Source organism: Gallinula chloropus (assembly GCF_964237585.1).
Source record: "Gallinula chloropus genome assembly, chromosome: 4".
Lineage (NCBI taxonomy): Eukaryota > Metazoa > Chordata > Aves > Gruiformes > Rallidae > Gallinula > Gallinula chloropus.
In genome coordinates this window covers 51,575,188-51,647,276 of record NC_140088.1, presented here as the reverse complement: position 1 = coordinate 51,647,276, position 72,089 = coordinate 51,575,188, and the positions used below count along the sequence as shown (strand labels likewise).

The window sequence follows — 72,089 nt, the reverse complement described above, 5'->3', positions numbered from 1 at the left end:
CCCATCTCCTGTAGGACAGTCTAAGCTATCTGTACCTCAGTGACTCTGTCCCTCTCCTGTGGGGTGGGAGGTGGATCTCACCTCAACATAGCATTTCCAAAGGAAACAGTGAGCTAGTTTCCAGAGCCCAGAGGTGCCTCCAGCTGTGCAGCCAGCAAATTCCCAAATTTCACAAGTAGTCGCAAATGTGCGTTGTTAAACAGAGAACCTGGCATCTGACTCTGCATCCTGAATCAAGGAGCTAGTAACCCAACATACCCCCCACAGCAAGGCTCCCCATTGCCATCCCCAAGTCCCCAGTGGATATTCAGGCCCACTTTTAAGACTAGCAAAGTTTTTTATTAAATAACCCAAGGCTGGCACTGACAGCTGAGTTTGCTGCCTTTTGGCCACCAGCGGAATGTCCACAGTCCAGAAGAACGTTTGTAAGACTCAGCATTTTTCTAAATGGTATTAATTATTACTGCCCTCCTGAGCTGTGCACTACACGTTGTGCTTTTCTTTTGCCAGTTTGACACCACAGCAGCTGCAGTTCACTTTGGCTGTTTGCAGACCAGGTCTGGGACCTTTTGGGATGGCAGACAGTATGGAAGTATGAAAAAATACTGAAAAGCATGCCCGGTTAGCTACTTGTAAAACTACCTGCCAAAGCAGTGTAACATTCCAGGCACACCTGCATGCAGATAAAAGCAAAAAACCAACAGAAAAGACAAAATAAATTCTAAAAAAATTAATGTGTTTGGTCGATTTTCTTTATTTCTGGAGCAAGGTACATGTATGATTTTTTTCTTAAAGGTAAGCAGTTATTTAGTCCTAAACCATAGGACTAGTAGCATATGCAATAATTAACATTTACTTTTTTCAGTTATCTGTTACAACGCAGAGCTGTGACTTTTACATTCTCTGATCTTCGATCTGGGTACTGCAGTAGCTGTTAAGGAATAAGGATGAGGAAGTTTAGTCTTTCCTACTTCCAAAGGAAGTGAACTTGAAGTGTAGATGCTTTTATCCTGCACTTGGCTCCAAGCAGTCCTGTGTCTAAAATTAATACAGGGTGTAAAATACACTTGACTCCGCACATCCTTTGTTTCAATACATGAATATGCAAACCAAATTCATGATGCAGCAGTAGGATAAAATAGATACTGCTGTTACAGTCCGTAGACAGAAGCTACTTCCATTCTGCACAATTTTGCAGTAAACAAATCTGAGGTTACAAAGCTAGCTCAGATGGTATGTGCAAGCATGTATTATAGCCCAGAGGATTGTGTCTCAGGGTACAAGAAATAAACACGGAAGAAATAAACCTCAATGAATTGGAGGTCTCTCTACCGCAGCCTGATCCCAAACCCACTGAAACCCATGGAAGGACTCCTACTGATTTAACAAGGGTTTAAGACACGATCCTATAAAATCTGTTTACATCGCTAAACTATTTTACAATGTGCCTAATGAAGGAAGACAGAAGAGGATTAAAACAAGAATTCTTCCATTCAGTCTATAAACTCTTCATAGACCTAGCACATATATTTTGAGTGAATCATGATTTGAGCTAGCACGTATTTTTGGGCTGTCTTCAGAGAAGTCAGGTAACGTAGAAGCCAAAGTTTTAAGTTCTTTCTGCTGGGGCACTGTTTCTGCTTCCCAAAACTAAATAGAAGGAAAAGCACCATGAACTTACCTTTTAACCGGAATAAGAGTAGATGTATTTATCCAGCCAAAACTAAGGCTTGTTAAATACCTTACATATGAAAAACATGAATGGTTCTTTGGAAAAGCTTACAAAAATACCCACAAACTGCTCAAGATTTCATGGTCCATTAGAAAGAATTTGACATTATTTTTTTAGTAATAAAAATTACTTTTCTGGTAATAATAACTTTATCCACTTAACTGATAATTTGTCCAGAGGAAAGCTAATGGCAAAAAACATTTATGAACATAGAATTGGAGTGGCACACTTGTGAGTCTCTTCGACCAACTGTGAGAACAGAGAATAAAAAGAAAACCAAACAATATAGCAAGCCCAACATGACCACATGAAACATTTTTGCACAAATTAGGTAAGTAATAAATAAAAATAAATAAAATATGTAGGAAACCCCTCTGTGTATGGCAGAAATACAGTATTTTTCAGTGTGTCTTATCATTCATCCGTCTTCACTCTTTCCTACCGTTCACTTGAGATTCTTACCATCAGTGAGTAAGCAGGACAGATGTGCATCTGAACGGGTAAAACAGAACACCATAGACACACATTTCCTTTCAATCTACTTTTTAAAATTTTATATATTATATATATATATATAATGCAGAGTGATCAGTGAAAAGGAAACAGATTAGCTTTGGAAAGCAGAAGCAATGAGCCACTTTAACAAAAGGAAAAGTTCCTCCTGTATTATAAATAGAAGTATCCTCGTAGGACCTTGATGTGAACTGGATGGTGCCAGGTGTCCTTAAAAAATACTAAGAAAACTGGAAAGATCTCATACTGTGGAGCCTCCACAAAACTGCCCCGCTGTGCCCTCCTGCATCTGCACACAAACACACCCCACCACGTTAAAGCAGATGGAAGATGTATGATGGAATTATTTGTAATACGATGCTTGATTCAATAACTCACATCACCTTTGCCAGCGGCAGGGTATTTTGTTCTACGGCCCTCTGAAGCTGGAAAGGAAACTGGAGTACAGAAGTAAATCAACCGAAAAAAGATTATGTGCTCTGCTAACAAGTAAGAAAAGTAAAATGAAGCTGCCAATTTTCCTCATTAAATTATCCCTTAAGATTTGTTTGACGACATATCATGAGTTAATTTTTGAGGTCAGTTGTTTTGTTTTTTTTTTTTTTTTCTGTGGGAAGTCTATCTGAAAACAAAATACTAATAAATGTGGTGGGAAGTTCCTGAACTTCCAGAACTGCAGCAGGAAATATTTGACCTTAATAGACCCCTAACTGTGATGTTTTCATCAGGGAAAAATATCACTAAGCAGTGTCTACAGTAAAAGTGTCTTACAACAGCAGTGTGGAATTTTAAACAAAATATGTCAAGAGTAATTAAAATCAGAAGAATGATCAAGTCTCAGTTAACACTGCTACATAAACAGCCACTACCAAAACGAGAAGCAACCCCCCCCCCCCCCAAAAGGTTATAGAGACCATAAGCATCTTGTTTAAGAAAACTTTGAAGTTTAGAGGGGTTTTTGTGTGAGTACATCCATCATTTATTCCACTTAAATTTCAGCTGTTCGTAATAGCCATTTTTTTGGTCTTTCATGAAGTTGAATTACAATGCAGTAAATAGAGGAAGATTAAGGGCATTTCTGTTGTGCAATAAAATTCAAGTACCGACAGTTTTAAGAGGGATACTTAGACCTGTGGAAAGTTTGGAAGGGAATTTCCTTACAAGTTTTGTCAAAAGCAAAAAAATGACTTTATTTAATCCATGGGAACACAAAGAGGTTTCCCTGAAGAGTAACGACAAATAAATAGGTAACAATAAATAATATGTCCCATTTCAAACCGCCTTACACCTCTCAAGGCCACATAATGACTTTACTATCTATGGGTCAAACCACTCTCCAGAAGAGAACGATCAGAGAAGCCCAGAGCTTTTTTAGAAGGGGCCCAAACAAATGCATGGGATTGTGTCAGAGAGCTGCTGCTTGCCTGGCAGAACAAGGGCTGGGACACCAAATTCGAGTTACAGGTGCAGTTTGTGTTTTACTCTCCTTTCTGTGGCTTTCATGCACTTAAGGCTGTTTTCAACTCAGTGGAAAGAAGTTTCATCCCTTGTGATTGGCTTATTTCTTGTGATTGCACACTATATGAGTCTGAGCAGACCTGTGGGACACAGCAAATACCACAGCACTGTGAAGAACGGTCCAAAACTTAAAAAAAAACAACCAAAAACCCCACAAAAAACCTCCAGATCACTTTATACAGTTCATATAATTAAAGGACCACCTTCCTCAGAAGCTCTCACACCAAGTACTGGAGTGCTGAGGTCATTAATAGGTCTTAACAGCCTGAGCAGCCCCACCTGGGACTCCCATCCACCTCCCCCTGCCTCGGGGGGATATTTCAGCCCAGCCTTAACTGCATCTCTGATTTGAGTAGCCTTTGCTCCTAGTGCTCTTTCCAAATCTTTGTTTGGAGTGCCTGGAGTGGTATGTTGAGTATTTTGTCTCTGGGAGCTGCTCAGTTTGCCCTCTGGGTGTCAAGGTGGTACATCTTTTCTTAGCAACCTCAAGAAATGAAGAACTTGCTGTGGTTGCTGTCCCTAAGTCCCAGCAATTGAGACTGGTAGAGGAACTGATCACATTTGGATTGAAGATCTGCTATGCTTTTAAAGCAAATTGCAAGCTCTGGGTCCTGATGTAATCCTAGTGTGATTCTGTGAGATGTCTCAGGCTTAGAGGGGCAAAACATTATTTGCACCCAGTGTTTCTTTAAATTTCTCATGTTTGCATAAAAGTGGCTCGGAGGACTTCAGAGGTTAAGGATTTCAGGAAGGATGATTGAAGATACAGTAAAACTAAATGCTAACTTGATGGTGGAGGAATCACTCATGCTGACAGTATACAGTGTCTTTGAATGTTATTTTAATATGGCTTTGTTTGTACTATAGACAGTTTCAGTGTGAAAAGTGCTATCACAACTTATTATCTGAAGCTTATTTGATGGGGGCAACCCAACCAAGTCCCTCCCTTCCCCTGAAACCTCTGATTTCCTTATTTAGGATGGCTCCTTAAGGCAGACCTATAAACAAACTCTTATCTGAGCAAGGTTTTCCTGATATTCAAGGTGTTAAAGTCTACAGTCCAATTTTTCTACTTGAAACCTGATAGATCTTCCAGGTGAATGGGTATATGCCATTTGCTTCTTTGGAAAAAAAAATAACACAACTAGTAAAAAGGAGAGCTTTCTGGAATCCATGTGTTGTTTGAATTCTACAGCTCTTAGTAGTGACTCTTTGGATCTTATCTTTGAGTGTGCTGAAGGCAAATTCAAACCACATAAAGACAAAAGTTGACAAGTACAAGATCAAGTTATTGTTGATATCATTACCCTTCTCACTCCAAAGCATCAAAGGGAAAGTTATGGCTTTGTTGATTATTTTTAAATGCAAGACTGACTAATGAGAAAAGTAATCACAACTTAGAAAATCTTGTTTGTTTGTATTCTAAAGGACAAAAGCATCTTTAGTTTTTTTTTTTCCAAGGTCAGGCAGAAGGCTTTGCTTTTTATGAAAGAGAGAAATAGCAACCCAAGTTGTGCAGTCTCCAGTACTTGAATTAAATCAAGATTCCACTGAAGATCTTCCAAACTTCTGTCTGGAAAATATGTAGCTTTAAGATCTCTTTCATTCTGTCTGTGTTTTGTTTTGCTTTCCTTTGACTCTCATTAGTTAATGTAGAACAAAATGATCTTATTGCCATAAACTGCTTTTAAGAAGGCATGATCTATGGATGTCATGATCTGGTGAATCATACTAAGAATTACTTAAAACCTTCTGTAGGTATAATGTTTTGCTAGGTCTTACAAAAAAGAACTGAGATTCAGAGGTCAATGTCATGATTTGCTCATCTGAATGAACTGTAAGACATAATAGAAGAATTCAAGAGATAAAATATCTAAATAGTGAATGCAGATGGTTGATCAGTACCAAGACAAAAACACGCAGAAAGTGTATTGCAATTATTGTTGTCTTTCAAGATGTTCCTAATACAAAACAGTATCAATGGGACATCATCAGGTACATTTTCTGAGAAGGAGCCATGGAGATCTAGATATTAAAATATGTCATGTTTTTTAAAACAAGAGTATTAGACCTAGAACTCATAAAACTTTGGGATGTTGCTTCTGTAAATAGTAGATGAACTCTTTCATGTAATGGAGCTGACTCAGTGTTGTCTATGAGTAAGAGGAGGGGGTGTGATCAGAAAGAGCTTTGGCGTCTTGGTAGCTACGCTGCATATTTACTGCTGCAGCAGACTTGTTGCTGTACATTCTACAGTTTTTGAGATGTTACATGTGAATGTACCCATTTAACTGTCTTTGCAGTGCTTGTTTTGTTTAAAGTAGATAAATGAAAAGTAGATATAAGACATCACGGACCTGTTGGAGCACATCCAAAAGAGTGTCATGAAGACGACTGTGGGGGCTGAAGCACCTCTTGTGTGAGGACAGGCTGAGAGAGTTGGGGTTATTTAGCCTGGAGAAGAGACCTGGGTGACCTTACTGCAGCCTTCCAGTATGTGATGTGGCCTACAGGAAAGATGTGGCTGGACTCTATCAGGGAGTGTTGTGGCAGGATGAGGGGTAATGGGTTTAAAATAAAAGAGGGTAGATTTACATTAGATATCTGGAAGAAGCTATTTACTGTGAGGGTGGTGAGGCCCTGGCACAGCCTGCGCAGAGAAGCTGCAGCTGCCCTCTCCCTGGCAGTGTCCAAGGCCGGGTTGGATAGGGCTTTGGGCAACCCGGATTAGTGGAGGGTGTCCCTGCCCATGGCAAGGGGTAGGGGCCAAACGGGCTTTGAGGTACCTTCCAACCCAAACCAGTCTGGGATTCTATAATTGTGAGATGGACTAAAAGACATATAGGGGTACTTCATACTTACGATTGAAAGCTCGTGTGTTTGTTACTGTAACTGGTAAAGCATGGGACCAAATGATCTGTGGTCACTGACCAGGATTTTCTAGTAAGTGGAAGAGAAAAACAATGCATTCCTATTGTAGGACTTCAGTCAGGGATTGGCCCTTGCCTTGTTCATTAGAAGCTAACTAGTGGACATCAATTTTATTCCTTTTCTTGTACACAAATTATTCTATCTCAATGGATGGTAATATTACATGATAACATCTGTAATTCCTCCCTCTGTGTTCCTTGGGGAAAAATATCTGAGCTTATTTTATTTGTGTGGCTCTAGGAAGCACAGGCTGTCAGAAAAAAGTGCTAGGCCTGGAGAGCACTAAGGTTTGAAACAGGCTTTAGTTCCTCTGGGAATGAATTCCCTGCTCTTTGGACTACATTCCAAGGAAACTGCAGCCTGAGTTCAGCACCTTTGGCTGGCTGCAGTTCTGATGAAAGTAGGTGAGGAGTGGGAGGAATAGCCCATATTACCTCATTCCTCACATGTTTTGAATAGTACCATTGCACTTCATTTTTGCTACCAGCCCTTCTCCTGGAAGATCTTGCTGCCCACGTGGCTTGTCAGCATATGGAAAGCTGCTTCTAATTTGAGTTTGAGGTATCCCAATCAAAGGAAGCTGGAGGCCAGCAGAGTAGTGGCTGGTGCCTCCTGCAATGTAGGTACAGACATGGAGCACAGCACCCAGCCACTGCTGAGTGCCATCCCTCCACAAAAAGCCTGGAAAGGTACTAGCCACGCCATCACCAAAAATTGCTGCAAGGCAGCCAGGGCAAGGGGAAAACCATGAGCTGGGGGAGGCTACAGCAGTAGAGCCCAGGAATGAGCACAAAGATGCTTATCTTTGCTATCTGAACCTGGGGGACCTACCGAACCAGCCTGTTTTCAGCTAATTGTGTCTCTCCCTTGTTGGAGTATTTCTATTGGGAAAGAGATGACCTGATGGTTTTGGTGACTGCCGGGGAAGGGCTGACTCTGGTTTAAGCATGCAGAGCTACAGCAACCCAAGGGCTCATCCTTCCCAAGATCTGCAAGTGGGTGCAAGACGTTTAGAGGAGAGCTTTGCCTCCTGCTCATGTATTCCTCTCGTTTCTGCTTCAGGCCTGCAAGTAGGATCAGAGAAGCAGCACATCATGCTGTCCTCTTGAGAGGTAATTAAAAGTAATTCTTGCTAATTTTCTGGTTTCACAGGATAGATGCAAGCAGACAAAGAATCAGAAGTAATGCCATGTGACATATAATCTGTATTCTTCAACCTGCCAGATAGGACACTTGAAAAACTAATGTGACTGTTCTTGATGTGATCCTTTTTGAGGCACATCAGCAATTTTTTTTGAACCAAAAGGTAGTAATTTCACAGTGAGAAATACTTCCTGTCTTCTGAATACAGTGACTTTGTTAAAGAGCAAATGTTCACTTAAAAACTGGCCTAATCATATTTCAGCCAAGCATTTCTGAAAATGAAAGACCACATTTGCAAGAGCACTTGGGAACATGGAACTTTAAACAAGTGTCTAATAGGATTCACATAAATTCCAGAGCAAGCAGGCAACTAACAAGGAAAAGAACTTTTACCAGTCCCACTTTGGGTACACTTGTATCTTTTAAATTCTACATAATTTTAGGAGAACTTTAGGCTATATGAAAAACCTGTTCTTTTGAAATAAGTCAGTAATACACTTGCATCTGGTTTACATCATGTACAGGATTTGACTTTCATGAGTTAACCCTTCTAGTGACTGTCTGAAAATGGATGGAGAATGTGATTTGTCATGCAGCTTCTACTTGGGATGCAGAAATGCAATCCATTTAGATCTTTTGAGAAATATTTGAATTTACTTTTTGTAAATGCCATTTTTTAACTGTTATTCAAAAAGGGACATTCAAGAGTCTTCATTGCTTTTAATATGCTCCTGCAAATGACCGCAATGCTCCTTGAAACAGTTTGTGGCTCTTAATTTATTGCCCATGGCAAAATTCCAACTTGTAGTAGAAGTACATTTTTTAATCTCAGGTTTAGAAACCTGAACAGTATTTTGTTTGACATACTGACTGACCAAAAATGGGGATTATATTGTAATAGATGACTTCATGAGCCATTCACTATAATATCTGAAGTTGGAAACTATTTAGAAGGGTGGATCTGAAAAATCTGTTATACTAATAATTTATGCTGTAAAGGGAAAAGGCAAACTGATTAACTTCCATTCTCTTGTGACTTTTCAAGTTCTTGTGCTTAATTTCCTCTTAAGTTACTCAAAACTTGGGGTAGGTGTAGGCCCTAACTTGCAGCCTGTTCTTAGGACTGTATATAACACTTTACTCCAGTGGAACCACCTGTAGAATATAATGCAATTTATGGCCAGAAAGGTTATTAAAATCAAACTTTAAATGCCTTAGTCATGTCCAAGACTTGCTTCTGTAGATAGAGAAGAAAATCCATTCTCCTGGACGAGGCATTTTAGAACCCCAAAACACTTCTGGATTACTTTTCCAGTGGGCTTTTCAGCATAGCCCAGGAAGAAATAAAAGAGCTCAAGTACTGGAAATACATAATTCCTAAAGCATATATGAACATGCAGTCTTTATTAATTTCTTACGTGATCATAGGTATTCAGACATACTTTTGAAAAGTGAAACTTTATATTGCTGCAGGAATCAGACAGGACAAATGGAAAGAAGAAAGGGAATTTTACATTATTCCCTGAGGATCCTTTCCATCCTGGAAAAGGGATTTGCACCATATAACAGTGTTAAATCACCTGTCCCTGCATGTGAGCTCAGAAAGCCAGGCTTTTAGCCATTGACATGGTAGACCTTAAAATAAATGGAAGGAAAATATTTATTTTAAAGTTATTTTGTTAAATTAACAAATTTGCTGAAAAACACTGTGTCTGAAATACTTTGTCCCATTACACAGAGGGTCAAGGCAGAAAAATGTAGTTATTTCTATGAATTCCTACTCATTTAGCTGTACAGGGGTTTTCCTAATGAATAAAGACCTTTTCCTTGCCAGAAAGTAGTCTTTAGCTATCCTCTACCCCTTAAAAACCACTGGGTATAAGTGTACTAGTAGACCCTGAGCTATGACAGCTAACATATTTAAAATGATTTAGGAAGCTCATAATTGCACATAATGTCATTATATGATACACTTATTAGGAATTAAAGTTTGGTTACTACTTCAAAGCAAGCTGGCATGTCTGATGATGGTGTTAGAAATCTAATAGTTATAATAGAGGCTTAATTCACATGCAACACAATAGCAAGTTGATTCAATTCTTCAGGGGAAAAAATAATCAAAAGATTGAAGTGTGATCTTCAAATCCTGGGGTTGAAAAGATCTAAGGTTATCTATCTTCGGAAATCTTGACAAGCCAGTAAGTCACACTAAATATTCTTTCAGAGCAAATGATTTATCTTACATCTGAATTTTCAAATCGAGAAAATGAAGAAATTCTTAAATTAATGTTCTTTTAAATGTTCCTATCGGTCTTCCCTCCATGGCTGTAGATTAGACATCTCTGGATGGCTGTTCTATGTGATGTAATTACATGTTCCAACAGCCTTATCTTCAGATACTTTATTTGCATTGGGACCAGGGAGTATGTTTGCTACTTGCCTTGAAAAGAGGAACTATATTTATGAAAGTGTGTATCCTCTTCCTAACAAGGCTTCCCTAAGACAAGCATTTATCACACAGTCAGGTAATCTGCAGGTATGTATGCCTGTCCTAATTCATCACTTGTTATAATGAGGCAAACAGGTTCACAAATCAGATGGAAGAATAATAGCCCTAGAAATGCAGAATTCTTGCAGGTTCGGTGGAAATAGCAAAATACTAGTGTATGTGCTGAAGGGCTATGATGGGAACTGAACTCCAGGTAGTTCACATGGGAGAAACACTAATGACCAGCTGATGGAAGCCTATGATTATTGCATTTTAATAGAAAGCAAGGCCACAGGAAGCCATGTTTTCTCCTTCTGTTGCTTTAACATATGTGCTGTTAGTAATTTGGTTAAAGTATTAAATTCCACATTTGCTGGAGTATGTAGGTCTCTGCCACTCTGGTTTGATGTGGTGCATGCCAGCTGTTGCTCTGACCAGAGGTGAGAGCTTTACATTTCAGCTCCATGCCCTGCGGTGTAAAAAAGTTTTGAAAATACTTCTTTAAAGAGAATTGGAAATGGTTGTGGAAGATACAAGCAGGTACAAGAGAGTATATCAGATGTAGGAACAGAGATCTGAAAGGTATGTCATAGTAACTGACATGTGACAGAACATCTATGGTTACCTGTAGTGGTCAGTTACGGGGGGATTTTTCTGTGTGGTTTACTCTCACTGCAGCCCAGCACAATTGGGACAAATTAAATCTATGAGTTTCTGATGACTGGAAGAAGGTATCTCACTATGAGGTTTCATTTTTTCCCTCCCACTTTTCTCCCTGACTATGCATTTAGCTTCAAAGGCTGGGGGAATCTTGACTGAATTGCTTCTACATGTCTCATTCAAAGCTTTTTCTCATACTACTTAGCAATACCTAGCAAGATTTAAAAGAAGACTTTAGCATGTCCCAGAAGTGCTTGACTGGTTCTCTCATTTACATTTTTCCTGCAATTAAATGGGTTAAATAATGCTTTTTTTGGTAAAATGTGGAGTGTTCTAACCCTAAATCCATCTCCAGTCAAATAATTCCTTCTTTCCAAGAATTAAATGTACACATCAACACTGAGCAACGAAGCAGACACATGAGTCAACAAAGAAATTGTGAGCAAATATTGCCTTTCCACTATCCAGTATTAGATACTATATAAAAACTTTAAATAGAGATGTCACCTTCTTAACTACAGGTATATAAAAGTTGATTTATTTTTCTTCCTGGACATGTGTGTAGGATGGGATTCATGTCAGTGTAAAACAGAAGGTTCATTTTACTACTGATAGCCAAATTTTTAAAGAATGTCACCAAGCACTTTACATGCTTAAAATATTTCATGAATGACCACAAATTTATGCAGGGCTAGCAAGGTTATAAATGTAAACATTTTGATAACCTCTTCAGACTGAAATATGTGTGTGGGTAAATAATGGCTTTATTCTCCAGGTGCCCTAAAATCTATTCAGAAAATGCCAAACAACTTCCATTGCGTTCTAGAGATACAAGTACAGCTGGTTGAGAAAACTGATGGTGGATGTGTGTACAGAGGTGGAATGGTTCTTTCACCAGCATGGTCAGGACCAGCCATACCACTGACACCATCTAAGGTTGGTTTTGCTCCAGAACAGACTAAAAGAGGTGTAAAGAATACTGTCCTTCATGTCACAGTGGACTTCAAATCCTGCACATCTTGTCCTATTCTGTTGCATTCACTGACAGCTGGTGTCTTTCTCATTATTACAGCCTTACACACATCCTAAAACAGAGTTACATGGTTATCTCATGGGGTCTGTCCAGTCACCTGCTGTCATCACCAGAACTATTTTTTCATGTTTTTGTCATCCAAAGGCTGTTGTTGCGGTTGGTGTCCTTGTGTCATGGACCACTGGCAGGTTGTGATTGTGGTGGTGGTGTGTTGTATTAGGACGAGGGTCATGAAAAATACTGAACAGGAATATTACTCCAAGAAAATGAGATGTGAAGTGTTGACCAGTGCGTAACAAATACTCACTATTCCCCTTCCCATCACTGAAGTGGCAGGCATTTCCAAAAGTCATCACCAAGAACCTGTTGTTTCATAGTTTAAAAACAAGCACTTTTGCCAGCTCACCTGAAAAGGCTGTGAGGGTTTATCACTGGACCCTGTTCAGAGATGATTTTTGCATAAAGCGTGCTGCCTGATCTTCTGGCAGACTGCTGCTTCAGAGCACTTACCACTAAGGGCAGTGGGCTACAATCCTTGGCTAAAGTTAAGTAAGTGTGGTCCTGCTCGTGTTTGTGGATGTAGACACAATCAAACTGTGTGAAGAGTTGGATCAATACTTTAATTGTGGCCAAGGATGTAACAAGAGAATTAGTCTCTGTATAGGAAAACAGTAGTATCTGAGTTCTATCTAAATCAGACTTGGTCTCTGTTTTCTTTCCAATACCTCACTCCAGGTGTGGGGAAATAAATAAACTCCAAGCCTTACACATCCAGAGTTCTTCTAGATTTTTCTTGGATACCATGAAGTAATTTTAATTTTCTTGTTGCCTTTGGGTTCAGCATAAGGAGTAGTAGTCCCACTCGGCATCTGCCAAAGTGTTTTCTTCAGAGAAAACTGCAGGGCTGTTACCCAAAATTCTGTTCACACGTTTATATAGCTCTGCGCTTGTCCTTGCCTCCTAGAAATAATGATTGATTTAGAGGGCCAGTTCTGTGTTTAATTAAAGCCTACACTGTCCTCTTTTTCACTATGCTGTCTTCCATGTCCCAGAACTCTTTATAGAGTGTATAATTAGTGCTGTAATTAAATTTCTCCACTCCAGGATCTTGTTTCTTACTATTAACCACGTATTTTCACCTTTAGAACAAAGCTTTGCAAATCCATTCATGTCCTTTAGTGTGGACTTCACATTTCCTCTATGAAGTCTTTCTAACTTCTCTCCCCTCTGAATTTTCTGGCTCCAAAGACCTTCGGTACATCAATAGTCCTGGTACACAGCTCTTGCTCGGGCAGCCTTGTAGCATGACCCCTTGTCACTTCGTCACTATAAAAACCACCTTTCCAGACATTCCTGTATTTGGCTCCTCCAAGTCATCAAAAAGTTTGCCTAGACCCTAACAGTAGTCATAGCCTTTCTAGCCCCGTATTTCTTAAAGAAATCCTTGTTCTTAATGGTCCTTTGTGCTCCATCTTGCCCTAGTGCAGTATACACCCTTAGCATTTTTGGCAGATAAATGCAGTTACCAGAATCTAAGAAAGGACTCTTAGTGTTTACAAAGCACTGGTTCATAAATTTTACTCAATTTTGCAATGTTCATGTGGGTATAGTAAGATACAAAAAGGAAAATCTTTCTGACTAATAATCTTGTTAATTAAGCGTATTGTAAACAGGCCATGACACAACAAATCTGATATCAAGTGAAGTTTTTGAAGGGCTCTAAACTTCAATGAAGACTACTAGTGCTTTATGTACAAATACATTAAATAGGTACAAACCTTTCTAGTTGCATAGCTGATGGTTACTTCAGGCTAATGCTGCCATTCTTCAGAACTGATTCTGTGAAGAGGTCTTCAAATGCCAATTTTAGTCTGAAACCATTTGAAAAAAAAGGCATTTATGGCATTTCTTTATATCTTCAGACCACCGCAATGAGTACAATTAGTATAGCTTAATTCATTTTTCATCCACTTGTGTCTTGTCTTCTGTAATCTGGCTCGTTACTTCAATACTTGGAGTTACACTATCCCTTCTGCTTCGACTTCTACTCCAAGCATGTAATCTGTTTAGTGCAGCAAAAAGAACAAAGCCAATAATGGATGTAAATACTGACAAATTTGAAATGCTTTGGAAACCCTTCTTCTGTTTGCTGTAAACCTGAACTATTAATAATTAAAATAATTTAAAATTGATTAAAACAAACAAACAAAAAAATCAGTTGTATTTTGCTCAACTGAGCAACTGTAGATGCTATTAGCAGTAGAACATAATTCTGCAACTCACTAACAATGAGAATCATGCTTACTTATTAACTCAGCAGGCTGCAGTCCACTGCTGAACGGTATTTGATGTGTATGTTCAATATGTTGACAGCTTCAAGGTCTGAATTTGAATGAACTCAGTTATCATAACATCTCTTTAAAATAAACCCTGTTTACAGTTTCTCTTTTTTTTTTAAGCCTGACACAAAAGAATCTTCAGTGACTGAGGCAGTATGTCTATATTTATGATGTTACTGAAAAATAATGGCTAAACGATTTTTTTTTTTCTGGGTAAAATAATCTGAAAGCACCTGTCAACGGTGAAGAATATGACTGAGATTCTGGCTTCCTGGGACTTCGTGTCTGTAGTTACTGTAATTAATAATTATGCAGTCATTAGGATTAAATGAAAATGTCACATCGATGTTGTTCTTAATGAAGTAGATTTTCATGAAGGTGACAATGTGCCTTGCTTACAAACCAGTGAGATGACAGTCGCCTTGCTGTGTGTGGTGACTGGTGTGGTCCAAGTTTTCTATGCTCCTAGGAACAGCAGCATCATGTGCTTGAGTTGTCTGGCTATATAATCAGAATGTAAATGTTATTATACGTGCACACACACTTTCTCCTCTGCCTCTGCACCCATGAGGTCTGCTGCTGGACCTTCCCTGTGGCACCTCAGACCACCTCCCTACCTTGGCTGCGTGGCCCTTCTAGGGTAGGGACTGCTTTTATATGGGGGTCTTGCCCATTTGGGGAGCTGGAACCTGTTACCATTCAGACATAAGAAGGTAAATCTGGGTCTAGGTTCTTAAAATACTTGTACTGTGTTGTCTGATCTCCGCTGGTGCTAGTTATCCCTTCTCCCTCCCAGATACTGCGTAGAAAAACAGGCACTGGCTTTGGCATGTTTGGGGATCTGATTTACAGGGTTGATTGCAATTCTAATATGGTTAATAATGTTTCTCTGAAAGTTGAATTACCCAACTAATTATTACACATTTATAATGAGATGACAGTGAAGCTGTCAGTCAGCATCCACTGATGCTGTACTGATTAAAAATTTATGGTGCTTTTGCATTCTTCAGCTTGGTCTAAAAAGGTGATTGTTTTAGTTTTGGTTTAACTGCACAGCTTCTACTAATCTACTTCTCATTATGAGCACCAGTGCAAATCCTTCTTTCCTGATTTGGCTGGCAGCTTCAGAATTGTCTGTGCTTGGAGTGCAAACAAATTCTGCCTTTTCAGTACCAACCGCCTACCTCCTGAGCATCTGATTAATCCATCTAATCTATGGCGTTCAGAAAATACCTATTGCCATGGCATAATTAAATTTCCCGATTAAACATAATTTGATTTCATTTGGAGGGAATTACTCTTCATGGTGTGGGTGGATCTCAAGGAGCGTTTATAGAAAAAACTCAAGCTAGCTACTTAACAAGCTAGTAGGGGATTTAGCGGTTGCAACCTCTGCTGAGAATGCAGCCAAAAGAAAGCCTACTAAAGAATATAACCAGCCCATGAACATGGTTAAAGTATGTGGCTTGAATGGAAGACTTAAGTATGAAGTAGCTAAAATATTCCTCCTAAATGAGAGGATAGAGTCTTGTTGGGTAATAGAAATGGGACGATTGCTGTGGTCACCACCACACTCACTCGTACACTGTTTACATCTGACTCTGGTTTACGTTGACAGGATTATAAAGCAGTTGATGCACGCAAGTGCTATTACCTCCAGTAATGAGACTCTGAATTAGTAGTAAAACACTTAATCCTCTTCCACTGGATTTAATGCTGTTGGATGTAGTGCAAGAGAAAGCACAGGAGAATCTAAAACTCCATGAAAACAGCTGCTTCTCCTCACCTTCCTTAAAAGCCACTGTGGTGCAGAAAGTGTCTGCCTGACTTTCTATCAGTGATTTCTGAGATGTGGAACGCTTGTCAGAGGAGGGAAGCAATTATTGTTTTCCTGTTATGGCAATGACACTAATTAGTGGCTTAACATGAGGAGTTAATATAGGGACATAATTTATCATTCTTAATTAGAAAGTCATTGAATGTATTTTCTATTTTTCTGACAAAACTTGACAGAACTTCTGATAAGCCTGGCTTTAATCTGTTCACTTTGATTTACTGCAAGGGTAATAGTGATTACTCTCTTGATTAGCAGTCACAGGGGAAGAAAATAAATACATGCAAAAAACCTAGAGCAAAGCATGGTAGATGTGAAGGCACAGCCACCAAACCAAAACACAGATTGACCTGAAAACAACTACGAAAGTATTTAAACAAGACTCAGCAATGAGACTAAAAACTTGTTGATGTCATGTGTAATCGAATTCTAGCAATGCTTGCAGTGTGTCTGTCTGCTGTACAGACAGCCTCCTCTGTCGTATTCAGACCACTCTCCCCCCTCCTCTACAGTAAGGTTGTCTTTGCCATACTGACTTTCCCTATGTATGTCTCGCTTGATTTTTCTACTGTCCCTTCTCTTCTCCCATCCTTACATAATATGTGTATGGGTAGCCACTGCTTGAAGCCCTTCCACCACTGTGACTGAATCATCTGAAGAAGAATTTACCATACACAAGCAAACACAAATTCCCTTTAGTCCCTGCACTTCCCTGCTAATTCACACCTGCCTCCCACCCACAAAATTTTATCTGATTTTATCTGTGGAGGCTTCAGGACTCTATCACTGTATCCAGTTCTGGACTCCCCCGTACAGAAAAGACAGGGATCTCCTGGAATGAGTCCAGAGAAGGGCTGCAAAGATGATTAAGGGCCTGGAGCATTTCCCCTATGAGGAAAGACTGAGTGACCTGGGGCTGTTCAGCCTTGAGAAAAGAAGACTGAGAGGGGATCTGATCAATGTTTATAAATATCTGAAGTGTGGGACACAGGGAAAAATAGCCAGCCTCTTCTCAGTGGTCTGTGGGGACAGGACAAGGGGCAATGGCTGCAAGTTGGAACACAGGAAGTTCTGCATCAATATGCAGAAGAACTTTTTCCCAGTGAGGGTGACAGAGCCCTGCGACAGGCTGCTCAGGGGCGTGTGGAGTCTCTTTCTCCTGTCAAGACCTGTCTGGACACCTCCCTGTGTGACCTGTCCTAGGGAACCTGCTTTGGCAGGAGGTTGGACCTGATGATCTCTGGAGGTCCCTTCCAACCGCTACAATTCTTGGATCTATCATCTCTCCCTCTTCTCACTTACTAGACAGGTAATGCGATCTCCACCTCTTTCTTCCCAAGTCCCATTTCCCATATAATACACTTAAATTCTCCTATTTTTTCTTTCTGCTAAATCCATGGGTTCAAGGCCCTATGTGCTACCTCTTGATGTGTCTGAGTGTCTGGCCCTAAGGTGCCAGAGCATTCTTGCTAATACTCAGTAGAGCCAGCAAAGACAATTTATCTCTTGCCTTTTGCTGCTTATGACTACGTAACAAAACAGACTTTTGCTGCAGGTTCGGGACCAAAGTAATTCACCTATAAGGAGGTAAATAGATGAAACTGGTAATCTGCATAATTTAATATGCTATTTTCAACACACACTTGTATTAATTTGCTGTATCACCAAATTAATGCTTTCTTCTTTCAACCTCAACTTTTTTTACATTTTTTATCAGACCTGCTTTCAAGAGAAAACAAAAATAAAGGGGCAAGTCTTGCCCAACATCTAAATATCCTTTATTCCTTTTGGGCCATGTGTTCCACAGTCACAAAATAACTTCTGCAGAAATCAGATCTTTATCTCTTCTCACAGGTTTCAATGTCACCGTCTGCTTTGTAAGGGTACTAACGGGGTTTTATGAAGATGAAGCACTCATGGAAACAGCCTGCACCCAAACCCTCTGAGGTTTAAAGATGTGGCCTGCATTTTTGACTTCAGTGTGGATTTCCACAGTATGCAAATGCAATGCAGAAAAGGTGGGACATTTGACAATGCAAGTTGAACCGTAGGAGATAATTAAAAGTGAATGATAAGTTATTCAGTGCTGTATCATCACATTGAATCACAGAATCATAGAATAATCTGGGTTGGAAGGGACCCCAAGGATCACAGAGTTCCAACCCCCTTGCCAAAGGCAGGGACACCAACCTCCAAGCCTGGATCTACACAAGTTTACCAGGTCCCCATCCAACCTGGCCTTGAACACCCCCAGGGACGGGGCATCCACCACCTCTCTGGGCGGCCTGTTCCAGCACTTCACCACTCTCTCTGTGAAGAACTTCCCCTTAGTATCTCCTCTTAACCTTCCCTCCTGTGGCTTTAGTCCATTCCCCCTTGTTCTGCCATTATCTACCCTTTTAAAAAGCTGATTCACTTCCTGTTTCTCTGCTCCCTTCAGGGACTGGAGGGCTGCAATGAGGTTCCCCCGCAGCCTTCTCTAGGCTGAACCAGCCCAACTTCCTCAGCCCCTATTCTAATCATCTTCGTGGCCCAAAATGAATGTTGCTGAAGAGCTGTTTCAAAGCCATCACCATGTCTGTTCTCCAGGTTCCCAGTACACTACTGCTCCAAAACAAATGCCACTGAAATCCAAACTACTTTGGAAAAGTATTTCTATGAACTTAGGAGAACTTTAGCCAATTGGTGTAAAAGAGGGTATATCTGGGAGCTGTTACTGGTATTACTGCTGCGATCTCAGTTGCACTGGCACACTGCATGCTTCACCGGCACAGAAAACAATCTTCCCCTGCTCTGACTGTGGATTCTGTGGAAACACAATTTCTGTTCTATCCTGCAGTGCTCAATGCAGCTCCAAATGCATCTTCACTGATGCCATCTATGCATCCGCAGGCACTGCCCTGTAACTTGCCCCAGGTTACTTGCAGCTTGTAAAGTACAAGTAAAGCATGTGACTCCTGTGCTTGGTAGGTGCAGAAAAATCAAATTTTACTCTTATGATGGGCTGAACTAAGCTTTGTCATGCTGGAAAATAGCAAATAGACAGGTTAGCTGCTTTGATACGCTTCTTCCAGTACCCATCTGAAGTTTGGAGTTATTTCCACGAGGAAGCATAATCTGATTCTTTTTTATTCCCTTTCTCAAAGGAGTTATTTTGGATTTTTAAAATCCATTAGAATAAATGGTCTGGAAGATAGAGCAAGTTTCTTATTTAGTGGGAGTGAATGAAATTCTGCTTGTCAGAGGACACTAAATGATCAAACTAAATTCACTTCCACGCAAAATGCAAATGCTTTTTTTCCCCCATCAACACTAATTTGCCTCATTTTATTTTCAAAGTCTAATAGCACACTTCAGGAATATATTTTAGCTTCCTCTTCTAGATGCAGAATATCTGTAATTAATCTAAGCAAACTTAGATCCAAAATACACTCTAAAAATTCATCATCTTGCTGTATTTTCTGTGTTTAGAAATGTGTTAGGAAAGGACTAATCAAGTGATTTCACAGATGCAATGAAACAGATTTTTAAAAAATCTCTTGTATCTTTATCCCTGTTGATTAAAATTTGCCATGAATAATTTTCTCTCTGTAAGGTTCGTAGTGGTCCCAGCCTTTAAAAAAATATAGCTTGTGTTTTTAGAATTATGATGATTTATTGATAAATACAAATATATTTCTACAAACAACAAGTATGACTTTTCAACTGGACTTCAGTGCAGCGGTTGAAGATGCTGAAGCAGCATTTTACCCCCTCCCTCCCTGCAGGACAAAGGCTGGAGCTGGCAGCAAGGGCCATAGAGATGGCTCTGAGCTTCCCCGCCCCTGCTCCTGGCTCCTCCAGTGCTCTCACTAAGCTGCTGTAGGGGCTCTGCCTTGCTTGAGTCTCCTCCTAACACAGGAGTCTCTGCATTTGCTATTTTAAGCACGCCTTATGTTAAGGAATAAAGACGGGCATGATTGCATTCCATATTATTTTCCAGAATGCTGATAACTGTGGAAGCTGAGCTTATAGATAAAAGCAAATTTGCATTTGATAGACGTTGCAGCCTCGCAGCTCGTGCCTAGCCAGCTTCAGATGGAGCCAGCTGCCCCCTGCATGGGTGAAGTCTACTTAAAAGGACAGGACTTCTCACGTAAGAACTTCCTGAGCTACTCTAGGCTTCAGGCAGAAGTTTGCAAGAGCACATACAGCAAAAAGAGTTCTGCTTATTTATTACTTATGGTTTAGCTCGCACAGCTTAAGCCAGCTCCATGGCTCATCAGTCAAACGTAGCCGGTTGGAGCAAGCTTATGGCTACCCCATGTTCCTGAAGGGGTCGAAAGCATTTTGGCCAATCTCACTTTAGCTCAGTGTCTGACCAGGGATAAGAAAGGAGATGGGGAAAGATTTACTATTTTTATTGCACTGGTGGGGAAAGAGAAGCAGGTAAGGTGACACACATTGCTCAAGATGACAGAGCAGGTCAGGGCAAAGCATTCAGCTGCTGCTTGTCATGCAAACTGATGAAAGCAGTGAGATTACATGAGGAATATATAGTATGTACTTAAGTTGCTTGTACACAAAGTTTCCGAAAGTTTAGAGCTTGTTCATTTCTCACATAAATATTTTGCTAGATCTCACAAAGCTTATACAAAACCTTGTGCTGGTAGAAAGTCTTCTGTTACTGTAGAAATTCCGATTATTCATCTAAGTGTTGTATTCTTGGGCAATTTATATTTTTCATACCTGGTCTGTGAATGATACTGAATATATTTCTGGTCTGACTCAAAGTCAATTATTTTGATTTAGTCTTCTCTTTTGATTTTTTTTTTCATTCTGTAGACATTTTTATGCCATCATTTAACATTTACATTCTTCCCAGTCCCTCATATGTTTTCATCCAACGGAATCAGTTATCACCTGCAGCACCTGTTTTCCTGAATATTATACTTTATTATTAATTTTTCCTGGCCTTTTTGCACCGTCAATTATTATTAAATGGAATGCTAATGCTATACCGTAATTCTTATTGCACAGATACATGATAACATGCTACTTTGAGGCAGGGGGAAGCTGAAGTAGAGTCACATTCCTCTATACGCAGCACTATTGAAGGTTAGAATGGCACAGCACCGCATCCACACTCATTTCTGAGATGCTAAAAGCAGTTGATTTGGATCTTTTTATTTTTTTGTTTAGCTACCTAAAAATTGCAATGTGTTTTCCAGCTAAGCCCATGCCTGGTAGGCATCAGAGGTTGACCATCAATTATTAAACAGAAGATTCGTCTCTTCCTACTTCTGTGCAGATGCATATTTGTGTATATATTAAAATAAATAAAAAATGCTGCAGCAAATCTTGAAAGCAAATGCCTGGGGTTTTGCCCAGGAAGCATAAAAGTGTCTCCTAGCCTGCTGGCTAAATTTAGTGTGCAATCCCAGTGCCTACAGTGGGAGGATGGTGTGTGCATGTCAGGAGAGGAAGAAAAAGGCTACTCCAGAAGCAATCTGGAGCATTTAAACTGGGCTCTTACTTTGAATAGCCATTGGGAGAAGTGTTTTTCTTGACAGCATAGCAGTGATGAGCAATTGTACAATGAGGATGATAGTATCATGTAGCAGTGGATATAAACACAGTTATAACTACATGTGATAAAATAGATACTCGAGCTACCAGGCAGTCATGTCATTATGGTTTCTGCAATAGCATGGCTGGGTTTTGCTCTTTTTATGGCAGCTCAAGCTTGGCTGTGTTTTGAAGTATTACTACTTGCTGATGCGCTGTCTGGGGCAGGACTACCTGCCCTGTCTCCTTGTGGTGGAGGGCGAACTGTCAGCTGCTAACTGCCCAAAGCTGGGTGCCTCTCTCTGTCTGCGTGCTCTTCCCACATACAATCTTTCCCAGGCACCAGCACCAGGTCTTTGGAGTTTGTCTCAATTCTATTTTTAAGCTGCAAAATGACCATCCGCCAATGCTGAGGTGTTCAATGTGCACATGTGTATCCACAAAGGATGAGGATACACGGCTGCAAGCATCTTCCATTCCCTCTTCTGTGGCTGTTACTTGAAAGACAGCCCAGATCTTGGCCCCTGTTTATCAAGGAGCAGTTAATTGCCTCTTCTGATCCAAAGCACAGCAGCCATTTCTCTACCAAAGCACAACTAGAATATGTTGTGGTGGCGGTTCTGTAATGATCTAGAAATTAATGCCGTCAGATGGGAAGAGGGAACAAGTTCTGTTTCAGGGCGGAGGAGAATACAGCTCCCTCCTCTCCTGGTAAAGCATTCCAGCCACAACATTATTCTATCCCAGATCTTTTTTTTAATTTTGCTTCAGCTCCATCATTCTTACATCCTTTGTTCACAGAGATCCAGTTTCAATAAATGGGATAGTACTGCTATAGATAGTACTGCTACCCAAATTACCAGGTAATGGGAAGGCTTGAGGAAGGAGCTGAAAAGAGCTATTATACTTAGCCACATTCTTATGTAAAAGAACACTATTGCTGCCTTCTTTTGAAAATCAGAAGGATGAGAGGAAGCCTCTGATAACTAGGGGGTAAAAAAACCAAATGCACAAAACCAAAACATAATGTTCCTCTCTAGAAAAGGCCAGGAGGAAGATGCAGGGAACTTGATGGTCAATCTCACCTTGGTTTCCAAGGAGCTCATGAAGCACAGCCTCCTGGAGTCCGCTCACAAGTAATGTGAGAAAATAGTCCGGGAAACTGCTTTACCAGCAGCGATATTCTCACTGCTGGCCTGGATGGTGACACAGAGTGCTACTTGTGGAGGGTGTTGTGCTACACAGGAGAAGTGGCAAGCTTCATTCCAGAGGGAGCTTGTGGGATTTCAAAACTGGAGCAGCAGCAACTTCTTGAAGCTCAATATGGGGAGATGCAGAGCTCTGCTAGGGACAGGGTAACCCCAGCCATCTCCCCAGGCTGAGGAGCAACCAGTGGAGTGGCAGCCCTGATGGAAGAGACCCACAAGCGTTGCAGTGGATGCCAGGCCAAATGTGGGCTGTCCATGTGCAGGACTTTAAAGTTGATTTTCTGGAGGCATCTCATACCGAGGGGCCCAAGATGAAAATGCATCTCAGCCTAGACATCTGGGCCTGAGACCTGAAACATCACTATCGGAGAAATGCCTTTGCCTAAATACCTGACATGGTAAGACTTCCACTATTTGTGTAGGGAACTATAGAATTTTTGTGTGGATGTTCTTATGTTATACTGTGTACGTTATCCTAATTTACCATCAACTTCTCTAATTTTACCTGTCAGAGAATGGAAGTTTCTGCATTAACACATAATTATGCATGAAAGCCAGTAACTTAGCTAAGTAGCTAAAATAACTACTACATTTTTAAGTAGATAATCATGCCTCAGGCCCACCCTTGCAAAACATTTATTTTTGTGTGTACATGAATCATTGCCTGACAAAAGCTTTACCGGAGACCTTACAAGCTTGCAAGGATTTAGCAGCTCCGCTCCCTTCGCGTGCAGAGCTGGCTCCCAACTGGCTGGACCACACAGGTACCTGGATGTTGGGACCTGTGGCAGGCCTGAGTCATGCACAAACCAGAAAGAGGACAACGGATGACAGCGCTGCAAGTTACACGCAGGGCGAGCAAAAGTTTGCATAGGTACAACATGGCTCAGGTTCTGATAAACGCGAGTTATCAGTCCCGTGCTGCCCTTCTCACTGCAATCAATTCTGCTCTCTCACCCATCAGGATTGACTACTTTCATACCCAAGTAACATCATGGTTACAATTGGTCCTAATTTAACAAATTAATTGGGGAAAAACACATAATGGTATTTTCTAATAGTCCGAAAATGATGTGGCAGATCACTTAGTGTTTAACCCAAGATTTTTCTGTGTTGGTACAGACTTCATAATGTTACAAATTTTTGTGCAATCTTTTGGCTAAAACTTTATTTACTTATTCTTAACTAGTATGTAATTAAGCATAAAACTGTACCTAGAGCCATGCATGTGTGACACAAACCTTCCCTCGTGTTTTAAAACCAGGTGCTGGAGTATTATGTCCAGTTCTGGGCTCCCTGGTATAAAAAAGACAGGGATCTCCTGGAGAGAGTCCAGTGGAGGGCTACAGAGATGATTAAGGGCCTGGAGCATCTCCCCTATGAGGAAAGGCTGAGTGACCTGGGGCTGTTCAGCCTTGAGAAAAGAAGACTGAGAGGGGATCTGAGCAATGGTTATAAATATCTGAAGTGTGGGATGCAGGGGAAAATGGCCAGCCTCTTCTCAGTGGTCTGTGGGGACAGGACAAGGGGCAATGGCCTCAAGCTGGAGCACAGGAAGTTCTGCACCAACATGCAGAAGAACTTTTTCCCAGTGAGGGTGACAGAGCCCTGGGACAGGCTGCCCAGTGGGATGTGGAGCCTCCTTCTCTGGAGATACTCAAGACCTGTCTGGACACCTCCCTGTGTGACCTGTCCCCTGTAGGGAACCTGCTTTGGCAGGGGGGTTGGACTGGATGGTCTCTGGAGGTCCCTTCCAACCCCTACAATTCTGTGCTGCGGTGCAGCTCAGGTTAAGGGGGAAGGTTGCCACAGCTTCAGACCACTAAAGCTAAAAGAAGAGAGGTTTGGTTAGGGTTGGTTTTTGTTTGTTTGTTTGTTTGTTTGTTTTTTTCCAGATAGGAAATTTTGATCTGTTTCATCTTTGTGTCTCTTTCAGGTCTTATCTGTCAGTCTTGTAGCCTGCAAGGTTGCATCCAATTATATTGCGCTTGGTTTGCTATCTATGTCAAACTAAGTTATACAAAACCACAAAATAAGGTTTGGTTCTTATCCTGATACGGTCTCATTAACTACAACATTGCACAATTGTATCAGTAATATCTGACTCTCAGCTATAATAATTCACTAGGATGATGTCATCTAAGCTGTCACGTTATGTATAGGAGGTACTATGCAAATAAACTTGATAACAAAATGCCTTCCTTGCTCTTGAAAGTTGACTTCAGGGTCTCAGTTTTCTGTGTACAGATAAAAGACCCCAGACAAAGTGATTCATAACTCTCTTTTTTTTTAACCTTTTGAACTTTTTTTTTAGGATTTTTTTTCCTTTTTAAAAGGATTTATCAAAGTGGTTTGTATGCTTTTGCTTCCTAATAGTAATTCGGTGGGGCAGGGGTGTGTCAATACAAAGCCTTCACCTTTAGGTCACACATACATCCTTTTGGAAAGAAGCATGAGGGTCATACTTTGGATCTTGCAATAGTTTGTCATCTTTTCAAAAAAAGACTAAAAATCCTAAGGGTGTAATTATATTGTAGGCCTCCCACAGGGTTTTTTTCCTACATCTCTCCCCCTGTTCCTTCCCCTCTACCTCTTCCCCTTGTCATTCCCACAAGTAGTTCATGCTCCTCACATTAGCTGTAGAAGTGATATGCTGACAGATGCAGTACTCACATGCAGTTAGTTTTGCAGGGGGAGTTACTTTGTGTTCTCCATCCCATGCTAAAATCAACATATTGCCATCTGGTTGTAGGATTTACATGTTAGTGTGGAAAGGTTAGTACTTCTACAACTATTTTCATGAGCTTCATTGTGGTTACATTGTAGTGTCTTTGATTTTAGCAAGCTGTTATTCCTCCTGCTGCCATATATTCATATTGGTTAGCGTGGATTCTGACAGCACCTGTGCATGTGATGAATTGGGGTTTCATTTGTGTCTTGGTCGTCAGAGAAGCAGCAACTCGTTTTCCCCTGGGTCTCACCACTGTCTAATTTCATCTTTGTGGGTTAGTTTGAGGTTTTTTTCCCCTCTCATGGAGTCTAACACTTGTGCCTAAGATCTGCCTGAAGGTGTTTAATCTGCAATTGCTTCTTGCAGGTTCTTGACCATTTATTTTTCCTCCATCTTAGTCAGCTGACCAGAACTGTAATTCCCCCTCTGTCCATCCCCCAATGTTATCTAACTCTACTCCTTCACTGTTAAAAGAAGAAAAAAAGAAAGTATTTTACAGTTTGAAGTCTCTTGGAAACTTGCATTAGTGTCAATTTTTGAAGTCCTGAGTTTCCCCAACATTTCAAAACTGAAGGGTGGTACTGCTGGAGGGGAGAAAAAAACCCAAACCCCATCTTAGAGAAGGCCATTTGCCTGAAGCGCATGGTTAAAAACCCACCCAAAACAAAACAACCATCCAACTTTTTCCTTACTGCTAATCTTATTTCTGCTTCTCCCCCACTCCCAATTGCTTTGCAAATTCGTAATTCACTGCTTCCAAAGGTTCTTCAAACTTGTTCTACTGGTTTTTAGAAGCGGGCGGACTTGTTTTTCTAAGCTCCTCAGTATACCGACTGCATTTATTTAATTTTTCATTTTGCTCCTACAAAGAACCTCGGGACGCTCCTCAAAGGGCCTGAAATCACTCTGTTGTATCACACGGGTGTATTCAGTGTGCGCTCCACAATACCTTAATTACCTGGTACATGTAACCGTACGGAGCCGCGCTAAAATGAAGGCAGTGTTTAGTAATCATAAAGGCCTTGATCCCAGAGCTAATGGGAAAGCGCCTCATCACAAACAGCCTGCTCAGCTCCGCAGGGAGCAAATTTTAATGAGGATCCTTCCCTCGCTGGCTGTCATGCGGCCAAAATAAAGGGGAGCTCTCCCGTTCCTTGCCATGGGTGGAAGGGGGCTTCACAAGGGCCTCCTGAAGGTATCCAGGCGCAAGTTCTCCCCTATTTTTTCTTCTGTTTTAGAGTCGGCCAACGGTTTGTAAAGGCCCATGAATCGTGTAACTCCAGGGTGGCTATGATAATGTTGTGTGAGTGCGGACTACTCCCGGTCCCTCGGGCTGGGGCCAGTGAGTAGCCAAGCCCCTACGCCCTCGGCAGCTTTGGGAAAAGGCCTCCTGCTTGCGTGCATCGGTCCCCAGAAGTGAGCGGGAACCCTGGGAGCACACGGCGAGGGTAAGGACACAGGCCAGCTCAGGGCAGGAGGCGGCCGGGCAGCGGTGCGGCGAGCTGCTGGGCCGGCGCTGGGGTGGAACCGAGGGGAGCGAGGCCTCACACGGGCCGCGCACGGCTTCCACACCGCATACCGCGGCGTCTGAAGCGTCCCGTCCCGGGGGCCGATGTACCAGCCGCTCCCGCTTCCAACCAGAACCTTTGTATTCATCGAGTTTTGCTGCTCTGCAGCGGGCTGGAAGGTGCTGGGCCGAGGGTTGCCCCCGTCCACCACCGCAGGAGACAGCCCCGGGGGCCCCGATGCCCCGCTCCCCACCTCCCCCCCGGGGCGGTCGGGGCTGCCGTGCCCGCGGGGCGCCAGCGGAGGGAACCGTGTTGCCGCCCCCTGCAGGGCCGCGCCGGAAGGGTCCCGCCGCCGCGGACGCTGAGGGGAGGCAGGCAGCTGGCGAACGCCGGGACAAAGCCCGGGGCGGGCAGAGGGACGATGTAGGAGGGGAGCGGGGGGGGGGGTGCTACAGGAGCGCGACGAAGGGACGCGCGTCCTGTCTCCCTCCGCCTCGGACTACTTCGCCCCAGATGTCGGGCGACATCTGCCTCCGCCGCCGCACGCGCTGGAGAGGAAGGGGGCGGGGCTGACGCCGGAGGGGGCGAGCCGGGGCGGGGCCGCGGGCGGCGGGGCGGAGCCGGGCGGAGCCGGGCGGAGGAGGGTGGGTCAAGGAGGCGCCGAGGAGAGTATCAAGCGGGCTGAGGCGGCTGTGGACCGGGCTGGCCGCGGGCCTGGCACGGCGGCGCCTGGGGGCGGGAGCCTGGAGGAAGAGGAGGGGCGCGCCGCGCCGCTGCGGGCAGAGCCCGAAGGAGCAGCAGCGGCAGCTGCTGCCGCCGCTGGGGCGACGGCGGAGGTGAGCGAGCGGCGGCGGGGAGGGAGGCCCCTCGCCCGGCCGCGGGGGAGGTGGCGGCGGCGGCAGCGGCACGTCCCTTGGCGGGGCGGCGGTCGGTGGCGGGGCGGCCGCTGCGCGGCCGGGCGGGGCGTGCTGTACCTGCCGCCTGAGGCGGGCAGGGGACTGACACCCGTGTGCGGGGTCGGGGTGCGGGGAGGGGAGGCTGTCTGCCATCGGGCTGCCGCGGGGAGGAGCGGGGGAAGAACCGGCCGCCTCAGCGGGGTGGGGGCGCGCTGCGGTGCCCGGGATCTTTGTGCGGAGCCGGGTGTGTGTGTGTGTGTGCAGGGGGAGGGGAGCGGGGGACAGGGCGTGTGTGCTCCGCGCCGGGGGTAGGAGAAGCGGGTGAAGGGCGGGAGGGGTTGGAGGGGAGGGGGGAGATTCCAGGCTGCTCCTTGACTCGGTTTTTTTTTCCCAAAGGGAGATGGCCGGGCTGCCGGGGCGCTGCCGAAGTGACTTTTGAGCCGGGTGGGTGTCAGCGCCTCGGCTGAAAGCAGTGGGAGCCCGGGATAAAGGATTTCGGGAGGATGGCGGGGGGTGTGGGTGTCGCGGTGGGGACGGAGCTCGGCCGAGGGGAGCGGAGCGGTGACAAGGGCCGCGGGGGGGTGGCGGCTTGGGCGGTGAGGTGCCGGCGGTGGGGTGTGAAGCCGTGACCCGGCAGCCCGCCGGGCGCCCCGCTGCCGCCGAGCCGCGAACAAAGAAGTGTGCGAAGAGCTCTCGGCGGCTCTCCCGTGTAAAATAAACTTAAAGAAAAAACCCCACCCGAAAACCGCCCGAGCAGGAGACAGACCGGGTGAGGGGGAGAATTCGGTGGCGGAGCCTCGTTAGGGAGACTGTGCCTCGGATGAAGGGGGTATGTTCTGTCCTCCGCGGCAGGAAGCACAGGACTTGCTGCTCCCATGGCTTTTAAGGCCACTGTCATATCTGTTTATTGTGTTTCGCTACGGGATTTTTTTATACGTGGCACCTTGTAACAACAGATTTCTTAAAAACAGCTTTTTTTTAGGTTAAATGGCTTTAGTAGTGCGAGGAAAAAATAGAGAGTAAGAGCCCTTGACTTTACTCTTTGTTTGTCTGCGTTTGCAGTTGACTAGATTATGACTTGCACGGAGGGTTAAAAGTGCTGTCCTCTTTATTTCAGAGCTCTAGGGGAAGATGTTGTCTCTTCTGACATCTTGCGACTGAGATACCTGAGAACAGGTTCCATAAGAATCCAGGTTCCTGAAGAAGATGCTTGTGAATGGATTGAAATAAGAAGCTGTAAACATCTATTACTATTTTTTTACCCCCTCGTCTATACCGCATAAGGAACCATCGTCTCAAGCACTTCTCAGGCGCTCGCCCGGATGTACGAAGTCTGCAGAGCTCACTGTCCAAACTGACCGTTGTTTAGTAAGTGGTACTTACCCACATTGGTGGTGTGTATATAGTACTCTGAAGAAAAATCACTTTCTCTATAAAATTCCCAGAAGGAACATTTTGTTGTGGACAGCTTTTCCTGGATGTATATCCAGAGAGATTAATGCCTAGGGTTGAAAGGCATTTAGTATACACTGAGAAGTTGGCTTTCCCTCAGTTTTTCCAGATGTATTGTCCCCTGTATGCTGGGAACACACACAACCGTGTAAACTACAGATGCAGCTATGGAGCTGTATGAACTTCTGAGCCATATGCGAAGTATTTTTGAGTGCTGGTATCAGACACTGCTTCATGATGTCAGCTGAACTATGATTGTGTTGTGCTAGTCATAATAAAGCATACAAATGGAGTGACACCCTTCCTGAGAAGAGGCTGATAAGTTTTATGGGAAAGGTTAACTGATTGCCGTAACCTCTGTCGAGTTCTGCGCAGAGCGTTCTTCTGCGCAAGATGAATGCATATCTCCTGGCCCGGAGCTGCTGAAGGTGTACTGCTGCTTATGACAAATCCAAGAGAAGAAGCTTCATAAAATGGCTCAAACCAGCTTGCTGCAGGGAAAGCAGTTTTACTGTAGGGAGTGGGTTTTCCACAAGCTTCAGCACTGCCTCCAGGAGAAAGCTAACTGCAGCGGTAGCGCTGCCAACAAACCATGTCTTGTAGCAAATTCTGGGAATAATACCGGTGTTGCATCAGGGAAAGGAGCTGCCTGGGGTGTCTTGTTGGTAGGAGGACCTGGAAGCGGGAAGACAGCCCTCTGTACTGAGTTACTGTGGCCAAGCTCACCTGCAAACCTGCAAAGAGGCTTACATCGTCAGGCACTAGCCTTCCATTTCTGCAGGGCCCAGGACTCTGACACGCTGTGTGTTGGAGGGTTTATTAGAGGTTTAGTTACACAGATTTGCCGTAGTGGACTGATCCAGGGATACGAGGATAAACTACGAGATCCTGCTATTCAGAGTCTCTTGCAACCTGGGGAATGCGAGAGGAACCCTGCTGAAGCATTTAAAAGGTAAAAACAAATTTTGAAACCTCAAAAGTATTGAAAATCTGAATAATAAAAATTTGCTGGCTTCTCTTTAGGTCTTCCTTTCAAAGAGCACACCAAGGAGACACTTTAAAATGGGTTTTGTGGCTTGTTTTCTCTGTCAGAGCTTGCCGACCCACCATGGAAAAATCTGAGTTTGTCCTTATAGCTAGATGTTTAATTTTTAAACAGAACTTAATAGCAAATTTATTTACAGTTGTATATTACTACCCTCAATTGTAAATGGTGGTTTGGAAAGAAGTTGAAGTCATTGACTTCAGAGTAGAAGATACCTAGTCAGTGGCCTTCATGTACCATAAACATAGGGCAATTGTCCTTCACAGACCTGAAACAGGACTTACAGGATTCTTGCAAATGCTTCCAGTGTCATGCTCTAAGAGAAAACTGGACTAATGGATCTCTGGATCTGATCCAGTGCATTGTTTTCATGTTTATCTATAAATATGTGTTAGGAAAATGTCAATTAACTTCTCCTGTTACTTGTCACAATATGCATAGGCTGTTTCAAATCTTTATTGCTGTGTGTAGATACTCCAGAGTGTTAAGTGGATCAGAAATTTACCCAGAGGGCTCACCCAGCCCCTTTGAAGGTTTGTTGGATGCCTAAGATGAATGAAACCACTTTTTTTTTTACTCGGTGTTCTGTGACAAACCAAAGTCTCTTCAATCTGTCTCAGAACTATGCTTCTTTAAGGATACTATTGTGTGTGTATGTAAGAGCGTATATCCATAGATCACTTAGAACAATGTGCTGTCTTGAGCACAGCCTTCACAAGCACGTGCCTATTGGTCTTCTTTCCCTTGGGTTACAATGAAGGAAAATTCAGAAAGGGTAAGTCTTGTCTCCAGCAACAGAAGTTCCATTGATTGTGTTGCCAGCACAAAACTTCCCTGAAATACTAGTTAAGCTGAAGTTCTTTAGCAGTGTGAAATGACATACCTTTTTTTTGTGGTACTTAAGGGTTTGCTGAATGATGTTTGCAGTGTGTATATATATGTATATATATAAAGTCTGGTAGTTTTGTTGGTTGTTTTTCCTGAGTACTAAAACTGGGTAAACAAGCGCAGAGATTACAAGCAAGCACCACGGTTCATTGTCATGGTGGTGTAAAAGAACCTTCCAGTTCTGATAGCTGTTATGTCCTTGCCCACTGCTGAATAAACAGGATGCACATCTACATTGTTCCCAGTATAGTGTCCTAAAACAAATAGTCCAAACCAAGACTAATTCTGGATTTTTGTTTGTTGCTAAGGGAAGATGCAACTTCTAGCAGCTATTAAGGTCCTAATTTCAGAAGTATTAAGCCCTCTCAATTTCTAATGAATAAAATCCTGGTGGAATTAGGGGTCTGTGGATGGAACAGCAGACTGGCCATCTAGCTTTAGGCAGTCTTCTAAACTCATGGAAATGGATTCATCTGCTGGGTAAAAGCCCATTCATGTTTAAAAGTTTATTATAAGAAAATCATACTAGTTTAGTACAGGGAAGTTCTTTCTAAGACCTGGAGTCCTTCCTGTTGACTTGTGGAAATACACTCTGCAACCCAGACAGCTGTACAGTAGGTATGTTTATTACATGTGGGTGCACAGAGGATGGCTCCACCACAGACATGCATGCCAAACATGGCAATTCACCTTACAGCAGAATGTTACATCTTCATGGGATATTGCAGTACACCTATACATGTGCATAACCTGTCCTGCTTCGTATTAAAATTAGTCCCATGAACTCATCTCCACAAACTCCTCCCAGTTGCGCCTGTGCACTGTCGCCTAGTGGTGGTCATCGGGGGGTCTCAGGATGAAGGCTCAAAGTCTTCATCAGATTGGACCTTTCACCTTCTCCCCTGGCACATGCATAGTTGTGATCCTTCCAACGGGGCAGGATTATCCTCCTTATCAGTTCCAGGCGCCACCTTCCTTAGGATGCTTGGGTCACAAGTCACAACCTTGCTCTCATTTATTTTGTTCCCCTTATCGGCTTTCCCCCCAAGCATCTTGCAGTAGTTATAAATGTGTAAATTCAATTACTAATAACTAACATATAAATAAGAGATTTCTTATGTGCCCTTATACCCCCCATCACTGTTCTAAGCATGATTACTCTAAAGAACTGGAGTCAGGTAAATGTCTTAGACAAAAATGCAGATTGGAAATATATAAGATACTTGTGATTCACTCAGCTTTTTTAGGTAGGACTGATTTTTACGAGTGCAGGGTTTAATGATGGGCTGTTGGAGTATTTAGGTCAATATACAGGGTTCTTGGCTTTACACTGGAAAAATAAAATATGGTGCCACATCTGGTACTCATCTTTCCCTTCTCAAATTTTGCAGTGGTGATAGTGAACTCTTATTATGCTAAAAATACTTACGCTGTGGTGCAACAGTATCAGTCAAGGGGGATGGGGTTTTTTTTGGGGGTGGGTTGGTTTGGTTTTGGCCCTTCACGTACTCCCTTGCTACCCACCTGCCCTGATGATCTGCTCTCTTCATTCTCTTAGATTTATGGGAAATGAGGTGTTAGAGCCAAGGTGCTGCCCTGGGAATTAAGTTTTCAGCACTGTTGCAGGGGGCCAGGAGAAGGCCACAGCCAGCAGTAACGCGAGTTTATTCTGCTCGAGTGGTACTGGGCAACCCCTTCCCCACCATCAAACACCTTCATCAATTGTTAATTGCACTTTCATTACTACGTAAAGCAGCGTATAACAAAAACACAGGGATTTTTTGTGGTTTCTAAGACTTCTCACTGAGCACTTTGGTGTTGGGGTGTGTTTAGATGTGCTTTCTGCTAAGTGAACGTGTTAATGTGAAATGAGTTCTAGGAGGTCAGCCCATTGCCTTTCGCATCATGTGAAGACACTGAAACAGCATAAAGCTCTGGTCTCAATACTCTGTTGATTTTTACCTTAAGTTTCTTATTCGATAGAAGATGGAAAAGATCTTCCTTTAAAGCTACTGTGAAATCTTGACTCTGCTTTGCAGAGCTGCTCAAGACTCTTACGTGTTTGTTGCCAAAAAGGCAAAGACTTCTCTTCATAAGTGCAAGACAAGATTATGCTCTTTTATTTTCTGCTAGTTCTAGAAATAGCAAGAAAGAAAAGCTTTCTGGTGCCTCATAATGTGTCAGTTTATAAGCAATGTAAAGGTCATTAGTTAAAATAGTGAATCCTTGTCAGAAAGAACACTTTCTAAGTAGGTTTTCAGTAACCTTGATGGTCGTAGTCATCTACCTGCAAGTGATGACTTGTAGAGTTAAGACTTTCTTCTCCTCTTTGAGTGCCTTCTCTTAAAAGTGTCCCACATATTTGTGATCTTAATGTGCCCTTAAAGATTCTTTTAGGGACAGATTTGCAGTTTTGAGGAGCTGGAATGTATTTAACAAGCATTTGTGGCTGTGCTGACAGCCAAGAGAAAGAACTGCTGCTTAGAGCATCTCTTCTGAGGCACTTTCTTCTCACGCATGCAGCACTAGAGCAGAAAGCCGCCTTAAATGTAAGGGAGAATGCTGAAGCCTCACCTTAAAAATTTAAGGTGAAAATCACAGAATCATAGAATGGCATGGGTTGGAAGGGGCCCCAAGGATCATAGAGCTCCAACCCCTCTGCCACAGGCAGGGCCACCAACCTCCAGGCCTGGATCTACACAAGGTTGCCCAGGGCCCCATCCAACCTGGCCTTGAAAAACTCCAGGGACGGAGCATTCACCACCTCTCTGGGCAGCCTGTTCCAGCACCTCACCATTCTCTCTGTAAAAAGCTTCCCCCCTCCCCCCCTCCCAATATCTAATCTGAACCTTCCTTCCTTTAGTTTTAATCCATTCGCCCTTGTCCTGCCAGTGTCTATCCTTCTAAAAAGCTGATTCCCCTCCTGTTTCTCTGCTCCCTTGAGGGACTGGAAGGCTGCAGTGAAATCCCCCAGCAGCCTTCTCTTCTCTAGGCTGAACAAGCCCAGCTCCCCCAGCCTCTCTTCATAGGGGAGGTGCTCCAGCCCTCTAATCATCTTTGTGGCCCTCCTCTGAACCCTCTCCAACAGTTTTACATCTTGTACTGGGGTCCCCAGACCTGGACACAGGACTCCAGATGGGGCCTCATGAGGGCAGAGTAGAGAGGAACAATCATCTCCCTGTCCCTGCTGGCCACCCCTCTCCCGATGGAGCCCAGGATACCATTGGCCTTGCGAGCTGCAAGAGCACACTGCTGGCTCGTGTTAAGTTTCTCATCCACCAGAATCCCCCAGTCCTTCTCAGCAGGGCTACTCTCAAGGAGCTCTTCTCCCAGTCTGTATCTATGTCTGGGATTCTTCTGGCCCAAGTGTAAGACCTTACACTTGGCAGTGTTGAACCTCATTAGGCTCACCTGAGCCCACCTTTCCAGCCTGTCAAGATCCCTCTGGATGGCTTCCTTTCCTTCTGTTGTGTCGACCACACCACTCATCTTGGTGTCACCCGCAAACTTTCTGAGGGTGCACTCAATTCCATCATCAATGTCACTGATAAAGATGTTAAAGAGCACCGGTCCCAAGACAGACCCCTGGGGGACCCCGCTTGTCACCGGCCTCCACTTGGACCACCTGTTGACCACCACCCTTTGTCCGCGTTCTGTCAACAGTTTCTTATCCACTGGATGGTCCACCCATCAAATCCACATCTCTCCAATTTAGAGATAAGGATGTGATGGGGGACTGTGTCAAAGGCCTTGCACAAGTCCAGGTAGATGACATCGGTCACCTTCCCTTTATCTACTGATGCTGTCACTCCATCATAGAAGGTCACCAGATTGGTAAGGCACGACCTTCCCTTGGTGAAGCTGTGCTGGCTTTCCCAGATCAGAATATATAAAGGAAATGGCAGAGCCTTACAGGCTCTGAAAGTAAGAAGAAATGATGTGTTAAACTGAAAGAATTTAATTGAAAAGGTCTATTAGGCAATTCTTCCCTATTTAAATAGAAAAGTCAAAATCAGAACAACCCAAATTCCATGATGCTATCTCTATGGTTGTGCATGGGGGTTGCTTTCAGGTTTACTGCAGCAAGAAAAGTTCTGACCTTCCAGCAGTTCATAGGAATGTAGGCAGCTATCAGTTATCCAAGGCTATGAGGACATAGAGGAACTCTGATATAAACTGTGGGTAATACTGACATTTGTTCAGCCTAGCTGTAAAAAGCCATCTACTCATACAGTCCTGGTTCGCATTCCTCATGCAAATGAGATGAAATTAAATGCCTTCAGCCAGTAGGAGAAGGCAAGTAATTCCCCATGTGTTGCGGTACAGTTAGGATTAGCAGTTGGAAAGCAGAGTTTGGTTAATTCGCAGCCCAGAAAGTGTATGTTACTAGAAGCACAGAACTATTTTACCCTGCAGGGTTGCCTTCTTTTGCAGCTGATGCTCTTGAGTTTGAAAGACATCTGTGACCAGAGCTCCTGAGTCAGCATCACAGGATTTAGAGGTAGAGCATGGCTGTTAAATAACATAATGTTTTTATGCTTACACTATAATCACTTTACTATGTGTTGGTCTAGGATAAATTAGAGCAAAACCAGATTTTGCTGTGGTGAATTGCTGAAATTAATAAATAAATTTAAAAGAAAAGGTGAATTTCTCTGTCTCCCAGCAGGTTAGTGCAGGTGGAGCTACTTTGTTATCACTCACAGGTGAAATTTCTTGCTGTCTTCTGGAAGTCTTCAAGAAACTTCAAATCTTGTGAGACTTTTCACATAATGATTTCTCTGATAGTGAATTTGGGTCAATGATGTTTGAGTGTTTGTTTAGTTGTGAAGTGTCCTAAAACTGTATTACTAAAGTATTCCTAATAAAATTACTCCACTTACTTGCACTGCCAAAATTGCATTCCCACGCAAATAGCTGGCCCTGATTGGTAGGAACCCAAGAAAAGAACAATTTAAAAGAAGAAAGGAAAAAAAAAAAAAAGTTGCTGAACAGACTTGTGATTGTCTAATAACTTCATAGAGGTTTTCTTAAGCTGATTTTTACATGTTTTCTTTCACCAAAAAATGGATACCGAAGAAAGTGTGCCCCAGAATTTAAGTATCCTTTTTTCAGGAAGGAGCCAGATTATTAATTTTATTATGCATGCTGGTGCTAATCTCAGTGTCGTGGTTCCTTTTGCAGGTTCCCAGACAATCACAGCTTTTTTCCCATTTTTGACTCCCAGTCTCTGCTACCCGTGTTTGAAACAGGGAAACTGTAGAGAATTGACTAAGCTAGACAGGTAGCAAGAGGCATCCACACACAAGCTAAAACAGTGGCAGTAAGGGGTTGTCGGATGTTGTGGTTGCTGTACTAACTTTCTGTGGTATAGTTCGCGTGTGTCTGTGTGCACAGTAGATTTGTATTGTTACGGGACGTGACCAGTAAGTGAAATAAAAAGTGAAGCAGTTGTTCTCTAGAATATGCAAATATCTGTAGACTTGATTGTAGAAGGCATGAGAGGTCATGTAAGGTTTTAAGCTGACTGCAGGTTGGAAGCAGGGATTTATGTTGAGTAAAATGGAAAGCCTCCTTGTGTGAGTCATTCCTTTGGACAGCATTAGAAGTATAACAAATCTTGTGCCAATAACTTATCTATGTAAAATTGCTTCTACCTGTTCAGAGGAAAACTCCCAAGGGTCGAGTTTCTGGTGTGGCCACGTTTGGCGTATCTCAGAAACGGAATTCAGAGTAAAACTGGGATTGTCAACCAAGGCTAAGGAGCATTTCCTCCCCCTCAGCCCTTCATCTGCATTGGCCTTGCATGCTACTAATTTATTTTTGTTCTTTGCTCTTTCCTGTTTCCCTCAGGAGTCATCAGGCATCATCAGAAAGTTGTGAGTTGGAGGTGACTGAGAACGCTTTTACCCTTATCTAGATAATAAGGGGAAACATGTTTTATTTCAAGTTCTGGGTTGTTTGTCTGACAGTGTAGAAAACCGCATATTTGTTCAGCAGACGTTCTGTGACTGTTGTCTGGGGACTTGAAATCTGCACTACCGAAATGCCGTTTTTCTTGCCGTTCGTTTAGCGTAGACGGAGGAACAGGTTTAGAAGTTGATGACAGATGAAGTGTGAAGAAGCTGTTCTTTTTAGAACTCCTTATACGATCTTTGAAGCCAGTAATATAATTAAAATTATCATGGATTGTGTAGGCTTCGTTGAACAATTAATTAGTGAGCTTTTCACTGTTTTGGAGTAGCTTATTCTTAATTGCAAAAGCTGAAGTGGTTTTCAGAGTAAATCTGCGATGTGGAAGGCCAGCTCCTCTCTTCCTTTCCTTTCTTTATCCATTATTTTTTTCTCTTAGCTCTTTAGCTATCAGAAAGTTTCAAATCTACTTCAATATCTGAGGCCAGAGATTAATTGAAGCATCCTGACTTTCATGGGGTTGATACTTTGACCTGGAAGTGATCTGCATGTCTTTTTTCTTCAATCTTCTCCTTTCTTCTTGGAAAGGGCTGCTACACCCTCTGCTTCTGCAGCTCCCGAACTGTCTTGGTCACTAGCTTGACAATGGTTACAAAAGGAGGGTGTGAACACAGGTATTGTCAGACTCCTGATTGCATAGAACTGTAAATGGCAGAAACAAAAGCCAAGGGCTAACTGTATCCTGTTTCATGTGAGGAAAGATATGAATGCATAATGAATTAATTTACAAGACCCTTTAAAGAAGGTTGTTAAATCTTCCAGTGTGTTTGTTCATTTACCACATGTAAGTGTCAAATGTGCAAGTGACTGATTTCAGCTGTGGGAGGGAAGGTTGTTAGGGGACCTCAAAATTAAGTCCACCATCTTCTTCCCCAGGCAGAAGAAACCCAGTCTGTTTCTGAGATGATTGCTTCATCTGCTGTTATGCTTCACAATCCTTATCAGGAAAAAATGTCCACATGTCTAACCTGAGGGTTTTTTTTCTTGCTATAATCTAAGCTTTTTATGACTTACGGGGTTCTCTAGAGACATGAAAAACAGAGTTTTTCTTTCCATTTTGGGACAGCCTTTTGCATATTTGAATACTGCTTTATTCGCTTTCAACTCATCGTTAAATTAAGTAATTCCAATTTGTTAGTCTTTCCTCAGAGGTCACACCTAAGAATGCACCATTAAAAAAATCCCTTAGCTAAATAAAATTTTCTGTATCTAAAGGGAAATTTTCTTAGCAACTTTTTAGATGTGTAAATATTTGACATGCTACTTCTCTACTTTCCCAGCATCTTGTCCATTCCTACATCTGTCATTTACATTTGATTAGAATCCTGAAGCTAGCTGCATCATAATCTAGAGGAGCTTGACTTGATACGAGATAAAATTCTGCTGGTAGTTGGAGCCAAAACTATGTTCTGTTAAAAGCAAGCTCATTTCACTTAAAATCAAGTTGGTTTGTGTTCAGGACCCCTTTGTAGCCTTCCTGTGGTGTACTGATGTTCAGCGTCTTGTCACCTCCAGCATGCCAAAGGAGAAGAGTGAGAGAGCTTCTTGGTCACCTCTCCCTTGTAATCTGTGGCCTGTTTCAAGTCTCAGTTTGAGATTCCACAGTAGCTGGTGTTGGAATGACAAGCTCTCAGCTCTGTGTGATTTAAGGCTGGATTCATGAAAGGATGTAAGCGTCTCTGCTTCTTGAAAAGCTTCAGGCTGTCAAACATAGTCAAGCCAAAACATACATGCCTCTCTGTATCGCTGACAGTGCTGTGTTCTTAATCATAATGGAATAATTACAATTTGATCTTAGTATCTCATTTCTGGTGAAGAAAGCTTGTGTCAAAAAGATGTACTTTCAACATCAAGTGGCTGAGGTACTTTTTTTAAATTAAAAAGTTTACTCCTATGAATTGCATCAGTCGGACTGGACAGTTTTACAGCCTTTGGCTGCCTAGCAGATTGATCTGTGGAGGCTTACACTTAGTGATTGTGTAAGTGAAAGTCATAAAATATTAAAAATAGTAGATAGACTTCACAGCAGAAATCCTTTTATGACTCTTTATAGGAAGTAGTTGCATGTAAGCTGGTATCTGCAAGATCAAAAGATCTTGTGAGATCTAATGAAGAAAAATGGTGAACAAGACAGTCTGCCTGAAAGAAATAAGGAACAGTACAAAAAAATTGCCTTGCACTGAATCTTAATGCTGTGTTCTGTGTAGTGATGCACTGTAAAGATGTGAACTACTACAGTGTGTTAATGCTAAATACTGTATAGTACTTGTCTTGGATGTAGCTTACTAGTTAGAGCAGTCCAAGTAATTAATAATACACTGTCTGCGCTGACATTCACTTTTGTGCGATATGGGTCTGTTAATTTATAAGTAATTATATATTTGTCACATGTATTAGAGATGCTTATGGTCAATACATAACTTGTCTACATTTTAATTATTCAGTGACATAAATTATTTTGTACTAAAAATGACAGAGGCAGGACATGGACTCAAAATCATACTGATTCATGGGTGAGATGAGAAACTGTGTTTTGTAAGAGCGTGCACAAGAGGTTAAAGAGAATCTACCACCTCAGCTTGTATTTCCAGCACAATGAAAGTGAGGTTGGACAAGGTAAATTAGTGTTTCATAAACTCACTCTTCTGTGAGAGTATTTTGATTCTGGAGCTTCTGGTTCCTAGCATGTATGTGTAATGCGCAGCTGATGCTTTAAACTTTAAACTGATGGTACGTTTCATGGAAAAAACTGGTTCTGGCACTCTAGACTTCTAGGCTGAAGCTTAAGTACTTTGTGGCATGTTTCTCTTTAGGCTTTTCCCTTAAATCTGTGGAGTTAACGAGTCACATAGCAACAGTTAGTGTTTCTGCAAGGGCAAGTTGTATGTTCTTTCATTGTATGGAAGCACTGCATACAGGCTGAACATAATACCTTTTAAGGTTTTAACCTTTTCAGTTTAAATTACCATAAGAAAGTTTCCCTGAGGCATTTTAATAATGACAACTTACATAGACCTTTTTGTCTTCTACTTCTATAGGCATTAACATTTTGCCTTTAATCTGTGTGGTTCAGTCTTAAACCTTACAGGTTTTCCTATAAGCTGTTTAGTTAGATGGACCTTCATAGCAATTCTCACTTTCTAATTATTTCCCTTGCCTCCAGTTCATAGCTTGTGCAAGGGTTTAAGTTTCTTTTCTTCTTTTTTTAATGAAAAAAAATGAAAAGGATTTGGCGGATTGTGAAGTAGAAAGGATTTAGTGTGTCCAATATACTGGGAAAAGATAGTACTGAAGTATCACTTCTTGAAAGTGTTAGTGAAGCAATGCATTGAGGAGGTTTCTGTTTCTTCCATGGGATGATGTGTACAAAGTACTGGTAATGGCAAGAAGTCTGTCCTTGTCTAGGAGCAGAAACGCTTTGAATAGCTAATGCAGAAACAATGATTGAAGAGTCATGCTAAGAAAGAAATAATCAGCAAAATCGGCAAGTGGGAGGAGACAAATAAGAAAATAATTATGTTGAAATAAGGTTTGAGTTGTAGGTGTTCAAAGGTATTGCGGAGGAGGTGCTGCAAAGAATGTAGGTGTGTGGGTTCCTGGTGCACATGATGGCGTCAAAATGTGATGGGATAACATGAAAGAACTGAAAATGAGATCAAGGAAAGAAGGCAAATGAGGACATTTACATAGCTGATGAAGGGAAGGGGGCAAAACAATGGCAATCAAAGTCCTCCCTGTGTTGGGTGTTTGCAGATACCTTTGCACAGAGCAAGGACTGAAAAGTCTTTGTTGTTGATGGAAGGTGATTGAACTCCTTGAAGAAGTTTTGGATGCTCTTGTTTAAATTGACAGGATTGGGAGGAAGAATGGCAACAAAGGATAATATGTGAATGGACTTTAGGTCCGTGGCATATGAACTATGTCTCTTCCTTTCTTTTTTAATCTTTGTCATGTAGTACGAGTTGGTAATACTGATGTGTGTGCAAAGAAGGGGAGATGAGCATCTGGCTGCACAGACACATGCTTGTGTGCTAAAGATGATGACACCTTAGATGAAAGAGGTGAGAGGAATGGAGCATGGCAGCATCTTAAGCTTATTTGAAGAATCATGGAGTTTTCCTGGAAGAAACAGAAAACTGTTCAGAAGCTCTAGGCTGGTTAAGGAAAATAGCAGCAGCACGGAGATGACACTAATGGGCAGATAGGAACGAGCCTCATAGAGAAAAACTGTTAAGAATGGCATTGCAGTGTAATTTTCATTTTAAAGCAGTTAATTAACTAGCCTTGGTTTAATTACATTAGCTCTTGTGCAGTCATGGTGAGCATGATAGTCACTGAGCTGTCAGTCTTTTTTTCTACGCTTTCATGAGGTAGTTTCCAACAGGATATTGGGAAAGAAAAGCTGGTTTAGGGAAAGCACAGCTGATCTGCAATAACAGGGATTGTTTCCTATATGCTTGTAACTTTCTCTAAATTGCCCAAGGAGTATCAACTCTGCCTCCTCTACCAGATGGAAACTTCAGTAAACAACACAAAGAGAATAAAAGAGATTGTTACAAACTCGTGTTAGGCATCCTTGCTGGTGCACTGGTGTAAGTGATGGCAGTGGTACTGCCACACATGACAAGTCTATAAACACTTAGGTAAACTTTCCAAACCTTATCTGCAATCCAGTGACAAGTGTGTGCATCAGTGTAATTTTGGTTGCTTTATTTTGTGTGGTACAGTGTGGCTACTTCCTGTGTTTCAGCTTCATTCCACTTACCTTTTTTCATCAATTTTTAAGAGAAAGTACTGTTAATTTTTTTTTCTCCTAAGGCAGTTTGTAGCACATTGACATTAATTTTAATGATTTCAGGTATACCTCCTATTTAAAATGATTATCCATAGTAAACACTCAGTATAGAAATTGTTGAGAGCTGGGGTGGGGAGAGGAGAGAATGTAGTTTCTGTCGCTTGTGCTATTGTAGTTAAGGCTAAAAACAGATCATACCGAATACAAAGCCACAGAACCAGTTCCAAAGCTAATTGCATCACTACTGTAAGATAATAGAATCAGGTTCGCGTAGTGCTAAACTAATGAGGTTTTTTTAAAGTAAATTACAGAGAAGATACAGAAAGGATCAATAGGAGAATTACTCAAATTAAGAGAAACTATCTCTGTCTGGTGTTGGAGGAGAAAGAAAAAATCAAGAAACCACAATGTAACTAATACAGACCCAGATGCAGGAGAAACATATGCTTTGGATTCTACTTGGGGAGTATGGGAGAATGCTTTTGGATGGGACACATGAAAGCTGCTCTATCTGTTGGCTCTTCAACTAAGAGAGTGCAGCTAAAGGTTAGGACAGTTCCCTTTACTTGAGAAAATAAGATGGAAAAAGATACATTGTAATGCAAACATAGGAAGAAAGCAGTCTCAAGTGCTTGACTGGTAAGGTAAAAATCTTAACAGCTTTTCATCTGGTATTTGTGCAGAGGATTTTCTGTAAATGAGATTGGACAGTATAATCCTGCAGTCAGGTCAACAGTTGAAGCATGGGGTGTTTCATGATGATGTGCAAGAAATGAGAAAGGCAGGTATAGAGCAACTTGATTGGGGGAATGATCAATGTTTTAAAACACATATTATTGTTTATCCTGGTTTCCCCAGGTAGGTAATTCAGGAACCCCTGCTCTGAAGAGAGAACTTACTGCTGAAATAGCTGCTGCAGCAGCACCTCTTCTTTGTGCTTCCCCACCAGTAATGTGTTGGGTTTTCTTTCTTTCAGAATCAAATGCATGGGAAAAGTCGAATTATTTAGGTGATTGTCAGACTGAACTGCAGGAACCAGACTGGTGAAGGGGCTGGAGGGCTAGTCACATGAGGAGCAGCTGAGGGAGCTGGGGATGTTTAGCCTGGAGAAGAGGAGGCTAAGGGGAGACCTTATCACTGTCTACAATTACCTGAAGGGAGGTTGTAGAGAGGTGGGTGATGGTCTCTTCAGCCAGGTGACAGGAGATAGGACAAGGGGGAATGGCACAAAGCTGTGCCAGGGCAGGTTCAGATTAGATGTGAGGAAAAAGTTCTTCACTGGAAGAGTTGTCAGGGCCCAGAACAGGCTGCCTAGGGAAGGTGCTGAGTCACTGACCCTGGATGTGTTTAAAATATGGGTAGATGAGGTGCTCGGGCATACGGTTTAGCATAGGACAGGAACGGTTGGACTTGATGATCTTAAAGGTCTCTTCCAACCTGGTGATTCTGTAATAACGGTGACTGGTTTTGGTATTGTGCGTTATGCTGTCTCTTGTTACATGGTCATAGAACAATGGAATGTAGGGCTGGCTGGGCATTACGCTTGCAGTATAGCCTGACAAAGCCGTACAATTTAATGTATACAGCACAGTTTTCTACCTGTCTCATCAGCAGCATTTTGTGTCGTTTCTGTGTCTAACGCTTCTCTTGCGTAACAAATACCGCCGTGTATGTGTGTGTATCTTCAGATGTGTTTATGTTCTGCATAAATTGAGAGGGAAGAAAGAAATGGGTTTTGTCTATCCAGACTGTAGAATAATACCGACAAATTAAAATGCCTGCAAAGCTACAAGAATTTCAGTTCCGTTGTATACTGTTCGGATAACACTGTTTGTAGAAAATCATACATTTTTACTAGTTTTTTAAATGGTTAAGGGCCACATAGTTAATAAGGAAATCTATTAACTATGTATTTCACTGTATTGTACCTTTGGCTTCATAAATGATTTAAAACTAACTCCATAATTTTATAAATATTCAGAAGTCTGTGGTTGAACTGCAACATGTAGGAGTTGGTACCACAATAAGAAAACTAATAAGTTTATATATGCAACAGAATATATTAGAGTAAGTTATTACCTGACCTTTACAGGTATGCAAAAGAAGGACCAATATAGGTAATTCTCTCATTTCAGCTAATACTTTTCAGTGAGTCTGATGTTGATGTTTTCATGTTGTACATTTGATGCAAAATGGACTTTCTTTAACAACCCTACCTTTCTTTAGAGAGAGATTGAATTGTGGAAACAAACAATGAGAATTTAACTGGTGCTTCATAGAAAGGAAAAGTGGTTTTTTTCTTTTTTTTTTAACTCTTAAATACCTGATGGATGACAAATCCCGGGGTAAATTTAAACAATAAACAGACAACAGCTCAAAAACTGGGGGTGGAAGATGAGAGGAAATAGTGTTATTCATATAGGGTCATGGGGCGGACAAAGATAAGTGAGGTTGTAATCAAGTGCCTTCAGGTGTCTTTATACTAATGGAAAAATGGTATGGGGTAAACAAGCAGAACTGGAAATATTAGTACAGAGTCAAAATTTATTTAAATGCTCTAAAAGAACTTGTATAACTGGTATGTTAAAAAAAAAGTAGCTTGTTAAGGAGTTGTTTTGTATGTGGCATCCTTGCTTGTAGACTAGAATAAACTGTTACCTTTATGAGCTGTAAATGAAACTACCTACCAAACACCCTGTTAGACCATCTTATATATGTAAAAGTTCACCTACTTCGGTAAAGTATTGTAGTTGTCAGTAACTAAGAGAGATTGCCACACATCTAAACCATGTGTTTCCTAAAATACAAATGTTTTACTCTACCAAACCAGCAAGATCAAGTAAGCAAAGCTTAAGATACCAAATGGAATTTTCCAAGGCACAGAATTTGGATGATAATGTCTGTATAGTTGGAATATTTGAATAACAAAACACATTAGGAGATAGACATCAGCTGGGAAAGCATGATATCAGCAGGAGTCTGTTAGTGACCATATTTCTAATGTCAAAGAAGAGAAAATAGCTGGTGGGAGGACAAAGATTCGCTTTAATCGGATTGGAAAGAGCCAGCTGAGAAAATGAAAGACAACTTTTGGAGACAGTGGCAATGAATTTATCTTAAATGCATGATGCTTAGAAGAGAAGAAAGAAGGACAAACCAAAAGCGGTGGACTTGGAGATATTGGTGACCTTAGATAATTTGTGTGCAAGATCTCACGAAGATGGGTATGTGAAAGGAAGGAATTAGCTGGGAAGAACAATGAGAGGTCTTGAAGCAGTATATTAAATGTCCAGTTTAGTGAAACTGAGCTCCTCATCATTCCTATGTTAAACACCAGAAGGAAGGCTGCAGCAACAAAGTAGATGACCTACTGAATATGAAAGTAAAAGTAAAAAATGAGGGCAATCCTGAAAGTTTAAAGTGCATTGTTTGTGTTTCCTGCAAAGCACGTTTTCTTTGGTAAGAAATAACTTCACATGTATGTTACCGGAATGAAGACAACATCCACCAAGTGTAGGTCTGCTGTTCACTAGGGAGGAAAAACTGATAGCACTGGGAAAGATAAAATGTCCAATGCTTGCATGTATTGCCCTTTCTGAGAAACAGTCATTTTGCAATCAGCTAATGTAAAAAGTCTAACAAAAAAAGATTAAAAAAGAAACAAACCCCGGATTAAATAAAACCCCCACAGAATAGGTGAAATGTGTTCAATCAGCTCAGCCTATGAACTGTTGCTGTCTTCAAAGGGCAGGTTATCTTTGACAGGATGACTGAAAATTCAGACTTGAAAGAAAAGGAGATGTATTTAGTACCTTGCTTTTAAAAGGGACAAAAAGTATGGCAATTGAAATAAAAAAATACCAGAACAAATAACCAAACAAACTATATGCAAGCAGCTGGAAGATAGGCAGCTAACATAGTATGACATGGTTAAGTTTTGACAAATCTAGTCTAACTTCTTTTTGTAAGAAACAAGTAGTAATACTTGTGGATAAGTGACAACCGTAAATGTCACTGTGACTCCAGAAAGGCTTTGATGCTTACATGAGGCTTGTAAAAACCGGCTATGTGCAAGGCAGAATTATACTGACTCTGTGTAAAAAGATTTGAGTAACTGTACTTAGAGATTAATTACCAGTAGTTCATTTTCAAACCGTGTTTGGCTCTACTGAGGTCTGTCCTGCATCTGTGTCTCTTCGGTGTGTTCCTTAGTGGTCTGGCTGAGTAGAGGGAAATGGTTATGAATTTTTTGGATACTACTGGCTTCTTTGTATGGACACTTGTATTACCTGTGGGATGCAAGTAACAGGGTGAGAGGTACAAGGTTTAAATTGCAGGAAAACGAATGAAGGATAGACACAGGGGGAAGGGGCAAGCTTCCCAGTTCCAAGAATATCGAAGCACCAGAATGGATAGCTTGGGGAGACAAAGTATTGAGCAGTGGAAGTCTTCAGGAATGTGTAGGCTAGTATCTCTCAGGGCTGACAGAAGTAGAGCTGATCTGGCTGTAGACTGGGAAGTGGACTAGATGACCTCTCCATGACTGAAAAATAGAACTGGGACAGTTTGTGTAGAATCAATTACTATGGTCAAGAAAATCATAGAATCATAGACTATCCCTAGTTGGAAGGGATCCAATAAGGATCATCGAATCCGGATCCTGGCTCCACACAGGGCCAGCCAAGTCAGAGAATGGGACTGAGCGCATCGTACAGATGCTTCTTGACCTCAGTCAAGCTTGGTGCTGTGACTACTTCCCTGGGGATCCTGTGCCAGTGCCTGACCCCCCCCCTCAGTACAGAACCTCTTCCTAACACCCAATCTAAACCTCCCCCTGTCACAGCTTCAGGCTGTTCTCTTGGGTTCTATTGCTGGTTTCCAAAGAGAGGAGACCAGCACCTGCCCCTTTGTTCCTCCTCATCAGGAAGCCACAGACCATGATGAGGTCTCCCCTCAGCCAGTGTTTGCATTGTTTCCTGTACTCTATTCCTCTTCATCTTTGATAGTGATGCAGATTTTTATATGTCAGACTGAGTAGTTTAGAACATATTGTATACGTTAGCACAGATGGCAAATATATTCCATTTTAAAATATATCTATTGAGTCAACCTGCTCATGGTAGCAGGTGTGAATGGTTTTCGGCTACAGTTGTCTGCCCTTTATAATAGCTGAGTTGTTTGCAAACTGTTCTAGGCAGTCAACTATTACACCAAAATATTTGTGCTTAAGGTTTCTATTTTCTGGGATTTCAAGTAAATCTACTGGTAGATCCACTGGCAATGTTTTATGGAGAGAAATCACCTATGTGTTTGTGTGAGACAGTAGAAGGTCTCTAATCAATACTCAGGGGTCCAGCATGCTGTGTGCGTGATGGGTGGTGCTGGTTCTACAGTGAACTGCTGTTTCCTGGCTCGATGCCCTGGAGCTAGCTCTGTGCTGTCCTTGTTGGACCACTTTACAATTACAGATAAAATTCAGGTTGCTCCCAGACATTGTAAAACCAGGTGCTGAATTGCGCAAGGCTGGCTGCTGTTTGTAGTTCACTGCTGCTGAAAAGACCAGGCCTAGATTTACATCCGTGTGCTGGGCCTAGAGTTTTCCCAAGAGCTGATTCTCAGGGTTTGAGTTTTTGTTTTGTCTGTTCTGCTTTCTTGCCTCTTCATCAGACTAACTTCAGTTGAGTAGAACTGCTAGAGATGGCTTGTCTTTCTGTCAATAAATAATTTACTAGAAACAATAACTATACTGTAGTCCACAAGTGGGTATAATTCCAGTATCTTGCTTCGTCAGAAAGTCATAATCAGTTGCAGTACATTTTATCATGTTGAAAATTTACAGAACAGGTACCTCAATAACCGGATCAAATCCGTCGGTATGTGCACAGGTGTGCACACATCAGCCTGGGTTGGTTCATTCTTGCCATGCTTAGCCATAGGGGTTTTATTCTCCAGCTTTTTAAGTGTCAGTGTTCTGTGCTTCACAGCCCTTGTATTTTTCAAATATTCCCACTGTTAATGGTCCTGCATGTGTATTTTTTAAGGATGGCATTAACAGTATGAGCAGCTGGGTGATTAGTAAGAAGCAAAGGCCTGTATTGCACCTGTATGTAGTGCCAAGATTTGGGGTGGTATTACACAGAAAGCAGCTACTGAACCTGACAATTAGAATTTCTCTTTTAATCGTTAGTCATAATGTGTTATGAAGCAGGTAAATAAACTGTTTACTGTCAGTCATCTATAAGACAGAAATGCCTCCTCATAGCACAAAGCAAATAAAACTTGATAATCTACGGACAGCACGGGAAGTAACTTGTAGAGATGCACTGTGTTTTCTTTCTGTGTGAATACAGCTGCTGAAGGTGTATTCACCTTTTTTTTTTTTTTCCTCATTTATTGCAAGCTATGCCCCATGGGGAGTTTGGGAAATAAAATACAGTTTCTGGTATACCCCTGCCTGTGCTGAAGCTTCTAACAATCTTGAACAGCTTTATATTCACTGGCTTCATTCCAATAAATGCAGTTTGGAAACTGGGGGGAGGGGAGAGACTCACACATCCTTAACAAATTATACTCTGCTAACCAAACTCTGTATTGTTATAATAAACGAATGTGTGTCTGTAAACTCGTGAGGTAGTAGAGAGCAAGGTGAGGTCTTTGCTGTCACTTATGACAATTTTTTTAAGTGTAGATGATTAAAAATGTAGAGTTTTGAATTTTTTATTCTTACACATTTCTAAAAGCTTTATGTTTATTCCACGAGCAGTGGAAGTAGTGAAAACCCCATTGTATGTAGTTTTGTGCTCTTGGATATCTTGCAGTGGCCTGGGCTCCCCTTTGTAATTGCTGTATAACGCAGTTCCTTCCCCTTTTACTGTCTGTCCTGAAACACCTCGGGCTCATAAAGGCCCTCAAGAGCCTCTTCCTTCCCTGTATGACCCCCAGCAGTGGGCTGGGGAACCTGGAGCTTCTGCTACACTCAATTCAGAGCTGGCAAAGGCAGCAGCAGGTTTCCCCTTACTGGGTGGAATTTTTTTCTAGGCCTCTGTGTGATATTTTTCATTTTTCTTATTGGGCAAAAATCCCACTACTACTTACGTTGCTGGCAAAACTCACTGGAACGTTATGTAAATATAGTTGGCATATTTACAGTTTCACTGTGTACTTCACTTGCTGATACAACATAAATGGAAACGAGTGTCTTAAAAAACTACAGGGTAAACTGCTACGAGAGATCATGCTGTAAACCACCCATAAGAAGGACATTGCTTATTTGCTTTTCCAAAGATTGAGACTAGTGTTTGAAGAATACTGGTTTTTTTTATATATTAGGCACTGTAAAACTCTTTATCAATCCTGTACATATACACACACATACAGGTGTATTCCTCCATTGCTTTAACCTTCAATAATTCCTTAGATACATGTGCAAACGAGCAATTTCCTTGTAAACTCTAGAAGGCGTTCACATCTCATACAGAGGACAGCACTGCATTGTCTCTCCGATATAAGGTGACTATTTTATGAGGTTCTATTGGTAATATTCAGGTAAAACTCAGTGTGCCCTCGATTGCTGATACTGGTTGATCAGCTCCACCATGTTGCTAGTAATTGCCAAACCTGTTAATCTAAGGTGGTATGAACACATTTTTTTCATTAAGTGATTTCAGTCATCAAGGAGTTACTTCAGTCTCAAGGAATTGCCATGCCCGTGGAGTTCGCAGCTATTTTCTGTTGTTGTTCTGTGTGATTACCTACTGGCACTACTGTTTCTTGTGACTCAGAATAGTAGCGTTAACATTAACTTAGTTGTAAATATCACATATTAACTCTCTCACTGACGATGACTATTACTTTCCTTTTTGAAATGCAGATAGTCTTTAGGAAAGATGTTCTGCAGGGATCTTGGCAGGGAGGTGCTGGTGAGCTCAAGCAGGACAATGCCAACCTCGTAACATTTTAAAACTCCCAAAACCAGAGGGGAGAGATGCACATAAGGTGAAGTAGAGCGTAAGGGCAATCTTAGCTGGCAGCTATAAACATCACTCAGAGTACTTAGAACTGCATTTAAAAATCCATTGGGGATGTTTTCCTTACTTCCCTTGTGCTTGTGTCTTTTTTAACTTGCAGCACCGCCAGCGAGAGTTGTTCCTTCCAACCTGACAAAGCGCAAAAGTAAAAATACAACCCAAACAGTGGATCCAGCCATGTTTAAAGTGATAACGTTGCATGTGGCTCAAACCAGAACAGGGACACAGCACGATGCTGTTCTCTTGGTACATAAGAAAAACTTATGCAAGCAGAGTGGGAGTAGAGGATGGCATATGCAAAGTCTGAGCATGGATTAATTTGATTTGAAATTTGCGCCTTGTGTGCTTGGGTTTAATACGGGTCCTTTCTTGCCAGCAAGACCAAAGCAATTTGTGTGTGGGCAGAAGTGTATCCCTGACCTGTTGGATAGAGTTGGCCTAGTCTGTGATCTGGTGGGCTGGAGGCCCGTGCTGTGGGCTGCTTGGAGCGCTGTACCACTCTGATAGCATTTACGCTGTTTCAGAGGCTTGGCAAAAGTAGCTGCAAAGTTTGGAAGAGAACAGGAGGCTTCGCTCCATAGAACTGGTGTGAATGTTAGGGTTTTGGTCTGCAGATAAAATGAGTTTCACCTTTGCAAGAGTGCAGGGTGCATGCCCAATTTCAGAGTTAATCCTGAAGCTGTAGCTTACAGTGATGGCTTCTTATGAATAAAAATGCTTGGAGGCATCTAACAGTTTAAAATGGGAAGGAAGTGTTAACTCCTCAATAATTCAGGAAGGAAGGAGAGGGCAGAGGCTAATTTAATATGTGGGGATTAGGAACATGACTAATAACTGATGAATTTGCTCGAGGATTCTGGTGTAGAAGCATTTGCAAAAAAGCAGGAAGAGAAAGCAAAGGCAGCTAAGTGTGGGAGAATGATACTGTCTGGTGTTTTACAAGCTTGCTTTGACAAGCGTGGAGTTTGTAAATTCCCAACGCAGACCTCTGGGATGGTTCTTCCTGGCATCAGTGGCTGCAAGTGAAATACAGATGCTAAACAATAGCCTATTGTTGAGAAGGTTGCTCAAAAGGAAATTTATTAAAGAATTGTCATATTTATGTAGAAAAAAGAAACGTAAGAACTGTAGCAGTAGTTAAGTAGATTTCCAAATCAGTCATTTCTATCATGATAATCTATGTTCATGTTGTAACAGGCATCAGACAATTTAAGTGGGGACATAACTGAATAACCTACACAGCAGAGACAATCATATATGAGGAGCACATTTATAAGAAAGGAGGCTTTATAACTTCTTTTGCTCCTAGAACCCCATATCAATTATTATTTGTCATCTTTGTTTTTTTGCCTTTTAATTTTATTTTTTAGCAAGTAGGTGCATTCCACTGACTCCAGCCTTTGCAGACAATGCTGTCTTTCTACTTTGTTCTGTTGTGTCTTGGTATTTTTGTGAATCCAATCTAAAAATCTCAAGGGTAATCATAAACAGAAGTTCAGCATAGCCTGTATATATGCCTTCCATATGTGGAAAATCATGTTTGCATGGATTCAGTCAACTCAGTAGCAATCCTGAGGAATTCTGTGGGATGGCTCATTGTTCTGAGCATTTCATATTTGCTGGAGAGCATGTAAAACATCTTCACTCTGCATGAATAACTCATTACGTTACATTGCCATTAAAATCCATTCCATCTTTTAAAATACCTTATTGTCCCGTTTTCAGGAGAGATTTTGTATTTTTGCTGACTAATTAATTTTGTTGTTTTAAGTGACGATTTCTGTTTCGGAGATTTTCTGTAACCATGACAGCTTTTATTATCTGCATTGAATATAAAAGTTGCAAAGCTGTTATCCTTGCAGAAGGTGAAAGAAAATCAACTTCTAATCTTTTGAGAGGCGCTCTGCAAATTAAGCAACCTGTTACAGCAATCTGTAGGTGCATCACCTTTTGCAGAAATACTTTTAAGACGTCGTTAATTCCGTGTTGACTTACGTGATTTTCCTATGCAAGCAAGAAATGGTAGGGGAGTGGAATTACGAGGCTACATTACGGAGGTAGACATGGTGCGACTTCTGACAGAGTTAGCACAGCACTTAGAGCCTTTGAAAAGTTTCACTATTATGTTACTTGGCCTCTGCTCTGAACTCGAGATATAAAAGGTCTAGGAAGAACTGAAGTTTATCAAACGGTTTCTTAGGACAACCTTAACAGGAAGTCTTATCAATGCCATGCTTTTAATAGTACTGCTATAAACTGGGAGAAGTCATTGAGCCTAGTTTCATCTATATATATTTTATATATACGTGTGTGTGTATGTTTTTCCTAGTAGAATCAATTATGTTAAGATTCAGAAATGCAACTATTGCAAAGTAGAAGAAAGCAGAGCATGGGGAGATGAGGGTCTGTGGAACAGCTTCTTACGAAGCACCATCAATATGCTAGGACTTCTGTCTGGAAGGAAATGGCTTGGAGAGGCCATAGTACAAGTCAGAGATCACAGAAGGTGCACATGACAATTGCTCACGGTCCATTCCAGTACAGAAGCTGAAGGGGTATCATATGAAGGAAGAACATTTTGGATTTTACTCTGTGAAAGGAAGGTTTCTTCACACAGCGAGTAAGTTGACTGCAGAGGGCCTTGTCATGAGATGTTGCAGATGCCGGAGGCTTAAATGGGTTCCTAGAAGAGTTGAACAAACCTGTGGAAATATGCGGTCAGTTAAGGGATGTTAAATGCAAAGGCTGAACCTTTGGTTCAGGAGATCCTTGGAAGCACCATTTGCTGTGGTCCCTGAGAGTTCTGGGAAAATGTGGTTTAGTCCTTGCCCAGTGCTTACATTATTCCTCAGACATTTGCTTTCAACCCACTTTGGAGGCAGGGTGAACCTTTAGATTTGGCCTGCTACAGCCAACTGGTATGTACTGCAGGAAGTGAGCAGAACAGCTTGGGACTCTTTCCCAGACATGACGGTTTTTCTTGGTGGTATTCCCAACAGGCAAATGCCAGCACTAGAATGTCGTTGGATGCTCCCAAGATACTTTGTAGGCATTTCGTTAGGGTCATGCAGATTTTAAATGAGATTTAAATTTAAGATACCATCACCATTTATTTGTATCTCTTATTAAAATTCATTCTTGAAAAGTGATTTCATATAGAGAACTATGTGAAAAGAAAATTGGTTTTGATAGGAAAAGAAATGTTGCAGGGAAAATGCCTCAACATAAGAAGCATAGGGGGCAAGGCAGCATTCTGATGGGGGAAGGGGTGGAAAATGTGGTCATATCCTACTGCCTCCTTTCATTGTGGGATTGGCATTGCTTAGGAAAGTAAAGTAGCCATATGGTTAAATTTAATTTCCTGTTCTGTAAATTGGTCCCTGCTTAACTTCTCAGTGTAGTGATCGGTGATTTTAGTTGCACTTCAGGCATCTTCTGAAAGAGTAACTAGCTGTGGAAGTGCCAAAGAATTCTCTGTAGCTTTGTGCATCTGAACAAAAAAGAAAAGCGGGGCAGGGGGGAGGAAGGCAGCGTTCTGGATTTAAAATCCATCTAACACCAAGCACTTTCAGAACACAAGCATGTTTTGCTTCCTTTTTATACCTTTGGACAAATTTCTTCAATAGATCACCTGAGCTGCCCTGCTAGATTCTACTGTTACTGTCGAACATGAAAGATGCCCCCCTCTTTCCACTTCGCATTGTTCTCAGTCAGAAAACCAGAAAATAACATACCTTCCAGTAATAATAATTTTGGAGGCAGGTTGCATACTTCCATTAACAGACAAGATGTGTCTGTATTCCACTTAAGATGCTTAGTATTTAATAACATTGTTGACCAAAGTCTTCTGAAGATAAAACAAATGAAAGAATGTTATGGTTTTCAATACAACAAAAAATGCTTAGATATGCATGCCTTCTGCACATGTGCAAATAACAGATCTGCAAAAGAGAGTAAGTACACTGTTAGACCTTAGAACCCCTTCTAGTACCTGAAGGTTCTGCAGGAAAGCTGGAGAGGGGCTGGTTACAAGGGCAGGGAGTGGTCAGACAAGGGGTGATGGCCTTAAGCTGAAAGAGGGGAGATTTAGATTAGATATCAGGAAGAAACTGTCCCCTGTGAGGTGGTGAGGCCCTGGCACAGGCTGCCCCAAAAAGCTGCAGCTGCCCCTGGATCCCCAGCAGTGTCCAAGGCCAGGTTGGATGGGGCTTTGGGCAACCTGGGCTAGTGGAGGGTGTCTCTGCCAATGACAGGGTTTGGGACTAGATGGGCTTTGAGGTCTCTTCCAACCCAAACTAGTCTGTGGTTCTGTACATATCTTTCTCACCTCATTTCATTTTCTGATCATTTTACTACAAAGTCAAAGTTTAATGTAAAGTGTATTTAAATATGAGTCAGTGAAATTTATGGGCCTGAATCATTGTGACGTTTCCCAAAAAGTAACAGCGTAGTGTGGAAATACTGGATAGAGGCATGGCAGTTAGGTAGTAGCTACTTAAAGATTAACTTCAGAGTTAGGTATACTTTTAAGGAGTACTGTTAAGGGTGGCAAAAATACAGTCAAATTTGAGATTTTCAGCTGCACAGTCAGATGCATTGGTATAGATGCAAGCATCCTGATGATGCAGATAATCCTTTTCCAGCATTAGGAACTTGGCAACTTCAACATAAATAGAAACTAATACATCAAAGTCACTATCAAACACCTCAGTCTGCTACTAAAGTAATTTGCATTTCGTTTGCGAAGGTATGGCAGCAATCCTGTTCTTTGTAAAACAGTTATTCATTCAGACTTGAGTTCTTTGAGCTTTGTTATTTCATGTGTGTTTTATTTAGACTTTGTTTCCTGACCAACTATTGTTTGCTATTAGTTTCTGATAAGGAATAACAGCAGCTTTTGCAGACACAACAGTAATCAAGTTCTTAAACTTTAGGCCAAGTAACTTTCTTCTTGGCTAAGCAGCATTTTTCCAAGTCTCCTAATCAGCCTTGAATAGCATTACATCGTTTTAAAGTATTGTTATAAATTGTAAATTCATTGAAGTAATATTTTCAAAGCAAGAATGACATCACTGACTGTTCACAGAATCGTCGGGGTTGGAAGGGACCTCAAGAGATCAAGTCCAACCACCCTGCCAAAGCAGGTTCAAGCTATTTCTGTTCGCTCAGTCAGTCTACCTCTGTTAAATAAAAATAAATAAATAAATAAATAAGCTTAGGCTGTTTAAAAACTAAATTTGCTTTTAAAGTTGCTCACAGCTTCAACTCGAACGCCTGTGCGATAGCGTATTTAAAATAGTGATTTTATTTCATGTTCCTTGCAGGTGCATTCTGCTCCCTCTCCTGGGAACGAAGCCCCCTCAGCAGAGCCTCTTCCTGCTCGTCGATTCGGTTGATGAGGGCTGTAACGTTTCCGAGGGCGAACAGACTTCCACGAGTTTTTCTGGAACGATAGCAGAGCTTTTAGCTGGCCACTTCGAGTTCTTCCCTCCCTGGCTGCTCCTCCTCTGTTCTGCCCGCAAGCAGAGTAAAGCTGTTACAAAAATGTTTACAGGTGAGTACAGAGTGTTGTGAGTGTTTGCTGCCTGTGCCGGGGACTTGGGCGTGGTGTTTACAAGGCCCTCCGCGGTGGTTGAAAGCGCTGATGTGTAGCTTTAGTTCTGGGAAAAAAAACAAAAGGTCAATCTCAAAAATGGTGATTCTGAAAAACACAGATTCCAGTTTACTGGGGAGGCTATAGAAAGCTTAAATCGGCCAGATATTTCAGAGGCAAATTACGTGTTTGCAGTACATCTGCAAATTATATGGCTGCTTTGAGTTTTCCTTTTGCTTTCCTAGTTTTCCAAAGCTTTGAAACTGTGTAGGTGATGTATAAGTTCATGAGTATGTCAGCTGCATACACCCAGCCCTTACAACCTCAAAAGGTTTGATTTTTTTTTTAAATTTTTTTTTTCATCTCCCATTAAAATCTCTCCCCTTCCTTTCAGAAAGCAGGATAATAACCTTTAAAGGTGGAACTTGAGAATGGAACAATGTAGATGTGGATTCTTGAGTCATACTTTTGGCAAAGGTTGCACAGTTAAAAAAAAAAAAATTCTTTACAGCTTCTTCATCCAGGCTTTACTGTGTCATGAGAACATTTCTTCACTATAATGACATTGTTACTGCAAGTTCTCTGAAATTTAATAAAGGGCAATATCTAGACTGGATTCCAGGCTGATGTATAAAGCCTGTGTGTATTAAGGCAACAATTAGGACAAAAATGTGATTATAGAACATGGACCCATAGGCTTGCTTGCTCCCACAGTGGCAAAAGGTCAATGGGATAATTGCATTTTGGAATGAAGGACTGTATTAATCAGTGGCAGACATGAACATTGGTATTTGGGAGTATATGAGAACCAAAGGAAACTTTTGGGGTAGCTTCACAGGGCTCCTTTGGACGTTCATGTGGGAATGGTTTTGTCAAAGCTTGGCTGATAAGCTACGTTGTCATTGCCAAAAAAAGAGAAAAAACTTTCTTCAGAGTGGTTTTATTTCCTTTCCATTGAGTCATATAGTGTTTCAAACTAGTCCTGAAAAACTGCTGTTTTCTTCTAAGTATGTTTCCAGATGGAATTCCTGACAGGAAAAAAAATCAGCAGAACTAATGGATATGCCTTTAAAATGAATTTAAGTTAAATTAGTTAATTTCTCATTTCCACAGAGAATGATTTGATGAATAGCATAAAGGAAGTTGGCTTGTGATTATATAATCTCATCTCCACTGTGGAAAAGGTACAGCAAAGAAAGAACGAATCCCAAAATAATAGGACACAAATTGAGAAGAAATTTTAGGGTCTGTTCGGAGGAAGTGGTGGACTTTTCCCACTGCTTGTGGAGGGTATAGCGGGGGGGGTGTGAGGAGCATGGGTGAAGCTTCTGTTAACTTCAGATACATTGCAACTCTGTCTTGTAAAACTTCAGGTAATGTGATTTCCTTTGTGCTTTTATCCTGGAAAGGAGAGGCTGTGCTGGGGCAAACTTTTCTGTGCTATTTGAATATTTACTTCTAGCTGAGCTGATTTGTAAACCTGTTTAATTAGTGAGGAGGCAGAATTCAAGATCAACAATAAGTACTTTTCGCACTAAAGAAATAAATGATGTATAATGTGTGCTGTGCTTTGGGACACCATTGTACTGAATTTCTAATACTTCCATTTTCCCAGCAAGTAAACGCTTGCGACCATAATGATAATATAATCACTGTGCATCATCTTTAAATTTGGGACAAAAAAAAATCACTTTCACTGTAACATAGTAAAATAGATTTGAATTCTTTTATTAAAATGTGTCCCACCTGTAGTTTTTTTCTGCAGGTACAATATGGAAGATAATAATCAATACAAATATGTTTACAATCACTTTTATATCAGTTTTCATTTAAAACTTTGATGCGGTAAAACCTTTCTCCAGATGCTTGCTGAACTGAGAGCTAAACCTATTTGTCAGAAAGTGTTATCAGTGAGTGAGAGCAGGATTCCTGCAGTGTCCTGGTTCTGACAGTGCTTTTATTTAGGTGTCCAGTACAGATGAAAGTTACACAAGCATCTCCCTAGCCAAAAATAGCGATGATGTGGAAGAAGGAGTCCAGTCTTTCTCATCCACTGTCATCGTGCTGCTGCCAGTGGTGAATACATCGTGGCTACCGCTCCAAGAATGAGAAAAGGAGAAGGGGTGTTTATTCTGGTCCTCTTTGTTCCATCACTTTTGTTATGAAAGTTGAATAGTTGTGCCTGCATCTGCTGCAGCTTGTGTTGTGGGCTTTTCTGCATTCCCAGATTCTGTAGTAGCAGCACAATGTGCTACAGACCTTTTATTTTACCCCCTTTGCTCAGATTCTCAGCTTTCCTTAATTAAAAAAATGGCGAGGGCGGGGGGGTGGAGAGGGATTTGCCTCTTGTGGCTGCAGAGACAACCTCAAAAAATATGAACCAAATGTAAAGTGATGCCTGTGTGAGCCTGTGGTCACCCTCCACAGCGAGCAAAAGTCAGCCAGTTGAGTGGAAAAGGAGGGGAGCAGGGGCGGTGTGTCCTCCTGCCTTCTCTTGCCTGTATACAGGCACCAACTGCCACATCATGCCTTTGTTTTTCCCTTAATTTAACAATTGTCTCTCTCGTGCCCGTAATTATCCACAAGTATCTCCCACATCATCATTTACTATCGATTGGCTGCAAGTCTAGGCAGCCAGGCAGCTACATTAAACAGAGTCTTTCCAATCCTTGTATTATAAAGTTAGGAAAAAAGTTTTCTTGTATTTCTAAATAACAGAAAAAGCTATCTAAAGTGGCACAGAATGTAGGATTTTATTTTTTATAATTATTTAAGATTTAGGTTTTAATTATTGTTTATTATAGAATTAGCTAATAAAAATGCTGCTTTTGAAATGAGGCTGAATCTTGAAAGCATGCCAGTTGTTCTTACGAAACTAAATTCCTTTTTTAAAAGATCCACCACATTAGTTTAAAAGCCTTAGGCTTTTTAACATCCATCAATTTTTATTTGGATAAATTTGAGTGAAAAGCAGATACTTTCTCATTAACAGAATAGAGTTACAATAGGCACAAGTGCCTATGTACAAATGTTCTAGTTATGGATTTAAAGAGGCTTTTTAATAGGCATTTACTCAATTTCTTCTTTCTTTGCAACGCACACAAATATCTGTGACATCTGGCTTGATTATGCCCCCTCGCTCAAACACTGGCATTATCCATCCAAAGAACCCCTTCTTATGCACAGGGCATGAGTGCACCAGTGTGGTGCCACCCATGCAGATGCCACATCTCAGGGAGTTGTAGTTTCCATAAAATTAGTGTCAGATACCGGAAAAATACTAGAATCTACAACAAAAAGAATCAAAAGTGGGTGTGAAAAGAATCAAAAGAGGATGTGAAAAGCTTCAGTTTAGTCTCGGAGGCAGCTTAAGCTCCATTCACCCACATACTCATAGGCAAAAGCACACAATCTGTCACTTACTTTTCATTCTTTCTTTTATCTGTCATTCAGTTCCAGACAGCCAGGATATTATTAAAAGCTGATATTTATCCAAACTTACTCTGGATCACAAATCTTGGGAGCATAGATCTTTCTCGTATTTCTGATATTTGCTGGTTCTGGTCTGAATAGATGTAGCCTTTTTTCTTGTAGCCTTTCCCAATATCAAAACATAAGCAGAATAGCGAAAACTTAGGGAAATTTAGTAAAAAATCTCAAGCCATGCTGTTGTGATTAAAAGTCACGCTTTTTGGTTGTTAAAGCTAGGATTACAGTTGTATTTTTGAATCCTCAAATCAAATCAGTTGCCTGATTTGAAACGGAACCTTTTCTTGTTAGCTGCCATTCCAGAAAATACATGGCACAGGACTGTTTTGGGAGAGATTGCTTTAAAAAGGAAAAAGCTAAGCTGTCCTCATATTTTTCATTGTATGTTGGAATGTATTTGGATGGTTTCAAAGTCTTTATGGGAGTTAGATTTTTTTACTATAAAATATATTTTTTATGTATTTGCATAATTCTGAAAGTCACTTCTCTGATGTTAAAGCTTTGGAAAAGTTTATTTGTTGGTTTGGTTTTTGGAAAACAAATATTTAGAAGGCCTGGGAAATAAACTGTTGATTATTGTTTCTTCTCATTACCACTTTCTTCTAATCACTAGTTTGAAAGCATGATACCAGGGATTTTCATATTTCCTAGTAAAAAGTTGTGTGTGAATTTTCAACTTACTTGTTTTGTAATTAAAAAGGGAAGATTAAATTCTTTTAAATTGACTGTTACCTGTGGATCTAACCAAACAAACTTCTGTGCGATGACACAAATCAGTGAGAACAGCAGATTTCAGCCTCGATGCCTCTTTAGCATTTGGGATGATGCAGTGAAATCTTACTATGATTGTTATACTGCAGATCCCCTAAAAGCTGAGAATGGTGCTTGAGTTCTCTGGTGTGTTTTGCTCTGCTGGATGCCTTGTTCTCTTTGAGGAGGTGTGCATAAATGGCCATGGAAACACCGAGTTTAATACATGCTTACATCGGTAGCGTAAACTGTTAATGCCAAAACAATGCCATAATTCAGATTACGTTAAAGCTAACAATTCAGTTAAAGGAAATAGACTTTTTCTAACGTAAATGTATTTAAAGGTATGAATGTAGGAGGCTGCTTTTAAGTGTTTACTGGAACCTGCTAGTTAATAGCTTTTTTTCTTATTATTAAAGTTTGAAAAGGTTGACATACTGTAGAAGTATTTATATAGTCAAGATAGGGTTTTTTTTTTCCCTTGTATGACCCTAGGTCTTGCCAAGACATACATTTGGAACCAATCTGTTTACAGAACTGCCAGGAATTTAATAAATCAGGAAAATCCATATTGGAGCTCCCATTGGGTTGAAAGCGATGTGTTGTAAGAAAAATTTTAACAATGCATAAAGCAGGGTCGTGGGACTGCAAGTTCTGTCTGCTGTCTGTACTCCTGTTTTGCTGAGCTTTAAGTCCTTCATGGGAATGCATCTGAAAAAAAAAAAGAGCTTTCTCATAATGTTTTGCTCCTTCTTGTCCATGAAAGTGACCTATTGTATCTGGTAAGGTTGGAAAGCAAGTTTTTGGGATCTTTGTTTGGAAATGTAAAATGACCTCATTTAGATGTTTTTTGAGGAAAAATAAACTGGGGCCTTGTTGTCCTCTTTCAAGCGAAGAAGAATTTGAGACTTAAAAAAAAATAATTCTATCTGTAAGGCCTTTTTTGACTTTTTTTCTTATTATAGTATGGCACAGTGCATTGCTTAAATTTACCAAGCTGTTCAGATCCCTGTTACATTGGAAGTTTGTTAATCCCGGCCCTTCCAAGAGCATATTGTCCCTGGGATACGCGAAGATCTGTATGAGTTTGTTGTGCTTCTTGCTGTACAAACTTGTCTGATAGGGTATGTAGGACCTCATTAACAAGGAGCAATTGGAAGTATTACAAAGGAAAAGAAACGATTTTTAGTTTCTTTTCAAATTGTCTTAATTACTGGCTTCTGGAATATTCACTGCTCCGAAGTCTCTGAAATTTATTTGCTTGGCTGAAGTGCTTGGGCATTTGGTATGTCTCAGGTAAGTACAGAGTAGGGCAATAGGTTTTTTAACCTAATATGGAACAGAGTGGTGGCGCGGTCGCATTTAAAGTCACTTTGGCCAGGGGTTGGACTCGATGATCTCTTGAGGTCCCTTCCAACCCCTACAATTCTGTGAATCTGTGAAAGTAAAAACCACACAAAGCCTTCCTTTTTTACTGTGTTTGGAGGGCTCAGAGTTTTCTTATGGTATGCAAAATGGTTTTGTTTGCTTTCATACCCATTTTGGGAAGCAGAATTAAAATTGATAGTCAGAGAACACTGCAAGATAAGCAAAAGTCTTTTGCTTTTCAAGGAAGCAGGCAGATAACTGTTCAAGCGTCTCTGTCCTTGTAAGATACCATGTGAAGGCCAGGAGTCAGGGGAGGTGAACTGTAGTCATTAGTCAGGAGTGAACATGGACTGCCGTGTGAGTCAATCAGGGGGTTTCTTGTTGGGGGGGTAAATGAAATCAACTACTGAAACAACACTGGACTAATCTTAAAGTAACTTATATATACAGATACGTATCAGAAGGAAGGGTGTGGGCATGGGATTAATGTGAGTGATCGGGGATGTCACGAGCAGTCCCTAATGGCTGAACACACTGAGGAGGAGTTCGCAGAGCTCCGTTCTTCCTCTCAGTCGGCCAGGTGACAGGCACCAATCTGTACTAGGAGGAGCAGAGTGGTTTCAAGAACAGGAAGGTGAGTGAATGCAGTTGCTCTGAATTGAGCAAACTGGAGCTGATCCCTGCACACGTGGGACAACCAAAGGGACACTTGTGCCTAACTACAGCTTTCACTTCTGTATCTTCTGAAGGATCATAACCTAGAAACAGCCTTTCGTGTGAAGTGGAAGCTTGGGATGGGCAGAATCGCAGGGCACTGTTTGTCCTTACTCAGCAGAATTTCTCATTTGCCTTGTGAACAAGAACTAAGAGCTTTACAGAGTTACATTCAGACTACTTTAATGAAACACATAGTAAATTGATGAGTAATGCCATTCTGCGGGTCAGGTTAGGATATTACTCAAAGTTGTGGCAAATTATGGTGGATAAAAATGGTTCTGTGCCAAAGCGTCCTATCCAGTAGTTTTATTTTGGGGAATACCTTGATTTTGGTTTAGGTGTGTCCGGTTAGATTTGTAATGCTACTCTAACTGATAAAAGAAGCAGAAATATTTTAGTAATGCTGCCATAGTTTGCTTCTCAGTTCTAATCTACTGTGTTTTCCCCCTCTACTCTGCCCTGGTCAGGCCACACCTGGAGTATTGTATTCAGTTCTAGGCTCCCTGGTATAGAAAAGCCAGGGATCTCCTGGAGAGAGTCCAGCAGAGGGCAAAAAGATGATTAAGGGCCTGGAGCATCACCCCTATGAGGAAAGGCTGAGTGACCTGGGGCTGTTCAGCCGGAAGAAAAGAAGGCTAAGAGGGGATCTGATCAATGTTTATAAATATCTGAAGTGTGGAACACAAAGGGAAATAGACAGCCTCTTCTCAGTGGTCTGTGGGGACAGGACAAGGGGCAACGGCCTCAAGTTGGAGCACAGGACGTTCCACACCAATATGTGGAAGAACTTTGTCACAGTGAGGGTGGCAGAGCCCTGGGACAGGCTGCCCAGGGAGATGTGGAGTCTCCTTCTCTGGAAGCCCCATCTGGACGCCTGCCTGTGTGACCTGTCCTAGGGACCCTGCTTTGGCAGGGGGTTGGACCTGATGATCTCTGGAGGTCCCTTCCAACCCCTGCAATTCTGTGATTCTGTGTTTTCAGTGTTTCATCATGCAGATGAAACAATTAACAGAGTGAGCCTAATGTGACAGACAATTCAGAAGACACTGGGGAACAAGAAACCACAGCGTTGTTGTCAGGCTGAATTTTCTGTCAGAACAAGCTCACAGGCTGAGCAGTTTGATCCACAGAATGTTTAAATGCACTGAAAAACACCAATCAGAGAGTCACATTCTTCAGAGACTCTCTTAAAATTCTTTCTTCTGTGGAGGTGGGGGCCAAAATCTTATTGAACACACTGCTCTGTGGTTGCTTTTCTTTCAGTGTAATTGGGAGTTCAGTAACTGCTTTGGTTTGAAAAGCAAAGTTGGAGGGGGAGGTTTATAGATAGTCGAGCTGACTGTAAGGGAATATGTGCAATCTGCTACGCTGGACGAAGAGATTACAGCCCATCATCCCTGGAGAGGCAAGGTACAGTTTTGGCCTTAAAACACAGCAGTTGAAGCTGCTGTGCCTGACCTCTGCAGTTTTCCCGTAGCTTCCAGAGAGGTATCGGTCAAACAATGTAATGTGCTATTAATCAGACAGGGTAGGTCTTCCTCAGACGCTTAACTTGGCAGTACCAAACCAAAATGTTTTAGGTGACAGAGATAGCCACCTAGCCCGTGCATCTGTGTCTTCATTCCCCCTCATTCTTGAGAGCTGCAGCCACTGAGGCTGCCCTGGGGACTACTTTGCGCTGAAAATAGTGTTCTTTGTTTTGGGTGAGGGGTGAGTGTGTTGAGAGAAGATGTAAGCAGTATGCATGTATGAAATAATTTCCCTTTTTCCTCTTAAAGAGTAAACAGGTTGGAAAAAATAATGAGATCATATGGCTATGTGAGAGAACCTGTTGCCTTATGCAGTGAGTCAGTCATATACCAAAAAACCAGGGAGTTTTTCTAAAACTCTGTCCTTACTTGAAAAATGTAGGTAATTTTCAGTGTATAGAGGTGGAAAGATATTGAAAACTATTTTTGAGTCTCTCTCTCTCCTATATTTTAAAATCTGCGGAAAGAAACTAAGGTGATCAAATCAGTGATTTATGTACATCATTGACGTGCACCAGGTGTGAATAACCTCTTCTGTAATTATATTAATATATAATAGCTGTCTTTAAATAGCTGAAAATTATTTGGAATTCCATTTTTAACCACACTGGAGAAGGGATTATTCCTGTAATAATATAATAATACTTAATAACCTTATTTTGGTTGCAGTTCTTGAGGTTTTACTTAAGGTGTTTAAAATTGTCCAGTGTAGACATGCAATGCCCGATTCAAAGTGATTATGAAAATTTTCATTGTTAGTAGCACATATTTCTTCTTGTAGTAGATGATGATAAAAATGTGTTTATTATCAATGTTCTCTGCTGTTGTTATTAATTTACATTCACTATGTGTACACCCAAAATATATTACTGTGGGCATTCCCTACCCTGAAATGTCTTCTGTTTTTTGGTTGGGTTTGGGTTTTTTTTAACTAATGCTGAGTCAAGCAAAACTAGATCAGAAATAATAATAGCTTTCTGTTCCTTTAATAGGTTTTCGAAAAATCAGTCTGGATGATCTACGAAAGGCTTACATTGTGAAAGATGTGCAACAATATATTCTGCATCGGTTGGATCTGGAAGAAGCCCTGAGACAACATCTCACAAAAGAAACTGCTGAAATGCTGAATCAGCTCCACATCAAAAGCAGCGGTTGCTTTTTGTATCTGGAACGTGTCCTAGATGGAGTCGTGGAGAATTTTATTATGTTACGAGAGATCCGTGACATCCCGGGAACGCTAAATGGCCTATACCTCTGGCTCTGTCAGAGACTTTTTGTGAGAAAACAATTTGCCAAAGTCCAACCCATTCTTAACGTAATTCTCGCAGCCTGTAGGCCGTTAACCACAACAGAACTGTATCACGCGGTGTGGACCAAAAACATGACGCTGACGATGGAAGACTTCCAGCGCAAATTGGATGTCCTGTCAAAAGTCCTTATTGATGGACTGGGAAATACAAAAATCCTGTTTCATTACAGTTTTGCGGAATGGCTGCTGGACGTAAAGCACTGTACACAAAAGTACTTGTGTAACGCAGCAGAGGGACACAGGATGCTGGCGATGAGCTACACTTGCCGAGCAAAGGATTTAACCCCCTTAGAAGCTCAAGAGTTTGCGTTGCATCTAATTAATTCAAATTTACAGTTGGAGACTTCAGAGTTGGCTTTGTGGATGATATGGAATGGCACACCTGTCAAAGACTCCCTGTCAACCTTAATTCCTAAGGAACAAGAAGTATTACAGCTGCTGGTAAAAGCTGGTGCTCATGTCAACAGCGAAGATGACCGCACATCTTGCATCGTTCGTCAGGCTCTGGAGCGAGAGGATTCCATCCGCACCTTGTTAGACAATGGAGCATCAGTAAACCAGTGTGATTCTAATGGGAGAACGCTCTTGGCCAACGCAGCATACAGCGGCAACCTTGACGTTGTGAACTTACTGGTTTCAAGGGGAGCAGACTTAGAGATAGAAGATACACATGGGCAAACAGCACTTACCTTAGCTGCTCGGCAGGGACATACCAAGGTCGTCAATTGCTTGATCGGGTGTGGGGCAAACGTTAACCACACCGATCATGATGGCTGGACAGCGTTGCGGTCGGCAGCATGGGGTGGGCACACAGAGGTGGTTTCTGCACTCCTTTATGCTGGAGTCAAAGTGGACTGTGCAGATGCTGATAGTCGAACGGCGCTGAGAGCAGCAGCGTGGGGAGGGCATGAAGATATTGTGCTGAACCTGCTCCAGCATGGTGCTGAAGTTAACAAGGCTGATAATGAGGGCAGAACAGCTTTGATTGCAGCTGCGTACATGGGACATAAAGAGATTGTGGAGCACCTGCTGGATCATGGTGCAGAGGTAAACCATGAGGACGTGGATGGAAGGACTGCGCTGTCTGTTGCTGCCCTCTGTGTACCAGCCAGTAAGGGGCATGCCTCTGTGGTTAGTCTTCTAATTGACCGTGGTGCTGAAGTTGACCACTGTGATAAAGATGGCATGACTCCACTGCTGGTAGCTGCTTATGAAGGACACGTAGATGTTGTTGATCTACTTCTAGAAGGAGGAGCTGATGTTGATCACACAGACAACAATGGTCGTACACCGCTTCTGGCAGCAGCCTCCATGGGCCATGCGTCAGTTGTAAATACGCTGTTATTTTGGGGTGCAGCTGTTGATAGCATTGACAGCGAAGGGAGAACAGTTCTGAGCATAGCCTCCGCACAAGGCAATGTCGAAGTAGTACGGACTCTGCTGGACAGGGGGCTAGATGAAAATCACAGAGATGATGCAGGCTGGACGCCTTTGCATATGGCAGCTTTTGAAGGTCACAGGTTGATATGTGAAGCTCTTATAGAACAAGGTGCTAGAACAAATGAAATTGATAACGATGGACGTATACCTTTCATACTAGCTGCACAAGAAGGTCACTATGATTGCGTGCAGATATTACTGGAAAATAAATCCAACATTGATCAGAGAGGCTATGATGGGAGAAATGCCCTCCGGGTTGCTGCTTTAGAAGGCCACAGAGATATAGTTGAACTCCTGCTCAGCCACGGAGCAGATGTGAACTACAAAGATGCTGATGGCCGGCCAACACTTTATATCTTAGCATTAGAAAACCAGCTCACGATGGCTGAATATTTTTTAGAAAATGGTGCAAACGTAGAAGCAAGTGATGCCGAAGGAAGAACAGCACTCCATGTTTCCTGCTGGCAGGGCCACTTGGAGATGGTACAGGTGCTGATTACGTACCATGCTGATGTGAATGCTGCAGACAATGAGAAGAGATCTGCTTTGCAGTCTGCTGCATGGCAAGGTCACGTGAAGGTAGTGCAGCTTCTCATTGAGCATGGAGCTCTGGTTGACCATACATGTAATCAAGGTGCTACTGGACTCTGCATCGCAGCCCAAGAAGGGCACATTGATGTTGTCCAGATATTACTGGAACATGGTGCTGATCCAAATCACGCTGACCAATTTGGGCGCACTGCGATGCGCGTTGCAGCTAAAAACGGACACTCTCAGATCATTAAGTTACTGGAAAAATACGGTGCGTCTACTCTGAATGGTTGCACTCCATCTCCAGTCCACACAATGGAGCAGAAGCCCTTACAATCGGTCTCCTCTAAAATGCAGTCATTAACAATGAAGTCAAATAGTTCAGGGAGCACTGGGGGAGATATGCAGCCTAGTATGCGTGGCTTATCTAACGGGCCTGCTCACGCCTTCAGTTCTCCCTCAGAGTCGCCCGACTCTACGGTTGACCGTCAGAAGTCATCTCTATCAAATAATTCCCTGAAAAGCTCCAAAAACTCTTCTCTCCGCACCACGTCGTCGACCGCAACTGCTCAGACAGTGCCCATCGACAGTTTCCACAGCCTGTCGTTCACAGAGCAAATACAGCAGCATTCCCTGCCGCGCAGCAGAAGTAGGCAGTCTATCGTTTCTCCTTCCTCCACGACTCATTCCCTAAGTCAGAACCATAACTCGCCGAGTAGTGAATTTGAGTGGAGCCAAGTAAAGCCGAGTTTGAAATCAACAAAATCAAACAAAGGGGGCAAAACGGACAGCTCCAGCAAATCTGGGTCAGCTGGGAAAAAGATGAAACAGAGCGGTGCCTCCCAACCCAAAGTGTTGGAGTATGAAATGACTCAGTTTGATAAACGAGTGCCAGTTGCCAAATCTGGGACAAACGTGCCACTTAAATCGATGCCCGCAGAGCCACAGTGCAAAATTTTAGTCCCACCAGCTCAGCAAGAAGTTGGCCGATCTCAGCAGCAGTTCCTAATTCACCAACAGAGTGGAGAACAGAAGAAGAGGAATGGAATTATGACAAATCCCAATTACCATCTTCAGAGCAATCAGGTTTTTCTCGGGAGGGTTTCTGTCCCACGAACAGTGCAGGATAGAGGGCATCAGGAAGTGCTGGAAGGCTATCCTCATGCAGAGACAGAACTCAGCCTTAAGCAAGCCTTAAAACTTCAGATAGAAAGTAGTGACCCAAGTTTCAACTACAAGAAGGAAACACCATTATAAAAGGTAACCTATCCCATCAGAAAGGAAGCAAATGCATGTATTAAATATCCTAAAAGTACATCAAAGTGTCACTTATAACTGCTTTCTTAATCGAAAACCACGAATATTAAATTCTTAACCTGGCAAGTACTGGTTTTGCTGTCATTTAAAAGCGTCAACCAGGAATTGGATCAGCATCCTATTTTCTGGTGAATTCAGATTGGTCAAATCATACTCCACTGCCTTTGATATGTGACTGTTTGATTAACAACCCCATGCAGCGCTTAACAACCCCATGCAGTGCTACAGGCTTGGGGGAGACTGGCTGGAGAGCTGTCAGGCAGAGAAGGACCTGGGGTTGTTGATTGACTGCAGGCTGAACATGAGCCAGCAGTGTGCCCAGGTGGCCAGGAAGGCCAATGGCATCCTGGCTTGTATCAAAGTGTGGCCAGAAGGTCTAGGGAGGTGATTGTGCCCCCCTGTACTTGGCATTGGTGAGGCCTCACCTCGAGTGCTGGGTCCAGTTCTGGGCTCCTCACTACAAAAAAGACATCGAGGTCCTGAAGCATGTTCAGAAAAGGGGAAGCAGGCTTGGTGAAGGGACTGGAAGGCAAATCGCATGAGGAGTGGCTGAGGGAGCTGTGAATGTTTATCCTGGAGAAGTGGAGGCTGAGGGGAGACCTTATCACTGCCTACAGCTACCTGAAGGTTGTAGAGATAGTCATATCTCCTGTCAGCCAGGTGACAGGAGATAGGACAAGGGGAAATGGCATAAAGCTGCCCCAGGGCAGGGTCAGATTAGATATTAGGAGAAATATTTTTTACTGAAAGAGTTGTCAGGGCTGGAACAGGCTGTCGAGGGAGGCGGTTTAGTCACTTTCCCCCGATAGGGTAGATGAGGTACTCAGGGATATGGTTTAGCATAGGACAGGGATGGTTAGACTTGATCTTAAAAGGTCTTTTCTAAGCTATGGTTCTGTGACTGAATAAAGCAGCAAGTATCGTGGCACATTAATTGGGAATTTTCTTTTCAAACATAAGGACAGCTGAGAATTTCAATACGTGGTATTTTGATGCACAGTAATTATTTCATTATTTACAAAAATGCTCCTGAAGATTATTTGAAGCTACAGGCACGTGCTTTCCTTTTGTGAATTGGGATTTTAAATGTGCAATCTCAGTAGCGTGATTATTTGCAAATTAAGAAGTGTAAGTGCTACATTAAAGCTTTACTTTTCTGTTACTGTGATGGTAACCCTGCAATAAAAGAGATGGCATTCCTCAGAGTAAGATTAGCATCTACGTTATGGCACCAATTTTCTGACCATTATGTAGTTCTTAATGAGCGGAGTTCATTTAGAATTCTCACTTTCTCTCCCATACTGAACTTTAAGCTGAAAAAGAAATTTTACGTAACTTTTTCAGACCCGAGTTGTCAACGCGTCAGCTAAAATAGAACTCTTCCTGATGAGGCATATGTTTTTATTAGAATATTGGGAAAGTATTAATAATTAATGTCTTTTCTATCTGCATTTCAAAGAATCAGTGTCTTTATGAAATTTGCACACCTCCTTACTGCTTATTTGCAGGTTTTTGTTTGTGTAAATGCTGTGTTTTCGACAGATCAGACTGCTGCTCCTTAGAACAAGGATATTCTTACAGGCTGAGTCAGTTCTGCTGCAAGTCATCCAGGACTGCAGATTTCTAGGACAATTGCAGGTGGTGCAGAATCCACAAATGGGAGGCTTTCAGCTGTCAAAAACGTACAGACAGGGCTCTTCCCAAAATGTCCTGGAAATGCATTTCCCTTTGATGGAAAGCATCTCTCTAGATGTAGCTGAGATCCCTTGTGAATTGCAGGGCGTTAGAATATGGTGCAGGACTCCCAGGATGTTTCCTTGGGGTTGGCATTTTGGTTGAATTAAAGTGTTTGAAACAATACTGTGTTTCAAAAAGCTGTGTACTAGAGCCTGCACGTTTGTAAAATCCAAATACTAGCAAAGGGTCAGATGAGCTGTGGATGCAGAGAGGCAGGACGGCAGGAGCTGGAATAGAGAAGACCAAGTAGGTGAGAGAGGATGGACCCTAACTCCTCATAAAAGTCAAAAGGACTTTAGATTCCAACAGTTCTACTTTGTGTCCAAACAGGATTTAAATGTTCATATATTTTTTCTTGCTTCCATAAAACACATTAAAACGTATAATTAAGAATTGTATTTCCTGACTCTTCTGTACCTAAGCCTGATAGTCAGGGCTTGCTTTCATGTTACACCTTATTGTAAATAAATTGTATGGTTCAGATACGGGATGTATTGGTTTGACCTGACCTGTCATCAAAAGGCTCGTTTTGATGTCTTTGATGTTTAATTTTTTGTTTGTTTGTAAACATTCCGCATACAGTTTTGAAACTAGACCCAGACTTAGCTTTATCTGGCACTGATAAAGTCCCTTTGCCTGTGAAGGGCTTGTTCGTGCAAGTGGCTAAGCATGTGAGGCAATGGACAACTAAATAGTTCCCTTTCCTTTTTCTCTAACAGTTTTTCATAGCTTCATTTTTAAATACGGGAGTTTAAAACAACTTGGTGTGGATTGTGAGTTGCTTGGCGCAGGCTGTAATTTCCCTCCTCTTTTGCCAAGTCTCAAGCACAAAACCAGTAATTTCCCTGGCCAGTGAATACATTAGTCACCTATGGAGAATCACATCAGCAATACTGCACCGAAGCACCTGTAGAACGGCTTTCCTTCCCTGCAGTGAGGACATTGTGGCTGCTTTGGATTGGAACCCATCAAGGGGTTGGAGTTAGGCTGGGAAATGCTTCTAATTATTGGTGTGTTATCGTATGCTTTTAATTCCATGTGGAATGGTATAGCTGTTTTTCTGGCAACGCCGCTCTTGTTGCGGAGCGTTTCAGAACTTACAGTTTCTGTCTTGTGTTTCAGGCCAATTCCATGACGCTGTGAACAGAAGCGCTTCTGCTCCGAATGGTTTATCGGCTGGCTGGGATGGAAGCGTACGATGCTTGTTTAGTTCACCTAGAAAAATTCAAGAATGTGATTACTACAGTACAGTTACCTTAATTACTGTAACGTGCCTACATTTTCAGGCTGCCTTCTCAGTATAACCCTCTGTGCTTCAGAAATTTTATTTTGTGTACTCTGTATTTAATACCCAGAACAAGCACTTTTTTTAATTGCAGAAAGATATTAAGCTGCCTTTCCCTGACAACACCTGAAAATGGTAAGAACAATGAATTGATTTCATATTCCAGAGCGCTTGGCTAGAGGTGCATGTGCCACAGCGAACTGTGTGTGGAAAGGCAGTGCTTTTTTTGTTTTATTTTCCTGTGGCTAAAAGAAAATAAGCAAACAGTTTGTCACATTTGCATTGTTGTAACGTATGGTCAGTTACCCCTCCTGTGTACTTCAAAAAGTTCTCTGCAGAAATACAAGTAACAGTATTTTATAAATACTGTACTGGCCTGTTCTGTCTGTATAACAGCTGTTGGGTGGTAGCGAAGGAGCTGGAGTGTGACCATCTGCGGTATCTTTGGGGTTTTTCAGAGACAAAACCCACTGTGTGGTACTGCAACACCCAATCTGGATGGCAGCCTGTGACCACTCAAAGCAGTAGGCAAATTTGGCCTTGGATACCTGATATCAAATAGCCTCTGTTATTGTCATGGTAATGAGGTAACAGAATATGGGTGTGTTTTAGGTGCTAAAAGGTCTGATCCTGCTTTCATGTATATCTTTATACGTTAGAAACAGCTCTTTCTTTTTTTTCCCAAGGTGAAAAAAAGACTGTATTGAGAATGTCAGTAGAACAAACCACGGGAAAGACAGACGCTTTGTTAGCCAGGCTGAAT

General features: G+C 41.8%; 1 protein-coding gene across 1 annotated transcript; it reads left to right on the top strand.

The window, feature by feature from the left end:
• Positions 1-29,975: 29,975 nt before the first annotated feature.
• On the top strand, positions 29,976-68,244 carry ANKRD50 (ankyrin repeat domain containing 50; the record flags this gene model as incomplete). Its single annotated transcript, XM_084263102.1, is given in 4 exon segments — positions 29,976-29,986; positions 29,988-30,485; positions 55,586-55,815; positions 64,700-68,244. Coding segments are annotated over 4 exon segments (4,284 nt in total).
• Positions 68,245-72,089: the final 3,845 nt, after the last annotated feature.